The sequence below is a fragment of the Blennius ocellaris genome (genome assembly GCF_963422515.1).
Source record: "Blennius ocellaris genome assembly, contig: SCAFFOLD_175, whole genome shotgun sequence".
NCBI classification, from domain to species: Eukaryota; Metazoa; Chordata; class Actinopteri; order Blenniiformes; family Blenniidae; genus Blennius; species Blennius ocellaris.
The window spans coordinates 1-57,500 of NW_027662254.1; the positions used below are offsets into that span (position 1 = coordinate 1).

Here is a 57,500-nt window from a genome sequence, read left to right on the forward strand (position 1 = left end):
CGTCTGTGGTTCTGAACCCTCCTGTGGAACGTCTGTGGTTCTGAACCCTCCTGTGGAACGTCTGTGGTTCTGAAACCTCCTGTAGAACATCTGCGGTTCCACATAGAACCACGTAGACCAGCAACTCACTTCTCGGGGAACTCGATGTCGTCGATGGTGTCGGGCAGCGGAACTCCTCGGGTTTCGGGGAGCATCAGAACCAGACCGCCGGCTACGAACGCCAGAGACCCTGAGGAGCAGAACCAGAACCAGAACCAGAACTGAGACCCGGGTCTGGATCCAGACGGGTTCTCTTCACAAGCCATTCGTCAGATTCTCACCGAAGATGATGAGAGGAAGTTCCAGCCAAATGACGGCGAGTCGGTAGAGAAGGAACGGCGCCACGATGCCGCCGACGTCACACAGTGTGGAACACACCGAGACGCCCAGGTTCCTACAACACAACAACAACAACAACGTCACACAGTGTGGAACACACCGAGACGCCCAGGTTCCTACAACACAACAACAACAACAACGTCACACAGTGTGGAACACACCGAGACGCCCAGGTTCCTACAACACAACAACAACAACAACGTCACACAGTGTGGAACACACCGAGACGCCCAGGTTCCTACAACACAACAACAACAACAACGTCACACAGTGTGGAACACACCGAGACGCCCAGGTTCCTACAACACAACAACAACAACAACGTCACACAGTGTGGAACACACCGAGACGCCCAGGTTCCTACAACACAACAACAACAACAACGTCACACAGTGTGGAACACACCGAGACGCCCAGGTTCCTACAACACAACAACAACAACAAACAACGTCACCACAGTGTGGAACACACCGAGACGCCCAGGTTCCTACAACAACAACAACAACAACGTCACACAGTGTGGATCACACACCGAGACGCCCAGGTTCCTACAACACAACAACAACAACAACGTCACACAGTGTGGAACACACCGAGACGCCCAGGTTCTACAACACAACAACAACAACAACGTCACACAGTGTGGAACACACCGAGACGCCCAGGTTCCTACAACACAACAACAACAACAACGTCACACAGTGTGGAACACACCGAGACGCCCAGGTTCCTATAACAAACAACAACAACAACAACGTCACACAGTGTGGAACACACCGAGACGCCCAGGTTCCTACAACACAACAACAACGTCACACAGTGTGGAACACACCGAGATGCCCAGGTTACTGTAGCACAACAACAACAACATCACAACAAAGTCACAACAACAACAGCGTCAAAACAACAACAGCATCACAACAACGTCACAAAAACAACATCACAACAACGTCACAACAACATCACAACAACGTCACAAAAACAACATCACAACAACATCACAACAACAACAAGGTCACAACAATGTCACAACAACAACATCACAACAACAATAATGTCACGACAACGTCACAACAACAATAACGTCACAACAACAGCGCCACAACAACAACAACGTAACGACAACGTCACAAAAACAACAGCTTCACAACAATGTCTGAACAACAATGTCACAACAACGTCCGAACAACAACGTCACAATAACGTCAGAACATCACAACAACAACAACGTAACAACAATGTCATAACATCATCAACAACAACAACAACGTCACAGCATGGAGCAGAGACGCCCAGGTTCTCGCAAAACATCACAACAACAACAACGTCACAACAACATTACAACAACAACAGCATCACAACAACAACAGCATCACAACAACATCACAACATCATCACAACAACAACAGCGTCACAACAACAACAACAATGTCACAGCAACAATAACGTCACTACAACAATAATGTCACGACAACAATAATGTCACGACAACTTCACAACAACAATAACGTCACAACAACAATAACATCCCAACAACAACGTCACAACAATAACAACAACAACAACAGCATCACAACAACGTCACACAGTCTGGAATACACCAGGTTTCTGCAACACAAGGTTGTTGTGAAAACAACAGCATGTGACGGTGTAGCGACCTGACGAAGGTGGGGTAGAGCTCCGTGTTGACGAACACCACCATCTCGAAGGCCATGGTGATCCCCAGACGTCCGATACAGGCCACCACCGTCTTGAGCCAGAAGAGACCTGCAGGGACAAGGCAGAGTCACTACACCCTCAACGAGTCACTACACCCTCAACGAGTCACTACACTCTCAACGAGTCACTACACCCTCAATGAGTCACTACACTCTCAACGAGTCACTACACCCTCAATGAGTCACTACACTCTCAACGAGTCAAAACACCCTCAACGAGTCAAAACACCCTCAACGAGTCACTACACCCTCAGCAACGAGTCACTACACCCTCAGCAACGAGTCACTACACCCTCAATGAGTCACTACACCCTCAACGAGTCAAAACACCCTCAACGAGTCACTACACCCTCAACGAGTCAAAACACCCTCAACGAGTCACTACACCTCAACAAGTCAATACACCCTCAACGAGTCACTACACCCTCAACGAGTCAAAACACCCTCAACGAGTCACTACACCCTCAACGAGTCAAAACACCCTCAACAAGTCAATACACCCTCAATGAGTCAAAACACCCTCAACGAGTCACTACACCCTCAATGAGTCACTACACCCTCAACGAGTCAAAACACCCTCAACGAGTCACTACAACCCTCAGCAACGAGTCACTACACCCTCAGCAACGAGTCACTACACCCTCAATGAGTCACTACACCCTCAACGAGTCAAAACACCCTCAACGAGTCACTACACCCTCAACGAGTCAAAACACCCTCAACGAGTCACTACACCCTCAACAAGTCAATACACCCTCAACGAGTCACTACACCCTCAACGAGTCAAAACACCCTCAACGAGTCACTACACCCTCAACGAGTCAAAACACCCTCAACAAGTCAATACACCCTCAACGAGTCAAAACACCCTCAACGAGTCACTACACCCTCAATGAGTCACTACACCCTCAACGAGTCAAAACACCCTCAACGAGTCACTACACCCTCAGCAACGAGTCACTACACCCTCAGCAACGAGTCACTACACCCTCAATGAGTCACTACACCCTCAACGAGTCAAAACACCCTCAACGAGTCACTACACCCTCAACGAGTCAAAACACCCTCAACGAGTCACTACACCCTCAACAAGTCAATACACCCTCAACGAGTCACTACACCCTCAACGAGTCAAAACACCCTCAACGAGTCACTACAACCCTCAACGAGTCAAAACACCCTCAACAAGTCAATACACCCTCAACGAGTCAAAACACCCTCAACGAAGTCACTACACCCTCAATGAGTCACTACACCCTCAACGAGTCAAAACACCCTCAACGAGTCACTACACCCTCAGCAACGAGTCACTACACCCTCAGCAACGAGTCACTACACCCTCAATGAGTCACTACACCCTCAACGAGTCAAAACACCCTCAACGAGTCACTACACCCTCAACGAGTCAAAACACCCTCAACGAGTCACTACACCCTCAACAAGTCAATACACCCTCAACGAGTCACTACACCCTCAACGAGTCAAAACACCCTCAACGAGTCACTACACCCTCAACGAGTCAAAACACCCTCAACAAGTCAATACACCCTCAACGAGTCAAAACACCCTCAACGAGTCACTACACCCTCAATGAGTCACTACACCCTCAACGAGTCAAAACACCCTCAACGAGTCACTACACCCTCAGCAACGAGTCACTACACCCTCAGCAACGAGTCACTACACCCTCAATGAGTCACTACACCCTCAACGAGTCAAAACACCCTCAACGAGTCACTACACCCTCAGCAACGAGTCACTGAGAGAACAGTTTTGGAAGGTAAACATTCAAAGTCTGTTCTGAGTCTTGAGTTATTCTTCCCCCAGTCGTCCCCCAGTCGTCCTCCAGTCGTCCTCCAGTCTTCCTCCAGTCGTCCCCCACTGGTCCCCCACTGGTCCCCCAGTCGTCCTCCAGTCTTCCTCCAGTCGTCCTCCAGTCGTCCCCCACTGGTCCCCCAGTCGTCCCCCAGTCTTCCACCAGTCGTCCCCCAGTCGTCCCCCACTGGTCCCCCAGCCGTCCCCCACTGGTCCCCCAGCCATCCCCCAGTCGTCCCCCACTGGTCCCCCAGTCGTCCCCCACTGGTCCTGAGTCCGTCCCGGTGAGACTCACTGTCGGGGATGAAGGCGGTGACGAAGCAGGACGTCCCGGCCACCATGTTGGCGGCGGCGAAGGGGAGGCGGCGTCCGATCCTGTCGATGGTGAAGAGGATGAGGAAGGCGGCGGGAAACTCCACCAGGCCGGAGATCAGGAAGTCCACGTAGACGTTTCCTCCCAGGATGCCCAGTCTCATGATGAGACCCTGGTACACCACGGCGCTGGTGAACCTGCGGAACACACGGTACGGTTCCAAACGTTCTCCTGGAGGTTCTACACGTTCTGCCTCGGTTCTTCAACTCACAGACCAGAACATTTCATCTGGATGAAAGGAACAGCGGTAAACTGGCTTCAATGGGATTGACTTGACTTGGTGCTTTTATTTTGACAGTCACCGTAATAACAATTCAATGTGGTGCTTTTATTTTGACAATCACCATAATACGTGTCAGAGTTCTAGAATTTCTCCAGATGTGTCGTTTCTGCGACCTTGAAGAAGGTCAACCCGCGATGGAACGCCTACCGTTAGCTTTAGCCGTTAGCTTTAGCCATTAGCCGTTAGCTTTAGCCGTTAGCCGGCAGCGCTGTTGGTGTTTTGGTTTTTTTTTGTTAATTTGGTTTGTTTTCGCTTCAACTGGAGGAACTTTGTTCTTATTTGTCTTCGTTTCTGTCGCGTTTGTTCTTTGTCTCGTCTTGGGAGGTTCTGGTCCTGGTCTTGACCCGGTCTCGGGCCAGGTGGTCTAAGAACCCCGCCCCTACAGGACGTTCTGCGGATGGAGGACGCGGTTCTCCAGTAGAACACTCACCAGTTGAAGCTGAGGATGAAGGTGTGCTTCCTCATGTTGGGGGTTCTGATCAGGTCCATGAAGGAGGCGGTGGTGGAGACCACGTTCTCGTCCGTCAGGTTCTGGAACGGCGGCTCCGGGTCAGAACACCAAAAAAAAGCGGCTAAAGGTTCTGCGCTGCGTCGGAACCGACGGGTACCTCGATGTTCTTGGACAGGGTCCTGTTGTTCTCCTTGGCCATGGCCTGGGTGATCTTCACGGCCTGGGCCTTCTTGTTCTGGGACAGGAGCCACCGGGGCGACTCCGGAATGAACCTGGACCCGCCGGGGGAACCCACAGTTAGAACGTTCTCCGCCCTCGGGCCCGGAGAACGGTCGGCCGGGTTCTGCTCACCAGTAGTAGGACAGGAAGAGGATGTAGGGAACCGTGATGGCCACCTGCAGCCAGCGCCAGTCGGTGATGAAGTAGGCCAGCAGGGGGAGCAGGAGGATCCCTACGCTGAAGAACATCTGGTAGAGAACCCCGACCGTACGGCGGTACTCCACCCCCACGATCTCCGTGACTGACACACAGGGCAAACTCATCAACCACCTCAACATGCTCTATAATCTGGATTAGAGGAAGATGCTCTATAATCTGGATTAGAGGAAGATGCTCTATAATCTGGTTTAGAGGAGGAAGATGCTCTATAATCTGGTGTTAGAGGAGGAAGATGCTCTATAATCTGGATTAGAGGAGGAAGATACTCTATAATGTGGTGTTAGAGGAGGAAGATACTCTATAATGTGGTGTTAGAGGAGGAAGATGCTCTATAATCTGGTTTAGAGGAGGAAGATGCTCTATAATCTGGATTAGAGGAGGAAGATACTCTATAATCTGGATTAGAGGAGGAAGATGCTCTATAATCTGGTTTAGAGGAGGAAGATGCTCTATAATCTGGTTTAGAGGAGGAAGATGCTCTATAATCTGGTTTAGAGGAGGAAGATGCTCTATAATCTGGATTAGAGGAGGAAGATGCTCTATAATGTGGTGTTAGAGGAGGAAGATGCTCTATAATCTGGTTTAGAGGAGGAAGATGCTCTATAATCTGGATTAGAGGAGGAAGATACTCTATAATCTGGATTAGAGGAGGAAGATGCTCTATAATCTGGTGTTAGAGGAGGAAGATGCTCTATAATCTGGATTAGAGGAGGAAGATGCTCTATAATCTGGTGTTAGAGGAGGAAGATGCTCTATAATCTGGTGTTAGAGGAGGAAGATGCTCTATAATCTGGATTAGAGGAGGAAGATGCTCTATAATCTGGTGTTAGAGGAGGAAGATGCTCTATAATCTGGATTAGAGGAGGAAGATGCTCTATAATCTGGTGTTAGAGGAGGAAGATGCTCTATAATCTGGTGTTAGAGGAGGAAGATGCTCTATAATCTGGATTAGAGGAGGAAGATGCTCTATAATCTGGTGTTAGAGGAGGAAGATGCTCTATAATCTGGATTAGAGGAGGAAGATGCTCTATAATCTGGATTAGAGGAGGAAGATGCTCTATAATCTGGTGTTAGAGGAGGAAGATGCTCTATAATCTGGTTTAGAGGAGGAAGATGCTCTATAATCTGGTGTTAGAGGGGGGAGATGCTCTATAATCTGGATTAGAGGAGGAAGATGCTCTATAATCTGGATTAGAGGAGGACGATGCTCTATAATCTGGATTAGAGGAGGAAGATGCTCTATAATCTGGTTTAGAGGAGGAAGATGCTCTATAATGTGGTGTTAGAGGAGGAAGATGCTCTATAATCTGGATTAGAGGAGGAAGATACTCTATAATGTGGTGTTAGAGGAGGAAGATACTCTATAATGTGGTGTTAGAGGAGGAAGATGCTCTATAATCTGGTTTAGAGGAGGAAGATGCTCTATAATCTGGATTAGAGGAGGAAGATACTCTATAATCTGGATTAGAGGAGGAAGATGCTCTATAATCTGGTTTAGAGGAGGAAGATGCTCTATAATCTGGTTTAGAGGAGGAAGATGCTCTATAATCTGGATTAGAGGAGGAAGATGCTCTATAATGTGGTGTTAGAGGAGGAAGATGCTCTATAATCTGGTTTAGAGGAGGAAGATGCTCTATAATCTGGATTAGAGGAGGAAGATACTCTATAATCTGGATTAGAGGAGGAAGATGTTCTATAATCTGGTGTTAGAGGAGGAAGATGCTCTATAATCTGGATTAGAGGAGGAAGATGCTCTATAATCTGGTGTTAGAGGAGGAAGATGCTCTATAATCTGGTGTTAGAGGAGGAAGATGCTCTATAATCTGGATTAGAGGAGGAATATGCTCTATAATCTGGTGTTAGAGGAGGAAGATGCTCTATAATCTGGATTAGAGGAGGAAGATGCTCTATAATCTGGTGTTAGAGGAGGAAGATGCTCTATAATCTGGTGTTAGAGGAGGAAGATGCTCTATAATCTGGATTATAGGAGGAAGATGCTCTATAATCTGGTGTTAGAGGAGGAAGATGCTCTATAATCTGGATTAGAGGCGGAAGATGCTCTATAATCTGGATTAGAGGAGGAAGATGCTCTATAATCTGGTGTTAGAGGAGGAAGATGCTCTATAATCTGGATTAGAGGAGGACGATGCTCTATAATCTGGATTAGAGGAGGAAGATGCTCTATAATCTGGTGTTAGAGGAGGAAGATGTTCTATAATCTGGATTAGAGGAGGAAGATGCTCTATAATCTGGTGTTAGAGGAGGAAGATGCTCTATAATCTGGATTAGAGGAGGAAGATGCTCTATAATCTGGATTAGAGGAGGAAGATGCTCTATAATCTGGTGTTAGAGGAGGAAGATGCTCTATAATCTGGATTAGAGGAGGACGATGCTCTATAATCTGGATTAGAGGAGGAAGATGCTCTATAATCTGGTGTTAGAGGAGGAAGATGTTCTATAATCTGGATTAGAGGAGGAAGATGCTCTATAATCTGGATTAGAGGAGGAAGATGCTCTATAATCTGGTGTTAGAGGAGGAAGATGCTCTATAATCTGGATTAGAGGAGGACGATGCTCTATAATCTGGATTAGAGGAGGAAGATGCTCTATAATCTGGTGTTAGAGGAGGAAGATGCTCTATAATCTGGATTAGAGGAGGAAGATGCTCTATAATCTGGATTAGAGGAGGAAGATGCTCTATAATCTGGATTAGAGGAGGAAGATGCTCTATAATCTGGTGTTAGAGACAACAGAGTTTAGAAAAGTGCAACATGCTAAAGCTAGCAGCAGGTTTCTTTCCACACAGATTAGCTTTAGCATTGAGATTAGCATTAGCATTAGCTCACTCAGCACGTATCCGACCACCCAGCCTCCTTTGACCCCGAAGCCGAAGAGGGTCCTGAAGACCAGCAGGGAGGTGTAGTCGGGGGCCACGGCCACCAGGACCCCCGTCAGCCCGTTCATCACGTTGGACATCAGGAAGCTCAACTTCCTGCCGAACCTGAAGGAACCACGGAACCTTTACTGCCGGTGGAACCCAATGAGGAAACAAGCCCGGAACTCAACGCAGAAGCCAACACGGAATCCAACGAGGAACCAAATGTGGAACCCCATGAGGTCCCCAACAGAGAACTCAACGAGGAACCAGATGTGGAACCCGATGAGGTCCCCAACAGAGAACTCAACGAGGAACCAGATGTGGAACCCGATGAGGTCCCCAACAGAGAACTCAACGAGGAACCAAATGTGGAACCCGATGAGGTCCCCAACAGAGAACTCAACGAGGAACCAAATGTGGAACCCGATGAGGTCCCCCACAGAGAACTCAATGAGGAACCAGATGTGGAACCCCATGAGGTCCCCAACAGAGAACTCAACGAGGAACCAGATGTGGAACCCCATGAGGTCCCCAACAGAGAACTCAACGAGGAACCAGATGTGGAACCCCATGAGGTCCCCAACAGAGAACTCAACGAGGAACCAGATGTGGAACCCCATGAGGTCCCCAACAGAGAACTCAACAAGGAACCAAATGTGGAACCAAATGTAGAACCCCATGAGGTCCCCGACAGAGAACTCAACGAGGAACCAAATGTGGAACCAAATGTGGAACCCCATGAGGTCCCTGACAGAGAACTCAACGAGGAACCAAATGTGGAACCAAATGTGGAACCCCATGAGGTCCCTGACAGAGAACTCAACGAGGAACCAAATGTACAGCCCAATGTGGGACCCAATGAGGAGCCACATGTGGATCCCGACGCAGAACCGGACGAGGAATTGAAATCTAACAAAGACGTGGAACCGAAGCTGCAGCCAGTGAGGTTCTCACCTGTCGGCCAGGTAGCCCGTGGCGATGCTCCCCACCAGGAACCCAATGTTCAGGGTGGCCTGGTACATGTCCACCAGCCAGGACCTGGAACACACCAGGTCGAACTGCCGGCAGAACCACAGTCAGAACCGTAGTGGAGCAACAGAACTTCAGAGCATCAGTCACACTAGAACCTCAGTCAGGCTAGAACATCTGTCTAGAACCTCAATCACACTAGAACCTCAGTCAGACTAGAACCTCAGTCACACTAGAACCTGTCTAGAACCTAAGTCACACTAGAACCTGTCTAGAACCTCAGTTAGACTAGAACCTCAGCCTAGAACTTCAGTCACATTAGAACCTCAGTCTAGAACCTGTCACACTAGAACCTCAGTCTAGAACCTCAGTCACATTAGAACCTCAGTCGGATGAGAACCTCAGTCACACTAGAACCTCAGTCAGATGAGAACCTCAGTTAAGAACCTCAGTCACAGGAGAACATCAGTGGAGAACCTCAATCAGACTAGAACCTTAGTTGGACTAGAACCTCAGACTAGAAACTCAGTCACACTAGAACCTCAGTCTAGAATCTCAGTCACACTAGAACCTCCATCGAGAACCTTAGTTAGACTAGAACCTTAGTTGGACTAGAACCTCACACTAGAAACTCAGTCACACTAGAACCTCAGTCGGATGAGAACCTCAGTTAAGAACTTCAAGTGGGCTTGAACCTCAGTCACAGGAGAACATCAGTGGAGAATCTCAATCAGACTAGAACCTTAGTCTGACTAGAACCTCAGTCGGATGAGAACCTCAGTCACAGGAGAACATCAGTGGACCTGGACTGAACCCCCCCCCCTCACCTCGGTGACGAAGGACCGGCGTCCCGGGTAGTCGTAGTCCCAGCCCTCGGTGCAGCCGGCGGTGGGGGTCGTGGCGGGGTCCAGGTCCAGGACCAGGTCCCGGGGGTCGCAGGTGGTCCCGGTGCGGTTCCAGTCCACGTCGTAGCGCCGGCAGGCGCTGGGCCGCGCCGTCCCGCCCGACACGTTGACGGCGGGCAGCGTGAGGCGCCGGCCGTCCTCCGGGCTCCAGCCGCACTGCGCCGCGCGCCGCGCCGCCGGGGCGTCGCGGCAGCGGTGCGGCGGCGTGAAGCCCTGGAACACGATCCCCACGTAGACCCCCGCCCACGGCATGGACACGAGACAGAACAGGGCGAAGATGCGCTTCTGGCAGCGGCCGAACTTCCCCGCCTCGTCCAGCACGGCGTCGAACGAGGTCATGGTGGACGAGTGTCCCTCCACACAGCTGCTCCGGCTTTTAACCGCCCGGCGGAGGGCAAAGGTCACTGTCCCCCCCCCCCCTCCCCTCTCTCCCCCCCCGGGGGGCGGCCGAGCATGAAGACACGTTTGTTATCACTCGACACGCGTCAAGAGTCCTCCAGGAGGACGTTTGTCAATCAGTTAACATCTGCTGAGGATTCCTGGAACCAGTCAGGGACACGAGGCTGGGACAGTCAGAGACACGAGTCAGGGACAGTCAGAGACACAGACACGAGTCAGAGACAGTCAGAGACACAGACATGAGTCAGGGACAGTCAGAGACACAGACACGAGTCAGAGACACAGACACGAGGCTGGGATAGTCAGAGACAGAGACACGAGTCAGAGACAGTCAGAGACAGAGACACGAGGCTGGGACAGTCAGAGACACAGACACGAGTCAGAGACAGTCAGAGACACGAGTCAGGGACAGTCAGAGACACAGACACGAGTCAGGGACAGTCAGAGACACAGACACGAGGCTGGGACAGTCAGAGACACAGACACGAGTCAGAGACAGTCAGAGACACGAGTCAGGGACAGTCAGAGACATGAATCAGAGACACAATCGAATCAGAGACAAATCAGAGACATGACAGTGTGATTCTCGTCTCCGACTCCGACAGTCTGGAGTCAGGACGGGACGACTGACGGGACGACCGTCCTGACTGACGTCCGTCCTGACGGGACGACTGACGTCCGTCCTGACTGACGTCCGTCCTGACTGACGTCCGTCCTGACGGGACGACTGACGTCAGTCAGGACGGACGTCACTCATCCCGTCCTGACTGACGTCCGTCCTGACGGGACGACTGACGTCCGTCCTGACTGACGTCCGTCCTGACGGGACGACTGACGCCACAAGTTCCTGCAGAACAAAGTCCTTGTTTGTCAAACATTTCTTCCAGACAAACGTCAGATTTTCCAGAAACGTTTTCTTCATTTTCCACTTTGTGACGAAACGACGACAGAAAACGACAGAAAACAAAGTCATTTATTGAAAGAATCTGATATTTTACATCCTTCGTTTTTCTCTTAAATAGGAACAGAAGCAAAGACAAGAATCGGACCTTCAGAGACAGAGAGACGACGTCCGTCTCGTCGTAACGTCGTCGTCCACCAAAAGCAAAAGTCCCACGAAACAAAACAAACGAGTGCGAAAGAAAAGCTTGAGGACGGAACGAAGATCGTTCTCCAGGAAACAAAAATTAAATAAATTAAAGTGGAAAAAGCTCCCAATGGCAGGAAGCAGCCGTTTCCACGACGACGCTTCAAGTGAAAAACCATCCCAAAGTTTCCCGTTGCCGTGGAAACGACCAAAGACTCTCCGTCTCCAGGAAACGACTTCAGACCCAAACCCTCCGATAAAATACTGACGTCTCCACGCAAGTTTGTCCTTTTTGACGTAAAAAGGTTCAGAGACGTCCTGAAAGGAGGAGCTCCGGAGGGACAAACAGGAAGTGGAGGTGGAGCTCCGGAGGGACAAACAGGAAGTGGAGGTGGAGCTCCGGAGGGACAAACAGGAAGTGGAGGTGGAGCTCCGGAGGGACAAACAGGAAGTGGAGGTGGAGCTCCGGAGGGACAAACAGGAAGTGGAGGTGGAGCTCCGGAGGGACAAACAGGAAGTGGAGGTGGAGCTCCGGAGGGACAAACAGGAAGTGGAGCCGAAGACGGAAACTTTCCGCAAAAACAAACGGGAAAAAAAGAAAAAAAATGTCTTGGTACGTTTCAGAAAATCTGCAGGACGACCGGCGAAGGTTTAGCTTGCGTTAGCTAGCCACGTGGGCGAGGCTAATGCTAAGCTACGTTTCACAACAGGCTCTAAACTGGTTTCAAACTGATTTCAGACATGCTTTAAAACTGGTTTTAGACCTAGTTCGAAACCAGGTTTCTGACCTGACTTAAAACCGGTTTCAGACCTGGTTTTAAACTGGTTTTAGACCTGGTTTCAAACCGGTTTCAGACCTGTAAAGGAGGACAATGTGGACATTTGGATGCTGTATGAAAACCACACACAGGAAACACAGACTTTCTACAATGACGGCGGGGTGAGAAAGTAATCCGGATACTCTGGTGTGTGTGTGTGTGTGTGTGTGTGTGAGACCTGGACCCGGGACGGGGGCGGGGTCTGGAGAATCCTCGGAGGCCCAGGAAAGGGTTTCAGCGGCGAGCGCAGAGCAGGACCGTTTGTTCAGCTGCTCGCCGCCGGCGCCGCAAAACAAAACAACCACAACAAAAAAAAAACAACTGCAGCTGAAATTCCACACAGACGGAGACAAAGCTGGAGCCAATCAGGGCCGTCCAGGGTCCAGGCAGCCAATCAGGGGCCGTCCAGGGTCCAGGCAGCCAATCGGGGGCCGTCCAGGGTCCAGGCAGCCAATCAGGGCCGTCCAGGGTCCAGGCAGCCAATCAGGGGCCGTCCAGGGTCCAGGCAGCCAATCAGGGGCCGTCCAGGGTCCAGGCAGCCAATCGGGGCCGTCCAGGGTCCAGGCAGCCAATCGGGGGCCGTCCAGGGTCCAGGCAGCCAATCAGGGCCGTCCAGGGTCCAGGCAGCCAATCGGGGGCCGTCCAGGGTCCAGGCAGCCAATTGGGGCCGTCCAGGGTCCAGGCAGCCAATCGGGGGCCGTTCAGGCTCCAAACCCGAAGTCTGGACTGAAACCGGATCCAGAACGACCTTCGATCCGTTTCTACCAAAGAATCTCCAAAACGCCACAAGGCGCCGTTTCCATGACAACGCTTCAAGTTTAAAGCTTCGTTGTTTTAGTATGGCATATTCCCCGTTTCCATGGAGACGGAGTCAGAGTGTTCCCGGGAGGTATGGCTTTCCGTGGAGCTCGAATGTTTTCAAAAAGTTGCGTTTTCCCCGTTTCCACGGCGACGGAGCAGGAGCCTGTTTTCACTTGGAGTCGTTGCCATAGAAACAGACCCCGACGCGGAGCAGGTCCTGGATGGGTCGCGAGACCCGGACGTCCCCAGGTCGAAGCTGGAGGCTCATTGGCCGCTGCAGCTGTCAATCACGTTTGGCTCCGCCCACAGGAAGTCAAGATCATCAATATAAACAGTTTCATCAACTTTTAAAGGAAAATCACATTCATGTCGACTTTTTTTTTTTTGTCCGCCTGAAGTTTGTACGAAGTTTGTATGGAAATCGTACAAAGTTCGTACAAAGTTCGTACAAAGTTCGTACGATTTCCAGCAGAGAGAACACTTTAATCTGAAGGCCAATGCCTGCGTTTGGCTTGATCTGGTTCCAGACCCGGTTTAGATCTAGTTTCAGACCCGGTTTAGATCTAGTTCCAGACCCGGTTTAGATCTAGCTCCAGACCCGGTTTAGATCTGGTTTCAGACCCGGTTTAGATCTAGTTTCAGACCCGGTTTAGATCTAGCTCCAGACCCGGTTTAGATCTGGTTTCAGACCCGGTTTAGAGCCGGTCTGAGGTTTTGAGGGACACTGTGTGAACGTCTCCTGCGTCCAGAACCTGCAGTCCGGGGGTTCTGGGGCTGGGGGGTTCTGGGGCTGGGGGGTTCTGGGGCTGGGGGGTCGGTCTCGAGGGTTCTGCAGAACTTCGGGGTTCAAACTTTCACCTTCAGCTGGTTTTTTATTGTAAATTAAGTTTTGGATTGTTTGACGAGTTCGGAGGAATTTTCACCCAAAACCCGTCGGAGCAGATTTAGTGGACCGGATCAGAACCGGATCAGGACCGGATCAGGACCGGGTCCCGGCGGTCCGGCGGCGGATCCAGAAGGACACGGTGATGAATCACACCCGCAGCAGGTCCTCGTCGCTGTCGTCCTCGTCGCGGCCGGCCGCCGTGCTGTCGCCATGGCGACGGTCGTCGGGACGAGGCCTCGTGGCCCCGGTCCTCCGGCGGCCCGGGTCGTCCAGCAGACCCACCAGGTCCTCGTCGCTCTCCTCCTGAGGACGAGCGGCGAGCGTCAGTCTGGAACCCAAAGACCACCGCGGCGGCGGCGGCGGCGCACTGACCTGCAGGAAGATGCTCTTGGTCGCCCCCGACGACTGCAGCACCCGGACCCCCGGGACGCTCAGCACCTCGTCCTCGCTGTCCTCGTCCTGCTCGTCCAGCGAGAACGAGCGCAGGCCGTCCGTGTTCACCGGCTTGGTGCGGATGTGGCCGTTGCCATGGTTACTCCGGCCCCGGCGGGAGGAGGAGGAGGTGGAGGAGGGGGCGGAGTCAACTCCAGTGGGAGGAGCTTCCAGCTCCTCCATCAGCCATTCCATCTCCTCCTCGCCGCCTTCGTCGTCCATGTTGACCTGAAACGTTCCAGCAGAACCGACACCGTGGGAACCCGTTTCCACGGCAACGCTGCACCGTTTTCTCTATCTGACGTCAACGTCTCTTAATGTCGTGCAGCTGTGAAGGCGACGATTCGGCATTAATGCAACAGTAGCGTGACATTAGCACGTCACGACGTTAACGTCACATTAGCATGTTAACACGTTAGCACGTCGCGACGTTAACGTCACGTTAGCATGTTAACACGTTAGCACGTCGCAACGTTAACGTCGCCTTAGCATGTTAACACGTTAGCACGTCGCGACGTTAACGTCACGTTAGCATGTTAACACGTTAGCATGTCGCGACGTTAACGTCACCTTAGCATGTTAACACGTTAGCACGTCGCGACGTTAACGTCACCTTAGCATGTTAACACGTTAGCACGTCGCGACGTTCACGTCACGTTAGGATGTTAACACGTTAGCACGTCGCGACGTTAACGTCACGTTAGCATGTTAACACGTTAGCACGTCGCGACGTTAACGTCACCTTAGCATGTTAACACGTTAGCACGTCGCGACGTTAACGTCACGTTAGGATGTTAACACGTTAGCACGTCGCGACGTTAACGTCACGTTAGCATGTTAACACGTTAGCACGTCGCGACGTTAACGTCACCTTAGCATGTTAACACGTTAGCACGTCGCGACGTTCACGTCACGTTAGGATGTTAACACGTTAGCACGTCGCGACGTTAACGTCACGTTAGCATGTTAACACGTTAGCACGTCGCGACGTTAACGTCACCTTAGCATGTTAACACGTTAGCACGTCGCGACGTTCACGTCACGTTAGGATGTTAACACGTTAGCACGTCGCGACGTTAACGTCACGTTAGCATGTTAACACGTTAGCACGTCGCGACGTTAACGTCACCTTAGCATGTTAACACGTTAGCACGTCGCGACGTTAACGTCACGTTAGGATGTTAACACGTTAGCACGTCGCGACGTTAACGTCATGTTAGCATGTTAACACGTTAGCACGTCGCGACGTTAACGTCACCTTAGCATGTTAACACGTTAGCACGTCGCGACGTTCACGTCACGTTAGGATGTTAACACGTTAGCACGTCGCGACGTTAACGTCACGTTAGCATGTTAACACGTTAGCACGTCGCGACGTTAACGTCACCTTAGCATGTTAACACATTAGCACGTCGCAACGTTAACGTCACGTTAGCATGTTAACACGTTAGTACGTCACGACGTTAAGGTCACGTTAGCATGTTAACACGTCGCGATGTTAACGTCACGTTAGCACTTCACAAATGCGTCAACGTCACGTTAGCACGTCACGACGACGTTAACACGTTACGTTAGCGCGTCACGTTAGCACGTCACAAACGTGTTAGTGTCACGTTAATGCGATGTCACGTTAACGTGACGTTAATACGACGTTAGCGTGACAGCGGCGGCCCCGTCGGACCCTGAAGAACCGGTTTCCCCCGACTCCTCCTGCCGGAGCCACACCCACCTTGGAGTACTTGTAGGACGCCTGGTTTCCACGGCGACAGCATCCGGCAACCTTCTGCAGGACCAGAGCCCTGCGGGGAGACGGTCCCGTCAGGACGGGGCTCTTAATGTGGCGAGGCGCCAGACGGGAAGCCGAGGCCTCACCTGCGCTCCCGCTTGTGGAGGAGGAGTCCCAGGAGGACCAGGGACACGCCCCCCAGCAGCAGGACCAGCAGCGGCGCCGCCGCCGCGCGGCTCCGTCCCCCCGGGGACGGGGACCCGCCGTCCTCCTCGTCCGTCTGCGTGTCCACCGTTCTGCAACAGACCACAGACGCTTGAGGACACGTCCACGATCTGGAGAACCAACTGGATTTGATCCGGGTTCCGGACCCGGTCCAGACTCACATGAGGGCGCAGACGGCGTCCGTGTGCCACACGAACAGGTACTGACACCCGTCCGTCTCCCGCAGGAACTCGGGGATCCCCACGCCGGCCGCCGGGTCGCAGTGGAACGTGATGGTGGACGACACCGTCTGGTTCTGCTGCCGGCTGCACCGGGACTCCGACGGAACCAGGACGTCCAGGGTCGGTCCTGGAGACACCGGGGACCGGATCAGAGACACCGGGGACACCAGGGACCGGATCAGAGACACCACACTGTCCTCACGGAGGTCTGGACAAGACAGGAGCTCCACTGGCCCTCCTGGAGTGTGTACTATGTGCTACGTACTATGCAGTGTGTACTATGTGCTACGTACTATGCAGTGTGTACTATGTGCTACGTACTATGCAGTGTGTACTATGTCCTACATACTATGCAGTGTGTACTATGTCATACATACTATGCAGTGTGTACTATGTGCTACGTACTATGCAGTGTGTACTATGTGCTACGTACTATGCAGTGTGTACTATGTCCTACATACTATGCAGTGTGTACTATGTCCTACATACTATGCAGTGTGTACTATGTGCTACGTACTATGCAGTGTGTACTATGTGCTACGTACTATGCAGTGTCTACTATGTGCTACGTACTATGCAGTGTCTACTATGTGCTATGCAGTGTGTACTATGTCCTACATACTATGCAGTGTGTACTATGTCCTACATACTATGCAGTGTGTACTATGTGCTACGTACTATGCAGTGTGTACTATGTGCTACGTACTATGCAGTGTGTACTATGTCCTACATACTATGCAGTGTGTACTATGTGCTACGTACTATGCAGTGTGTACTATGTGCTACGTACTATGCAGTGTGTACTATGTGCTACGTACTATGCAGTGTCTACTATGTGCTATGCAGTGTGTACTATGTCCTACATACTATGCAGTGTGTACTATGTCCTACATACTATGCAGTGTGTACTATGTGCTACGTACTATGCAGTGTGTACTATGTGCTACGTACTATGCAGTGTGTACTATGCAGTGTGTACTATGTGCTACGTACTATGCAGTGTCTACTATGTGCTATGCAGTGTGTACTATGTCCTACATACTATGCAGTGTGTACTATGTCCTACATACTATGCAGTGTGTACTATGTGCTATGTACTATGCAGTGTGTACTATGTGCTATGCAGTGTGTACTATGTGCTATGTACTATGCAGTGTGTACTATGTGCTATGTACTATGCAGTGTGTACTATGTGCTATGTACTATGCAGTGTGTACTATGTGCTACGTGCTATGCAGTGTGTACTATGCAGTGTGTACTATGTCCTACATACTATGCAGTGTGTACTATGTACTATGCAGTGTGTACTATGTGCTATGTACTATGCAGTGTGTACTATGTGCTATGCAGTGTGTACTATGTCCTACATACTATGCAGTGTGTACTATGTACTATGCAGTGTGTACTATGTGCTATGTACTATGCAGTGTGTACTATGTGCTATGCAGTGTGTACTATGTGCTATGTACTATGCAGTGTGTACTATGTGCTACGTGCTATGCAGTGTGTACTATGCAGTGTGTACTATGTCCTACATACTATGCAGTGTGTACTATGTACTATGCAGTGTGTACTATGTGCTATGTACTATGCAGTGTGTACTATGTGCTATGCAGTGTGTACTATGTGCTATGTACTATGCAGTGTGTACTATGTGCTATGTACTATGCAGTGTGTACTATGTGCTATGTACTATGCAGTGTGTACTATGTGCTACGTGCTATGCAGTGTGTACTATGCAGTGTGTACTATGTCCTACATACTATGCAGTGTGTACTATGTACTATGCAGTGTGTACTATGTGCTATGTACTATGCAGTGTGTACTATGTGCTATGCAGTGTGTACTATGTGCTATGTACTATGCAGTGTGTACTATGTGCTATGTACTATGCAGTGTGTACTATGTGCTACGTGCTATGCAGTGTGTACTATGCAGTGTGTACTATGTCCTACATACTATGCAGTGTGTACTATGTACTATGCAGTGTGTACTATGTGCTATGTACTATGCAGTGTGTACTATGTGCTATGCAGTGTGTACTATGTCCTACATACTATGCAGTGTGTACTATGTACTATGCAGTGTGTACTATGTGCTATGTACTATGCAGTGTGTACTATGTGCTACGTACTATGCAGTGTGTACTATGCAGTATGTACTATGTAGTGTGTACTATGCAGTGTGTACTATGCAGTGTGTACTATGTAGCGTGTACTATGCAGTATGCAGTGTGTACTATGCAGTATGCAGTGTGTACTATGCAGTGTGTACTATGTAGCGTGTACTATGCAGTGTGTACTATGCAGTGTGTACTATGTAGTATGCAGTGTGTACTATGCAGTGTGTACTATGCAGTGTGTACTATGCAGTGTGTACTATGTAGCGTGTACTATGCAGTATGCAGTGTGTACTATGTAGTATGCAGTGTGTACTATGCAGTGTGTACTATGCAGTGTGTACTATGTAGCGTGTACTATGCAGTATGCAGTGTGTACTATGCAGTATGCAGTGTGTACTATGTAGCGTGTACTATGCAGTATGCAGTGTGTACTATACAGTGTGTACTATGTAGCGTGTACTATGCAGTACGCAGTGTGTACGATGCAGTACTCTGCAGTGTGTACTGACCCCTGACGTAGTACGTGGCGCGGCTGGAGGAGCCGATGCGGCGCAGGAAGGGCTGGTTCAGCTGGTCCTGGCAGATGTTGGCGCCCTGGCAGCGGCTCAGAGACTCGTTGGTGATTCCCGACAGCTGGATGTGGTAGACGTAGCGGTCGCCGTTCGGACGGATGTCGCCGGAGGCCTGGTGGTAGCTAGGCAACGACACGCTCTGATTGGCTGACGGGCAACCTGAAGCAATGAGTCACTAACGAGTCTCTGAGTTACCTGGAGTCACGAGTCACTGACGAGTCTCTGGGTTAGCTGAGGTAACGAGTCACGAACAAGTCTCTGAGTTACCTGCAGTCACGAGTCACTAGTGAGTCTCTGGGTTACCTGAAGTAACGAGTCAGTAACGAGTCTCTGAGTTACCTGAAGTCACGAGTCACTGACGAGTCTCTGGGTTAGCCGAGGTAACGAGTCACGAACAAGTCTCTGAGTTACCTGAAGTCACGAGTCACTAACGAGTCTCTGGATTAGCTGAGGTAACGAGTCACTAACGAGTCTCTGAGTTACCTGGAGTCACGAGTCACTGACTAGTCTCTGAGTTACCTGAAGTCACGAGTCACTGACTAGTCTCTGGGTTAGCTGAAGTCACGAGTCACTAATGAGTCTCTGGGTTACCTGAAGTAACGAGTCACTGGGTTACCTGAAGGAACGAGCCCCAGAGTCGGCAACGAGTCTGTGGGTCACCTGAAGTAACAAGTCACTAACGAGTCACTAATGAGTCTCTGGGTTACCTGAAGTACAGCGCTCCCAGGCTCAGGTTCCTCCCCGTCTGAGGAACCTGAATGGTTCCGTTCACCATCTCCACCTCACGCTGCTTCACCGCACACGCAAAACGAGTCGACCAGCCGATCAGGAACTCACAGGAAGACTCGTCCACTCTGCACCAACACACACCAACATCAGTGTGTGTGTGTGTGTGTGTGTGTGTGTGTGTGTGTGTGTGTGTGTGTGTGTGTGTGTGTGTGTGTGTGTGTGTGTGTGTGTGTGTGTGTGTGTGTGTGTGTGTGAGTGTGTGCTACCTGATGAGCGCCGGGTGTCCCACCGTCCCGCCGCAGCTCAGCTGGATCAGCGTCTTCGCCGTCACGTCGTTCCCACAGACTTTGTCTCCGGCCGAGTAGCTGACCGAGACGTTTCCTTCTGGGGGGGGGGGGGGGGGACGTCAGAGCTATGGCTAGCAGACCGGGCTAGCAGACCTGGCTAGCATACGGGGCTAGCAGACCGGGCTAGCATACGGGGCTAGGATACAGGGCTAGAATAGTGGGCTAGCATACCGGGCTAGGATACAGGGCTAGAATAGCGGGCTAGCATACGGGGCTAGCATATCGAGTTAGCATACGCCGTATCTCCCGTCGATAAAACTAACAAGTTAAATTGTATTACAGTGACTATCAAAATAAGATGCTGAGTACAACATGTGTAGAACCTGTGTGTAGAGCCTATATGTAGAACCTATGTGTAGAACCTGTACGTAGAACCTGTACGTAGAACCTGTACGTAGAACCTGTGTGAAGAGCCTATATGTAGAACCTGTGTGTAGAACCTGTACGTAGAACCTGTGTGAAGAGCCTATATGTAGAACCTATGTGTAGAACCTGTACGTAGAACCTGTGTGTAGAGCCTGTGTGTAGAACCTATATGTAGAACCTGTGTGTAGAACCTGTGTGTAGAACCTGTGTAGAACCTGCATGGAACGTCAGACCGTCTATGTAGAACCGGGTTCCCTCACCAGCGTAGGTCAGGGTCTGGGTGTAGACCCGGCCCAGGGTCTGGGTTCTCCCTCCGGAGGCGGAACGTCGACACACGGTGGCGTCCCGGGGACAGTCGGTCAGACCCCCCCGGACCCCCTGGCACAGGTTGATGTAGTACCTGCAGGCGGGACGGGGGACGGTGAGGGGGGGGACGGGGGACGGTGAGGGGGGGACGGGGGGACCTGAAGGGACTCACGTGTCTCCGGCGTGGCTGAAGGTCCAGGGCTCGGTCAGCGAGGACAGAGGACGCAGGTTGAAGGTCAGGTGACGGCTCACCAGCTCACACTGCATCGTCCTCGGGGGACACGTGGACGCCGTCCTCCACTGGAACGTGGCCGAGCAGCCGGACGTCTCCGACAGCAGAACCGGAGAACCCCGACCCGCTGACTCATCGCAGATGAACAGGATGGAGGACCGACGCTGTCCCGAGGCTGAGGGGGACAGGACAGGATGAAGGGGGGGACGGGAGGATGAAGGGGGACAGTAGGGCAGTGGGACGAAAGGGGACAGTAGGACGGTAGGACAAGGGGGACATTAGGATGAAGGAAGGACAGTAGGACGAAGTGGGACAGTAGGGCGGTAGGACAAAGGAAGGACAGTAGGAAAGGGGACAGTAGGACGAAGGAAGGACAGTAGGACAAAGGAAGGACAAAGGAAGGACAGTAGGACGAAGGAAGGACAAAGGAAGGACAGTAGGACGAAGGAAGGACAGTAGGACAAAGGAAGGACAGTAGGACGAAGGAAGGACAGTAGGAAAGGGGACAGTAGGACAAAGGAAGGACAGTAGGACGAAGGAAGGACAGTAGGAAAGGGGACAGTAGGACAAAGGAAGGACAGTAGGATGAAGGAGGGACAGTAGGACAAAGGAAGGACAAAGGAAAGAGAGTCGGACAAAGGAAGGACAAAGGAAGGACAGTAGGACGAAGGAAGGACAGTAGGACGAAGGGGGACAGTAGGACGGTAGGACAGTAGGACGAAGGGGGACAGTAGGACAAAGGGGGACAGTAGGACAGTAGGACGAAGGGGGACAGTAGGACGAAGGGGGACAGTAGGACAGTAGGACGAAGGGGGACAGTAGGACTCAGAGAACCCACCGGGGCTGCAGAACCCCCAGCGCCGGTCCAGGTCGTAGTCGGCGGTGGTGGAACACCAGGGGACGCCGTCCGTCCGTCCGTCTGTCGTACAGGACGAGTAGAACCTCTGCTGGAACCGAAAGGGGAACACACACCCCTCCCCCCCCCCTGGTCACTGACACACACACACACACACACACACACACACACACACACACACACACACACACACACACACACACACACACACACACACACACACACACACACACACACACACACACACACACACACACACACACACACACACACACACACACACACACACACAGTGAGACAGTGTTCGCAGCACGAAGTAGAGCTAAAGTAGAACCTGTGTAGAACTTGGGTTGGTTCCCCTTTTAGCCAATGAGCCACGTTTGTTCCCCCTAGTGGACTAGGGGTACCTGGGGGGCTAGGGGGTACCTGGGGGACTAGGGGGTACCTGGTGGACTAGGGGGTACCTGGGGGACTAGGGGGTACCTGGGGGACTAGGGGGTACCTGGGGGACAGGGGTCTCCTCCGCCGTACTGCATCAGGACCGCCTGCTCCTGGTGTTTGAAGTCCAGGACCATGGCCGAGCTGAGACCGAAGGACGAGGCGTTCCGGTCTGACCCGGTCCCCTGGACCCGGCACACGGCGCTCTGCCTGCAGGCCGGTTCCGTCACGGAACCACACACGCTGATGAGGTAGGACCCGGTCCCGGTCTGGACCTAGAACACAGGATGCCAGTTCAGTGGAGGACCAGGACCCAATCCCAGCCCGGACCTGAACCAGGACCCTTCCCCCTCCCCCGGCCCCGCCCCTCCCCTGGCCACGCCCCGCCCCTCCCCTCCCCCGGCCTCGCCCCCTCTCCTGGCCCCGCTCCCCTCCCTACCCTCGCCCCTTCCCTCCCCCGGCCCCGCCCCTCCCCCGGCCTCGCCCCCTCTCCTGGCCCCGCTCCCCTCCCCCGGCCCCGCCCCTTCCCTCCCCAGACCCCGGCCCCTCCCCTCCCCCCGGGCCCCTCCCCTCACCGTCTCCTCCCCCGCCAGCGCGCTGAGGTTGAAGGTGACCTGCAGCCTGGAGTCCCTCAGGGAACAGCCGCTGGTCACGGTGGCGTCCGGACAGACGAGGGGCGTCGCCCACTCAAACAGGAAGTGACACGCCGTCCCCGACAACATCCGGGGAGAACCCTGCAGACCCAGACCCCCCCAGGGAGAACACAGGTCACATCATGGGGAAACAACGGAACGTCTCAACAAGGGAACGTTTCCTATGTAACCTAGAACGTTCTGCTGGACGGAACCATGAGATTATTGAGTCTCAAATACGCTGGAAGGTACAATGAGAACCCTGGGTAGAACCCTGGTAGACCCTGCTGTGAGGAACCCAGTGGAACCTGGGAGGAGGAACTCTGGTAGAACCCAGTAGAACCCAGGAGAAGGAACCCAGTGGAACCCAGGAGAAGGAACCCTGGTAGAACCCAGTGGAGCCCGGGAGGAGGAACCCAGTAGAACCCAATAGAACCCAGGAGGAGGAACCCAGTGGAACCCAGGAGGAGGAACCCAGTAGAACCCGGGAGGAGGAACCCAGGAGAACCCAGTAGAACCGAGGAGGAGGAACCCAGTAGAACCCAGGAGGAGGAACCCAGTAGAACCCAGTAGAACCTGGGAGGAGGAACCCAGGAGGAGGAACCCAGTAGAACCCAGGAGGAGGAACCCTGGTAGAACCCAGTGGAACCCGGGAGGAGGAACCCAGTAGAACCCACCAGCTGCAGGCCTCTCTGACACACGAACACGATGGAGGAGGTGAAGTTCTGCGACGGGTCTTCAGAACACGGTGAGGAGCTGCGGTAGCTGAGGGACACCTGACCGGTTCTACTGATCTCTGGACCGCTGCTGGTTCTCCCTATGTCCTACACACACACACACACACACACACACACACACACACACACACACACACATAAAGTGTCTACTGTGTGTAGTGTAGTGTGTAGTACACAGTATGTAGAGTGTGTAGTGTAGTGTGTAGTACAGTGTAGTACAGTGTAGTACAGTGTGTCCTCACCACGGGGGGCCCCTGGTCGGGGTCCATGCAGACGGCGGCTCCAGGAGGACAAGCCACGCCGGGGATCGGGTTCAGAGGCTGACACACGTTGATGAAGAAGTCTGGAGACGCATCGCCGTTCTCCACAGAGTCATCTAGAACACAGGAGAACGTGTGAGTGTGTGTGTGTGTGTGTGTGTGTGTGTGTGTGTGTGTGTGTGTGTGTGTGTGTGTGTGTTCTCCACCCACCTGTGGCAGTGTAGAACCCGTTGACGTGGATGAGGGGCGTCAGGTCGATGAGGGCGGAGCCGTTCTGCACGGAACATGTGACCTGCAGAAAGAGGCGGAGTCAAACCCCGGAACCCTCGGAGAACCCTGAGAGTTCTTACGTAAGACGAATGAAGACAACTGGAGACGTCTCCTGAGGACGTCCCTCGTCCCGCATCGGGGTGTGTGGTGGTTCTAGATGGTTGTGCATGGTTCTAGGTGGTTGTGCATGGTTCTGGATGGTTCTAGGTGGTTCTAGATGGTTGTGCATGGTTCTAGGTAGGTGTTGTGCATGGTTCTAGGTGGTTGTGCATGGTTCTGGATGGTTCTAGGTGGTTCTAGATGGTTGAGGATGGTTCTAGGTGGTTGTGCATGGTTCTAGGTAGGTGGTTGTGTGTGGTTCTAGGTAGGTGGTTCTAGATGGTTGTGTGTGGTTCTAGATGGCTGTGCATGGTTCTAGGTAGGTGTTGTGTGTGGTTCTAGGTAGGTGGTTCTAGATGGTTGTGTGTGGTTCTAGATGGCTGTGCATGGTTCTAGGTAGGTGGTTGTGTGTGGTTCTAGGTAGGTGGTTCTAGATGGTTGTGTGTGGTTCTAGATGGCTGTGCATGGTTCTAGGTAGGTGGTTGTGTGTGGTTCTAGGTAGGTGGTTCTAGATGGCTGTGTGTGGTTCTAGATGGCTGTGCATGGTTCTAGGTAGGTGGTTGTGTGTGGTTCTAGGTAGGTGGTTCTAGATGGCTGTGTGTGGTTCTAGATGGCTGTGCATGGTTCTAGGTAGGTGGTTGTGTGTGGTTCTGGATGGTTCTAGGTGGTTCTAGATGGTTGTGTGTGGTTCCCAGTGGTTGTAGATGGTTGTGCATGGTTCTAGGTGGTTCTAGGTTCTAGACTCACCGGGTGCTCACAGACCAGTCCAGTGTGCACAGAGAAGAAGTGGGTGCAGGTTTCAGAGCTGGACTGGATCAGGACCGGCTGGGGGGGGGCGGAGCTCATGCTGGGGGGCCTGCACACACACACACACACACACACACACACACACACATGAATCAGCAGGTGTGTCCAGGTGTGTCCAGGTGTGCTCCACCCTCTACCTGCAGATGAAGTGCATGATGGTCTTGTGCTTGTGGGCGGGGCTTGCAGCGCAGGGACTTCCTCCCTCGTAGGTCAGCTCCACCACCTGGTCTCGGTACGACAACTTCCTGTTCACCTGGCCGCCGCTCAGGGGGGGCGAGGGGGCGGAGCCACTGATACACACCGCTGACACACACACACACACACACACACACACACACACACACACACACACACACACACACACACACACACACACACACACACACACACACACACACACACACACACGAAGACCAGTTTTAACTTTTCTCCTCAAAACTGTAGTGCTTCGCTAACAGGCTAGCAAGCTAACAGGCTAACAGGCTAACAAGCTAACAGGCTAGCAAGCCAACAGGCTAACAAGCCAACAGGCTAGCAAGCCAACAGGCTAACAAGCTAACAGGCTAACAGGCTAGCAGCCGCAGCGGTTCCTCATTCCACATCAGGAACATTCAGTTGAACTAAAACGTGAGACGTCTGTTATTGTTTGACGACGAAACTCGTTTGTGCGTCAGACGAGTTTCACTTCGTCCAATGATTGACTGTGTGTGTGTGTGTGTGTGTGTGTGTGTGTGTGTGTGTGTGTGTGTGTGTGTGTGTGTGTGTGTGTGTGTGTGTGTGTGGTACCGGTTCCGGGGCTGCAGCCTCCGTCCTTCGTTTCTCCGCAGACGTTGAGGTAGAACGTTCTCTTCAGGTTCTGGTCCAACACGCTGTAGCCGCCATCTTTGAAGAGGGAACCGAGGTCGAAGAGACGGCCTAGAACCAGAGAGAACATCAGAACCAGCCAGAACCTCAGAACCAGAACCAGCCAGAACATCAGAACCAGCAGCGGTCCGGTTCCACAGTGGGTACCTGTGGCCGGGTTCTGGACTCGGCACTGGTCCTGTTCCGCGGTGTCCAGAGGACAGGCGGCGGCCGTCAGCCACAGGAAGGTGAAGACACAGTCCTCCATCTCCGAGATCAGCGTGGGACGAGAGTCCTGGAAGACAAGAGACACGTGTCCTCACTGACGGAACCACGCAGGGACGGAGAACACAGAACCTCCATGTCCCCAGCCCCGTCTCCACCCTGTCCTCACCCCGTCCCCAGCCCGTCTCCACCCCGTCCCCAGCCTGTCCCCAGCCCATCCCCACCCCGTCTCCACCCTGTCTCCACCCTGTCCCCAGCCCCGTCCCCAGCCCCGTCCCCAGCCCGTCCCCAGCCCGTCCCCAGCCCGTCTCCACCCCGTCCCCACCCCGTCCCCACCCCGTCCCCACCCCGTCTCTCACCACTTTGTCCTTGTCGCACATGAAGCGGACGATGCTGGTCTTGTTGCGTCCCCCGTCGGGACACGTCTGTCCACTGCTGTACTGCAGCTTGAGGACGGCTCCGTCCCTCGAGGGTCCGGACGTCACCCGGCCCAGACTCACGTAGTCCTCGCCGTCCTGCATGCAGGATGCCGCGCTGGACGGACACGCCCAGGAACCTGGAAAGGGGGGGGGAGGGAACCCGGGTCAGAACCAGAACCAGAACCAGGCACTGTGACCTGGACTGGGTCCAGCTCAGGTACCGACCTCCCTGCGGAACCAGAGACCGGCACACGTTGATGTAGAACCGCCTGGAGGAGGTCTGGGTGGAGACCTCCACCTCCCAGTTGGTGGAGTCCAGGGCCAGGGGGGACAGGTCGTAGGACAGTCCCTGGTCGTCGCTGAGGACACAGAACCCAGAGTCACCGTCCACACACGTCCTTCTAGAACCGTCCAGAGGTTCTCTGGAGACCCCCCCAGGCCCGCTTCCACCCTACTGGGTGGGTTCTGCCGAGTCTGGCGCCCCCCCAAGGAGACAGAGTGGTAGGGGGGACATGGGGAACATGGGGGGACAGGGGGAACATGGGGGACAGGGGGAACATGGGGCGACGGGGAGAACATGGGAGGACAGGGGGAGAACATGGGGGGACGGGGAGAACATGGGGGGACTCGTCTCAGACTGGGTTCCATATTGGTTCCGCGGTTCCAGTTCCAGGAGTGACGTACCTGCGATCTTCCCCCAAGGAGACAGACTGCACCAGAGGAACATCCCGGTCCAGAACCCTGTCTAGAACCACGGTGGAACCCTCTGGACTCACCTGTAGGAGCAGCTGGAGGTTCTGCCGGGGGGACAGGCCAGGGCGGTTCTCCAGCTGAACAGGTAGGTGCAGTCCGCCGTCTCCTTCAGGAACTCCGGTTCTCCCTAGAACAGAGACGCACTCAGAACCGTGTGTGTGTGTGTGTGTGTGTGTGTGTGTGTGTGTGTGTGTGTGTGTGTGTGTGTGTGTGTGTGTGTGTGTGTGTGTGTTTCTCACCGGGTTCTGGTCCGGGTGGCAGGAGAACAGGATCAGGGTGGACCTCTGGTGGACCTGGTGACACGTCTCTCCTCCGGTGTAGTTCAGGATGATCTGGTCCCCCACGTAGTCCAGGACCTGAGAGGACATTCCTGCAGAGAGACGGTGGGGGGGGGACAAGGGGGACATAGGAGGACAGGGGGAACATGGGGGGACGGGGAGAACATGGGGGGACGGGAGGAGAACATGGGAGGACAGGGGGAGAACATGGGGGACGGGGGGAACATTGGGGGACGGGGGGAACATTGGGGGACTTGTCTCAGACTGGGTTCCATATTGGTTCCACGGTTCCAGTCCCAGGAGTGACGTACCTGCGATCCTGTGTCTGTCTCCGTCCACCTGGCAGGACGCCACCGACTCCAGGCCGGTGTCGCCGTGGGAACACACGGCGCCTTGCAGGGCGCCGCACACCGCCAGGTGGTAGGTGTACTTGTGTCCCGGGGGGGACACGGCGTAGTCCCGCCCCCTCAGGGCGCCCAGGTCCAGCTCGGAACCGCTCTTCGGGTCGCGGACGCGACAGTTGTCACCTGCAGAGACGAGACGGGACGGCGCTTAGAACCCGGACCGCGCTTAGAACCTCACCTCCCAGTACGTATTGTCCTGGGACGTGGTGCTTTTATTTTGAAGGGAGGAGACGGAACCAGGTGTTCCTCTCCTTTGAGACGGTTCTGTTGGTGCAAGGGTTCCGACCTCGGGCCTTCCTGATGGGACAGGCCTCAGACGTTCTCCACACAAAGACGAATTCACAGTCATCCTGCCGGTCCAACATGGGGGAACCCTGGAGAACACACAGAACACAAGACATTCCAGATTATTGTGGACAAAACAGTTCAGGCAACATCTGTGATCTGTGGTTCCGCTATGTTCTGTGATAAGGTTCCACAGTGTTCTGTGTTAAGATCTCACAGTGTTCTATGTCAAGATTCTGTATCAAGGTTCCACAGTGTTCTGTGAAGGTTCTTCAGTGTTTTGTGTCAAGGTTCCACAGTGTTCTGTGAAGGTTCTTCAGTGTTTTGTGTCAATGTTCCACAGTGTTCTGTCAAGGTTCCACAGTATTCTGTCAAGGTTCTGCAGTGTTCCATCAAGGTTCCACACTGTTCTGTGTCAAGGTTCCACAGTGTTCTGTTAAGATTCGTCACCGTTTTGTGGAAAGGTTCCACAGTATTCTCTGTCAAGGTTCCACAGTATTCTCTGTCAAGGTTCTGTGTCAAGGTTCCAGTGTTCTGTGTTAAGATCCCACAGTGTTCGATGTCAAGGTTCCACAGTGTTCTGTTAAGTTTCTTCAGTATTTTGTGTCAAGGTTCCACAGTATTCTCTGTCAAGGTTCTGTGTCAAGGTTACACAGTGTTCTGTCAAGGTTCCACAGTATTCTCTGCCAAGGTTCCACAGTGTTCTGTTAAGATTCTTCAGTATTCTGTGTCAGGGTTCCACAGTATTCTCTGTCAAGGTTCTGTGTCAAGGTTCCACAGTGCTCTGTCAAGGTTCTGCAGTGTTCTGTGGATGTTCCACATTGACTCACCGGTGTGTCGTCACACTGGAAGATGATCCGTGTGGTGTAGCGGGACGAGGTTCCACAGGGGTCTCCGTTGAGGTACACGATGCTGACGGTTCCGTCCTCGGCGACCTGCGGTCCCGACTGGACGTAGCCCAGGTTGGAACTCTTCCCGTCGATGAGACCGCAGGAACCCAGCGGACCCACTGCAGAACACACACAGAACCGGTCCGTCAGAAGTGAACTGGAAACGTTCTAGAGCGGGTTCCACTCAGACGTCTCTCCAAAACAAGTTTAAAGTCGCTTCGTCAAATGATGGTTCTTCTCTAACACACGGGTTCCTTCTGTCAGATTGAAGGAACCAACGTCCAACAAAGCGACAAAAGTCCAGCTCGTCAGACGACGGGTTCTACGAGGAGAACGTCTCGTACCTGGACAGTCCTTCAGGGTCGGCAGCGGCTTGCAGACGTTGATGTAGAACCTGCGCCGCGACGCCGCGTCCGTGTCGATCGGGATCCACGGGCTGTCCTCGGCGTTCCGCGTCAGGTGGCTCAGGTCGTACTCGTTACCGTGGGAATCTGGAGAACATCGGCCAAACAGGTGGTTCTAGATGGTTGTGTGTGGTTCTAGGTGGTTGTGCATGGTTCTAGGTAGGTGGTTCTAGGTGGTTGTGCATGGTTCTAGGTAGGTGGTTCTAGATGGTTGTGTATGGTTCTAGGCGGTTGTGCATGGTTCTAGGTAGGTGGTTCTAGGTGGTTGTGCATGGTTCTAGATGGTTCTAGTTTACAAAAAGGAAGTCGGTGGAGAACTTTCTGAGCATTCCGGTGGACCCGTCTGCAGGTTCCTCACCCGAGATCCTGCAGTCCACCGGCGCCGGCGTGCAGACCAGCGCCGTGGAGAACTCGAACAGAACGTCGTGGACCACGTGCGTGGACAGCGTGCTCATGTCTTCTCGCACCAGCTTCAGGGAACCCGGGTGAGCGTTCGGGTCGCACACGAAGTCCACAGTGAAGGTGTCCCGGGTGGCTGTGGGGGGGGGCAGCGTGTGAAACCAGTGTGTGAAACGTGTGGAACGCGGCTAACGGCTAGCGGCGCGCGGTACCTGTGGGACTGTCCAGCGGACCCTTGTAGGTCAGTTTCAGGACACCGTCGGTGGAGTACTCCAGGTTCCTCTCGTTGCCCACCGGGCTCAGGGGAACGCCGTTCTCCAGCTCGCAGCCCGCCGCCCCGGCGCCGCACTGCGCCGCCTCGCCGCAGATGTTCACCTGCAGCCAGCAACCGCCTGAGCATCGGCATCATCGCCACCAAGGAAAAGCTCTGGCTAATGCTAATGCAAATCGACGCCAAGTGTATTTAACGTTGGTTTTATCGTTAGCTATCGCTAATGCTAAAGCTAACAACGCCAAGTGTATTTGACGTTGGCTTCATTGTTAGCTTATGCTAATGCTAACCAATGCCAAGTGTATTTGACGTTGGTTTCATTGTTAGCCATCGCTAATGCTAACCAACGCCAAGTGTATTGAACGTTGGTTTCATCGTTAGCTATCGCTAATGCTAAAGCTAACAACGCCAAGTGTATTTGACGTTGGCTTCATTGTTAGCTATCGCTAATGCTAATGCCAACCAATGCCAAGTGTATTTGACGTTGGTTTCATTGTTAGCTATCGCTAATGCTAATGCTAACCAACGCCAAGTGTATTTAACGTTGGTTTCATCGTTAGCTATCGCTAATGCTAAAGCTAACAACACCAAGTGTATTTGACGTTGGCTTCATTGTTAGCTTATGCTAATGCTAACCAATGCCAAGTGTATTTGACGGTTTCATTGTTAGCCATCGCTAATGCTAACCAACGCCAAGTGTATTGAACGTTGGTTTCATCGTTAGCTATCGCTAATGCTAAAGCTAACAACGCCAAGTGTATTTGACGTTGGCTTCATTGTTAGCTATCGCTAATGCTATTGCCAACCAATGCCAAGTGTATTTGACGTTGGTTTCATTGTTAGCTACCGCTAATGCTAACCAATGCCAAGTGTATTTGACGTTGGTTTCATTGTTAGCTATCGCTAATGCTAATGCTAACCAACGCCAAGTGTATTTAACGTTGGTTTCATCGTTAGCTATCGCTAATGCTAAGGCTAATGCTAAAGCTAACAACGCCAAGTGTATTTGACGTTGGTTTCATTGTTAGCTATCGCTAATGTTCGCTAAAGCTAAGTGGCGGTCTGCGCCTACCAGGAAGTCCTTGTTGTTCCCGGACGTCTTGTAGCCGGTTCTGGAGGCCAGGCGGTTCAGGTCGTACTGGAAGCCGGTGTTGGGGTCCACCACGGTGCAGTTCTGACACAGGAAATGAAGTAATCTATTACCTGCAGTAGAGTAGTGGGATACTCTGGAAGAGGAGGGTGGAGGGGCTTGGGCTCACTTTGTTCTCGGAGGTTGTGATGGCGCACGCCGCTCGGGTCTCCCACATGAAGGTCGCGGTGCAATTCTGGAACATCAGGAACCGGGGGCCCGAAGACTGGAGGGGGCGGAGCCAAGAGTCACAGTGAGAGGGGGCGGAGCCAAGGGCGAGAGAGTCAGAAACAGACGGTAACACACACTGACCACGCCTCCTCTGGAGCACACCAGGTGCAGGCGCGTTCTGTACGACAGCTTCTGTCCGTCCGCCGTGCACTCGGACCCGTCGGAGAACTCCAGCAGAACCCGGTCTCGGGACTCGATGATGGGACCGCGCTTGGAGACGCCCAGGTTCCCGATGGCGACCACTTCCTGTGGAAAACCCTGACGCAGCGAGTGTGGGACAGCGGTTAGAACCACCCCCGGAGAGGACGTCCTCACGGGCTAAAGCTAAGCTAATGCTACCTGCAGCTCTTCTCGCTAATGGAATTTAATACGTGCCGACAGGGAGACTCTTAGCGTTAGCATTGGCCACAGTCTGTGGCTGGCCTCACCGCACCTTGTCCGTGACGTACTTCATCTGGCAGACGGACGCGTTGGCGTGGCAGCCTTGCACGGGGCTGAGAGGACGGCACACGTTGATGTAGAACTTCTTCAGGTCCGAGGCGTCCGACAGGTCCATGGCCTGCCAGTTGCTGCCGGTGGCGGGACGAGACAGACTGCAGGACGGAGAGACAACAGTCTGAGGACAGGAGGTCTGAGGACAGGACCCTGAGGAACGCGTGGCGTCCACGGAATCCCGAGGAAGGTCTGGCGTCCACCTCCCAGCGTCACGTCCCCTTTCACCTGACCAGGTGGTGAAGCGGTTCCACTTCCTGTCTTACCAGGAGGTGGAGCGGTTCTACTTCCTGTCTTACCAGGAGGTGAAGCGGTTCTACTTCCTGTCTTACCAGGAGGTGAAGCGTTCCACTTCCTGTCTTACCAGGAAGTGAAGCGGTTCTACTTCCTGTCTTACCAGGAGGTGAAGCGATTATACTTCCTGTCTTACCAGGAGGTGAAGCGGTTCTACTTCCTGTCTTACCAGGAGGTGAAGCGGTTCCACTTCCTGTCTTACCAGGAAGTGAAGCGATTCTACTTCCTGTCTTACCAGGAAGTGAAGCGGTTCTACTTCCTGTCTTACCAGGAAGTGAAGCGGTTCTACTTCCTGTCTTACCAGGAAGTGAAGCGGTTCCACTTCCTGTCTTACCAGGAAGTGAAGCGATTCTACTTCCTGTCTTACCAGGAAGTGAAGCGGTTCTACTTCCTGTCTTACCAGGAGGTGAAGCGGTTCCACTTCCTGTCTTACCAGGAGGTGAAGCGGTTCTACTTCCTGTCTTACCAGGAGGTGAAGCAGTTCCACTTCCTGTCTTACCAGGAGGTGAAGCGATTATACTTCCTGTCTTACCAGGAGGTGGAGCAGTTCTACTTCCTGTCTTACCAGGAGGTGAAGCGGTTCTACTTCCTGTCTTACCAGGAGGTGAAGCAGTTCCACTTCCTGTCTTACCAGGAGGTGAAGCAGTTCCACTTCCTGTCTTACCAGGAAGTGAAGCGATTATACTTCCTGTCTTACCAGGAAGTGAAGCAGTTCTACTTCCTGTCTTACCAGGAGGTGAAGCGGTTCCACTTCCTGTCTTACCAGGAGGTGAAGCGGTTCTACTTCCTGTCTTACCAGGAGGTGAAGCGGTTCTACTTGTCTCACCTGGACAGGTCGTACTGGTCCCGGGTCTTGGGGTCGGTCACCAGACACTCGTGCGGTCTCTGAGGACAGGCGTAGGCCGTGTACCAGCGGAAATTGTAGGTGTAGTCGTCTTCCTCCTGTGGCGGGACGACAAGGTGAGTCTGGGACAGTCGGGGGTGTTGGGGGGGGGGGGGGGGGGGGGGGGGGGGTCCTACCTGGAACTGGGGCCCCCCGGGGCCGGCGTCGGGGTCGCAGAGGAAGGAGACGAGGGTGGAGCGCAGCGTGTGCTGCTGGTTGTTGTAGCTGGAGCCGTTGACGTAGCTCAGCTGGATCAGGCCGTCGTAGTACGTCAGGTGCGAGTTCGCCTTGCCGAGACTCCACGAGCTGCGGAGGGGAGACCACAGAGTCAGGTCCGGGTCCCGGGGGGGGGGCGGGGGGCGGGGCCTCACCTGGTCGCCACCTGACAGGCGCCGGCGCCGAGCGGACAGGAGGCGGCGCTCAGCGGCGCGCACACGTTGATGTAGAAGTCGTAGCTGCCGCTCGTCACCTTGTAGTGACCGCCCAGAGGTTTGGACAGGGGGGACAGGTCGAAGGACAGGCCTGGGGGGGGGGGGGTAGAAAGTACCCAGTTAGAAAACCCCACCCCACACACACGTGTGTGTTTGTCGGTCACAGTCTGTCTCTAGCTCGTCCACACCAGAACTCCGTCTTGTCCCATCAGCCACAGAGAACCCTGGCCTGTAATGAGGCCGGGGTTGAGTTCTGGAGTACCAGGGCTCTGCTTCTGGACTTTCATGCTCATGTGTCACTGAAGGCCACTACATAGGGACTACGCTGGAACATAGACCGTCACTCAGTCTGTCTCTATGTGTCTCAGTGTCTCTCTACCAGTGGTGGCGTCCTCCACCCTGCAGTCCTGTCCTTGGACTCTGGACAAGACGCAGGCGGCCGAAGTGAACCAGTCCAGCTCGTAGAGACAACGATCGGAGGACACCCTCCGGAGGACTGGAGCGCTGTCCACGTCTCCTGAGGACCAGAGGAGGACAGGTTGGACCAGAGGACATGTTGGACCAGAGGACATGTTGGACCAGAGGACATGTTGACGGGAACCTGACCTGGTCTACATCGGAGCGTGAGGATGCTGGAGATCCGGTTCTTGCGGTCCGGGCAGGGACTTCCCTCCGAGTACACGAGGCGGAGGTCTGCCCCCCCCCCACCTTGCTGGGGGGGGGACAGGAAGCTGCCCAGGCTGAGAGACACGTTCTTCTCATCTGGAACACAGAACACTGTCAGAACCTTGTTCCCCCCCCACCCCCGACCCCCGACCCCCCCAGTCTTACCCACGGCACAGATGGCGGCGTCCGGCGGGCAGCCGGCGGCCCCCCCCCGTCAGGAGAACCTTGTGGCAGACGTTCATGAAGTAGCGGAAGTCCGAGTGCTTGCTGGAGTCCACGACCTCCCAGTTCTCCGAGAGGTCTGAACCTGGACCGGAACGGGGAACAGGGGCAGAACCACAGGACACGCTGAGGAACCCCCCCGTTTCCATGACAACGCTTCAAGAAGTCCAAATGTTTCAAGAACAAAGTCTTGAGGTTGGACGTTGTGTGTGTGTGGTTCTCACCGGGGAACCGTGTGTGTGGTTCTGACCAGGGAACCGTGTGTGTGGTTCTGACCAGCGTACCGTGTGTGTGTGTGGTTCTCACCAGGGTTCCGTGTGAGGGCCGACAGGTCGTAGCGCCGGGTTCCGTCTCTCAGGAGACACAGCAGGTTCTCCTTCTCCTTCACGCAGGCGAAGGACGTCTCCCAGTCGAACAGGTAGGTGCAGTCCGTCTCGCCCGAGAACACCGGAGTCCCTCGTCCACCGTTCTCTACAGGACACCGGAGAACATCTCCATGAGTCAATGCCAACAACCTCCAGGGAGGAACCAGAGGAACATCTACAGTGGGACCTCCACAGAGGAACCCCAACAAAGGAACCTCTGCAGTGGAACCAGAGAAATGTCCTCAAAAGAACCAAAGGAACGTCAACAGTGGAACCAGAGGAACCTCCTGAGGAATGTCCAGAGAAACTAGAGGAACGTCTACAGTGGAACCAGTGGAACCTCCAGAGGAATGTCCAGAGAAACTAGAGGAACGTCTACAGTGGAACCAGAGGAACCTCCAGAGGAATGTCCAGAGAAACTAGAGGAATGTCTACAGTGGAACCAGAGGAACCTCCTGAGGAATGTCCAGAGAAACTAGAGGAACGTCTACAGTGGAACCAGAGGAACCTCCAGAGGAATGTCCAGAGAAACTAGAGGAAGTCTACAGTGGAACCAGAGGAACCTCCGGAGGAATGTCAAGAGGAATGTGCAGAGAAACTAGAGGAACGTCTACAGTGGAACCAGAGGAACCTCCAGAGGAATGTCCAGAGAAACTAGAGGAACGTCTACAGTGGAACCAGAGGAACCTCCAGAGGAATGTCAAGAGGAATGTGCAGAGAAACTAGAGGAACGTCTACAGTGGAACCAGAGGAACCTCCAGAGGAATGTCTTCAGTGGAACCAGAGGAACCTCCAGAGGAATGAAGGGAACGCCCACTGACCTGCTGTCTTGTTGCACTTGAAGTTGATAATGGTCATCCTCTGGAACCCTGAGGAACATGTGCTCCCCTCTGGATAGATGAGAATCAGATCTCCGTCCGAGTACCTGTGGAGGAGCGGAGAACACGTGACGTGTGGCGAGCGGGCGGAGCCGTGGAACGTCTCCCCCCCGTGGCGTTCTCCGAGGCGTACCTCAGGGTCTGGTTCTGGAACCTTCCGGCGACCTTCTTCATGTCTCCAGACTTCTTCACCTGGCAGGACGACACGTAGGGGTCGTCTCCGCACTCGGACGACGGGATCCTGCCGCACACGTTCAGGTAGAACACGTAGCCGTCGGTTCCGTCGGTTCCGTCGCCCGGGCCAGAGTGGGCGTAGTACGGATGGTCCGTGGCTGCAAAGACATGTCGACACGTTCCACACACCGGAAGATGTTCCGACAAACCCTCCAGATGTTCCAGTGTGTGGAACGTCCCCGGGCGTCCGGAGACGTTGGGAAGGTTCCACACGTTCCGCGGGGACTCACAGCTCAGAACCAGCGGCGTGAGGTCGATGGACACGTCGTGTTGCTCGCTGCTCAGCTGGCAGCTGTGACTCTCCAGGTAGTCCCGGTGACACGCGAACTCCGTCACCCACAGAACCTCGAACCGGCAGTTCGACTCCGCCGTCATCTTCGGGGCGCTGCCCTGCACAGCAGAGGGTGAGACGGGAGAGTGAGACGGTGGGGTGAGACAGGAGAGTGAGACGGTGGGGTGAGACGGTGGGGTGAGACAGGAGAGTGAGACAGGAGAGTGAGACGGTGGAGTGAGACGGTGGGGTGAGACGGTGGGGTGAGACGGTGGGGTGAGACGGTGGGGTGAGACGGTGGGGTGATACGGTGGAGTGAGACGGTGGAGTGAGACGGTGGAGTGAGACGGGGGAGTGAGACAGGAGAGTGAGACAGGAGAGTGAGACGGTGGAGTGAGACGGTGGGGTGAGACGGTGGAGTGAGACGGTGGAGTGAGACGGGAGAGTGAGACGGGAGAGTGAGACGGGAGAGTGAGACGGTGGAGCGAGACAGGAGAGTGAGACGGTGGAGAGAGACAGGAGAGTGAGACTGGAGAGTGAGACGGTGGAGTGAGACAGGAGAGTGAGACGGTGGGGTGAGACGTGGAGTGAGACGGGAGAGTGAGACAGGAGAGTGAGACGGTGGAGTGAGACGGTGGGGTGAGACGGTGGAGTGAGACGGTGGAGTGAGATGGGAGAGTGAGACGGGAGAGTGAGACGGGAGAGTGAGACGGTGGAGCGAGACAGGAGAGTGAGACGGTGGAGAGAGACAGGAGAGTGAGACTGGAGAGTGAGACGGTGGAGTGAGACAGGAGAGTGAGACGGTGGGGTGAGACGTGGAGTGAGACGGGAGAGTGAGACGGTGGAGAGAGACAGGAGAGTGAGACGGGAGAGTGAGACGGTGGAGTGAGACAGGAGAGTGAGACCAGAGAGTGAGACCAGAGAGTGAGACCAGAGAGTGAGACGGTGGAGTGAGACAGGAGAGTGAGACGTGGAGTGAGAGAGACAGGAGTGAGACAGGAGAGTGAGACAGGAGAGTGAGACAGGAGAGTGAGACAGGAGAGTGAGACAGGGACTCACTGGACGTCTGCTGGACGGACAGACCAAGGTAACGGTGACGGCCGGCTGGTGGTTGTTACAACGTTCTGGAGGAGGAACATCTGAGGAACCCTCGTACTGCAACCTGAGACTGAGACCACAACAGAGACCGGATCAGAGACCGGATCAGAGACCGGATCGTCACAATTTCCTGTTTCTCCCTTCTTTCCTTTTCTTCTTTACCAGAACGGCAGGTTGACATTTTCTATTCCCGAACCTTCGTTCTACGTTCCAAGCTGTGCAAAGCTATGCTATGCTATGCTAAGCTATGCTATGCTAAGAGCTAACCTGTCTCCAGACAGGAGCTCCAGCGGCGAGGTGGGGACTCCCATCCCGAAGGAGCCCTGAGCCGTGACGAGACAGGCGGCCGATCCCTCTGGACACGACTTCTCTGGAGCGTCTGGCGGGTGGTGGGGAGGGGAGGGGGGGAGGGGGAGGGGGAGGGGAGAGGGGGAGGGGGAGGGGGGGGGGGGGTTAGCACCGTTAGCCACGGTAGCACCATTAGCACATTGACTATCGTTTCAAGTGACATTTCAAAAAGATCAAACACTTTGGATCCTGTAGGACATGGGGGACTAGTTGGACATGTTGGACATGGGGGACTAGTTGGACATGTTGGACATGGCGGACTAGTTGGACATGGGGACTAGTTGGACATGTTGGACATGGGGGACTAGTTTGGCATGGGGGACTACCTGGACATGTTGGACATGGGGTACTACTTGGACATGGGGGACTAGTTGGACTTGGGGGACTAGTTGGACTTGGGGGACATGTTGCACTGGTGGTCCCTCAGGGACTCACTGAGGCTGCGGCAGACGTTGATGTAGAAGTCCACGGCGTCGTCCCCGTCGTCCACCAGGTATCCGTCCTCCAGTCTGATCAAAGGACTCAGGTCGTGCTTCTTCCCGTCAGAGTCAAACACGGCGCAGGGGACCTGTTGAGACCAGCACACCTTCATCAGTCTCGTCAGACCCCGGACCAGACCCCGGACCAGACCCCGGACCAGACCCCGTCCTCCTGTCCTTGCCTACCTCCTTGTGTGGTCTGAAGGTGTCCCTCCTGCAGGCGGTGTAGCTCTTCCACTCAAAGTAGTGGACACACTGAGACACGGCCACGAACTCTGGAGTCCCCTGGAGACACGCCGGGGTCAAAGGTCAGACCAGGTGTGACTGGTTATTAACCTGGTCTGACTAGTACTGGTCTATAACCTACTAGTACTGGTCTATAACCTGGTCTGACTAGTACTGGTGTATAACCAGTACTAGTACTGGTCTCTAACCTACTAGTACTGGTCTATAACCTGGTCTGACTAGTACTGGTGTATAACCAGTACTAGTACTGGTCTCTAACCTACTAGTACTGGTCTATAACCTGGTCTGACTAGTACTGGTCTATAACCTACTAGTACTGGTCTATAACCTGGTCTGACTAGTACTGGTCTACAACCAGTACTAGTACTGGTCTATAACCTACTAGTACTGGTCAATAACCTGGTCTGACTAGTACTGGTCTATAACCTACTAGTACTGGTCTATAGCCTAGTCTGATTAGTACTGGTTTATAACCTGGTCTGACTAGTATTGGTCTATAACCTAGTCTGACTAGTACTGGTGTATAACCTACTAGTACTGGTTATTAACCTAGTCTGACTAGTACTGGTCTATAACCTAGTCTGACTAGTACTGGTCTATAACCTACTAGTACTGGTCTATAACCTAGTCTGACTAGTACTGGTGTATAACCTACTAGTACTGGTCTATAACCTAGTCTGACTAGTACTGGTCTATAACCTACTAGTACTGGTCTATAACCTAGTCTGACTAGTACTGGTCTATAACCTACTAGTCCTGGTCTATAACCTAGTCTGACTAGTACTGGTCTATAACCTGGTCTGACTAGTACTGGTCTATAACCTACTAGTACTGGTCTATAACCTAGTCTGACTAGTACTGGTCTATAACCTAGTCAAACTAGTCTATAACCAAATCCGACTCGTCCATAACCCAGTCTAACTAGTCTATAAACCACACTAACTAGTCCTCAGACTAGTTAGTGTGGTTTATATATACACAGGAACATAACCACACTAACTAGTCCTCATAGTAGTTAGTGTGGTTATGGCCTAGTTAGTGTGGTTAGAGACTAGTTAGTGTGGTTAGAGATTAGTTAGTGTGGTTATGGACTAGTTAGTGTGGTTATGAACTAGTTAGTGTGGTTGGAGACTAGTTAGTGTGGTTATGTTCCTGTGCTGCTCGTCGTTCGTCTTTAAAAACGAGTCACTTCAGAAAGTTAAGATCAAAGTCAAGCTGGACTTTGATCTTCGTCTCGTTACGCTGAAGCACAACGACTGTTAACCTGTGTGTGTGTGTGTGTGTGTGTGTGTGTGTGTGTGTGTGTGTGTGTGTGTGTGTGTGTGTGTGTGTGTGTGTGTGTGTGTGTGTTACCATGGTCTTCCCACACTGGAAGCTGATGCTGGTCTGGATTGTGTTAGAACTTCCGGGACAGTTCTTGGTGGTGTTGAAGTCGAGAACCGAATCAGAGACCGCCAGGAGGCTGAGCTCGCCTGCACACACACACACACACACACACACACACACACTAAAAACCGTGGTTCCTCTCCCGACGTTCTCAAAGCGGTTCTCCGACACCAGCCACCGACTCACCGACGGACTGTTCCACGCCGCTGTCGAGTTCTCGAGCACAGGCGGCAGCGGCGGAACCGCAGGCGGTGGGCGGAGACGAGGCGCAGAACCTCAGCGTGTACTGGACCCGGTTCTCCTGATCGATGGCCTCCCACTTGTACCTGGAACCCAGTTCTCACTCAGTTCAGAACCAACAGGCTTTGATGGGATTAGTTTACTGTAACGGTTAGTCTGGGGAACGTGCAGAGGAACGTTAGGATCAGAGGCTAGAGGAACCTTAGGACCAGAGGCCGTTACGCTAGAGGAACGTTAGGACCAGAGGCGAGAGGAACGTTAGGACCAGAGGCGAGAGGAACGTTAGGACCAGAGGCGAGAGGAACGTTAGGACCAAAGGCTAGAGGAACCTTAGAACCAGAGGTAGAGTGTGTAAAGGTGTAGTAGAACGTCACTTTCAGCTCCAATCAGTGGAGGACTAATACTGGAAACCTTTGAGCTACAGAACCAGAGAACCAGAGAACTAGAACATGGAACTACAGAACCACAGAACAACAGAACCAGAGAACTAGAACATGGAACTACAGAACCACAGAACAAGGAACTACAGAACCAGAGAACAACAGAGCCAGAGAACTCGAACATGGAACTACAGAACTACAGAACCACAGAATCAGAATACTAGAACATGGAACTGCAGAACCACAGAACCAGAGAACTAGAACATGGAACTGCAGAACCACAGAACCACAGAACTAGAACATGGAACTACTGAACCACAGAACCAGAGAACTAGAACAAGGAACTACAGAACCACAGAACCAGAGAACTAGAACAAGGAACTACAGAACCAGAGAACAACAGAGCCAGAGAACTCGAACATGGAACTACAGAACTACAGAACCACAGAATCAGAATACTAGAACATGGAACTGCCGAACCACAGAACCAGAGAACTAGAACATGGAACTGCAGAACCACAGAACCAGAGAACTAGAACATGGAACCACAGAACCAGAGAACCAGTCCTGAGCTCTTGTCAAGTGCAGGCAGTTAGCAGTTACTAGCATTAGCATTAGCTTGGGCTGCAGTCACTTCCTGTTGAGCTTCAAAGCGAACCGACTCCTGCAGCTTCCGGTCTGTGACTGTTTGTTTAGTATTGTTTGTTTGTTTTTCTCTTCCAGAGAACCGGAGGCCAGTCTGGTTCTGGGGTGGGGGGGGGGGGGGGGGGGGGGGAGAGAGGGGGGGGGGGGGAGAGAGAGAGAGAGAGAGAGGGGGGGGGGTCCGTGTTTACCTGCACAGGTCCTGGTACCACGGCGGACCTCCGTCCTCCGCCGCCGCGGAGCGGATCGACAGGCAGCCCAGGAACAAGGCGAGGAGCAGCGGCCACGGAGGGGCCCGGGGCCCCGGGAGGACCGGGGGCACCGGGGGCACCGGGGGCACCGGGGGCGACATGAGAGGCGGTTAGAGAGCGGAGGGCTGCGGGGAAGGAAGCCTGACGAGCGGCTACGACGACATGATGCAGCAGAGGAAGTGAGGGAGGCATGTGACACCTGGTCACATGACCCGCGTGACGGCGAGAGGCGTTCAGGGGCCGTGGGGAAAAAAGTGATTTTTCAAACGAGGCGTTCAGGGGCCGTGGGAAAAAAAAACTTTTTCACACGAGGCGTTCAGGGGCCGTTGTGAGTCGTCACATGAAATTACATTGTTTCCCAGTATGTATATTTGCTTTATTTCATATATATATAAAATCACATATATATATACATATAATTAAAAAAATATATGTATAAATATATATATATATATACAAATATATATATATTTTTTAATTATATATATAATATATTTATAATTTTATTTATTTATTTAATTTTATACATACATATATATGTGTGTGTGTGTGTATATATATATATATATATATGAATATATAGTCTGTGATTGTTCTATTTGTGATATTTCTACAGTTTTATATGTATTTACATGAATTCTCTGCTCTTCACCATGAAGCCTTGACTGATCTGGTCACATGACCTGGGCTCAGCCAATCCCAGCTGGTTGATCACAGAGAGTGACGGCACCTGTGTTCCTGCCCAGCAGGTATCAGGTGAGCGTGTTCAGGTGTTCAGGTGTCCAGGTGAGGCCTTGCAGCAGCAGCATGTGGTTCCTCGTCCTCGTCCTCGTCTCAGCAGGTAGGAACCCTGAGGACGGTACTTTTCTACGGTACCAGTACCTTCAGCTGCTTGGCGGTACCAGGTACCGACAGGAGAACTGGTCCTGGTCTCCATAAGCCTGAACCTCCAGTGTTGTGTGTGTGTGTGTGCAGCTGCTGGCGCCCCCTCCAGCCCGCCCGGGGGAACTGCAGCCTCTGTGTCCGGCACCGCCGTGGTTCTCCAGTCGGCTGCTGCAGAGAACGTCACAGGTGAGTCTGGAGAACCAGGAGACCGCCATGAGGTGGGAGAACCAGCGTTCCTGACCGTCCCTCCTCTTCCTGCTCTCAGCCGGCGGTTCTTGGACCGACGCCCAGAACCGAAGCGTTCCGTCAGCAGGTCTGGCGCCCGTCCGTCACGGTGAGGCTTTTCTGAGCGAGGCGTCGTTCTGACGCTCTGTCGGTTCTGCAGGATCTCCGGGGAGCGGCGTGGGACGGAACGACAGCGCCGAGACTCTGGAAGGTATCGGTTCCTCTCCCGTCGGTCCTTCAGTGAAACCACAGAACTGATCTGCTGCTGCTTCCACAGAACTGGAGAACCCTGCCGGGCTCCTGGAAGGAGACATCCTCATCCCGGTAAGGACGGAACCCCAAAGGGAACCCGGAACGCTGAAAGTGGTTGTCGAACTGAATGTGTGGGTTCCGTGCAGGAGGACCGGAACGCCGTCCGGACCCTGTGGCGGGACGCCGTCGTGTTCTACTCCGTCAGCGACGATCTGGGTTCGTATTCTCGCACTCTGCTGCTGAAGAGAACGCGGGGAACCGGTCTGGACGTTCTTGCCTTTCAGCTCGTCGGCAGAACGACGTCCTCGCCGCCTTCGCCATGATCTCCGACCTCACCTGCGTCCGCTTCCAGAGGCGCAGCGACCAGCTCAACTACGTCCACATCCGCGACGGCAGAGGGTGAGGAACCGTTCCCCCCCCCCGTGGAACCTGACGGTGTTCCGCGGTCTGACGAGTCTGACGTGACGTCTGCTGTGTAGATTTTAATATCGTGAATGAAATGACCGCTAAGTGACGTGGTCCACGTTGACGGAACCGTCACCCGGGGTTCCGTCTCCCGGTTCTCCTCGCCCTCCAGATGTGCGTCCCCCGTCGGGTGCCGCGGCGGCGTCCAGCCGGTGTTCTTCGGCGCGGCGTGCACGGCGGGGAACCTGGCCCACGAGTTGCTCCACGCCCTGGGACTGTACCACGAACACGCCCGCGCGGACCGCGAGCGCCACGTCGCCATCCACTGGAACAGCATCAAGCCGGGTGAAGAACCGCAACTTGGGACGCGGGAACGTTTCCGTGGAACCGAGAGGTCGTGACCCGGTTTGTTCTTGCTCTTGAAGGGAAACGGAGGAACTTCAAGGTGATGGCCGGCGACACGCTGGACTTGCCGTACGACCTGGGGTCCATCATGCACTACGGACCGTAGGTTCCACCCTCGCCGGGGACGGGTTCCACCCTCGCCGGGGCAGGAACCGGTCAGAAAGTAAGAGAACCTACTGTGAGTAAAAAAACCAGTCTCTTGGCAGGTACTTCTTCAGCGTGGACGGAAACCCCACCATGTCGGCGCGGCAGCGCGGCGGCGTGCAGATCGGCCAGAGGAACGGCCTCAGCCCGCTGGACGTCCAGAAGATCAACCGACTGTACCGCTGCGGTAGAACCCCAACCCTTACGTTCTCCACCGTGGAAACCCACCCCGGCGCCGAGCCGCTCTAACGCGGAACCTTCTCCTCTTTCAGGCCGGCGGAGGAACGACTGACGGCGTCAATAAAAACCTCTTGATCCTCAACGAGTCGCTTTGTCCTCTCACTTCACACAGAACACGTTCTCCAGTAGTGCTCTAGAACACGACACGCAGGCTTTAGGGCGCTGAGGGGCGGAGCTTAAACTGTGACGAGGACCAGAGTCGCTCCCTGAGGGACTCCGGACACAGAGTTCTCTACGAGACCAGAACCGTCAAATCTGGATGAGAAAAGTTGAAAAGTTGATCTGAACTAAACAACTTCGTAATTCATGACAGTTACAGTTACTGAGTTACAGTTACTGAGTTAGTTACTGGATGACTTGTGCTTTATTCCAGTGTTCTTCAACCTTCCTTGAGCCAAGGAACACTTTTGTCTTTGTAAACATCTGGAGCCAAACCACCACTTTCATCACTTTGATGTTTGTCTCCTTAGATTGGGTGATAAAGTCACTATGTGATGTCACTGAGCGCGTCGTTAACATAAAAGACATTTATCATCTAGACCAGTGTTTTTCAACCTTTTAGAGTCAAGACACACTTTTCTTTGGAAACATCTGGAGCCACACCTCCACCTGAACATGTTAAAGTTTAAACTCTGTAGCCTCTATTAACAATATAAAGTCTTTCTCATCACAGTTTTATCAACAGGAATCCAGTAAATCCAGAAAGCAAGGACTTTTTTTAATAGTGCCTCCGTCAGTGTGAAACCTGGACCTGATGGATGAAGAGCTGAGATCCTGGTTTTCAAAAACTTCTCCATCACTGTCACTGACACAGTACTTTGATACAAGATGGTAGCAGGAGGTGGAGATGAACCACACTGACGTCTGTCACTTTACATTTCACCGGCAAAGTTCTGTGCTGCCCTCTAGTGGTGAAGAGTATTTATACAGGATTACTCTGCAACACACTGCCCTCTAGTGGTGAAGAGTATTTATACAGGATTACTCTGCAACACACTGCCCTCTAGTGGTGAAGAGTATTTATACAGGATTACTCTGCAACACACTGTCGCTGTGAGAGCAAAGGTTTTGTTAGAACAAAATGTGGAATGTGATCATTTCCCCCGACTCACCTGACGATCTGGAGGAAACACCAGAGGGGGAGAACTCTGGTTTATTGTACGTTTCAAAGGTTCCAACACCCTGAGATGACCAGCAGGGGGCGGCACGTGTGTGTGTGTGTGTGTGTGTGTGTGTGTGTGTGTGTGTGTGTGTGTGTGTGTTCCAGCTGACGTTCTGCAGGTTGCAGCTCGTTTTTAAAACTAGAAAATCTTCTGTAATGAAGTAATTAAAGTAATTAAATGTGATGTTTGACACTGAAAGAACCGAGAGACTGTTGATCTACACGTGTTTGAAAATACTTCACGTGGAAAACCTTCATGAGAGAACGACTCTAGACTGAGAACGACTCTGAACTGAGAACGACTCTAGACTGAGAACGACTCTAGACTGAGAACGACTCTGAACTGAGAACGACTCTGAACTGAGAACGACTCTGAACTGAGAACGACTCTAGACTGAGAACGACTCTGAACTGAGAACGACTCTAGACTGAGAACGACTCTGAACTGAGAACGACTCTAGACTGAGAACGACTCTGAACTGAGAACGACTCTGAACTGAGAACGACTCTGAACTGAGAACGACTCTAGACTGAGAACGACTCTGGACTGAGAACGACTGAACTGAGAACGACTCTAGACTGAGAACGACTCTGAACTGAGAACGACTCTAGACTGAGAACGACTCTAGACTGAGAACGACTCTGAACTGAGAACGACTCTGAACTGAGAACGACTCTGAACTGAGAACGACTCTAGACTGAGAACGACTCTGAACTGAGAACGACTCTGAACTGAGAACGACTCTAGACTGAGAACGACTCTGGACTGAGAACGACTCTGAACTGAGAACGACTCTGAACTGAGAACGACTCTAGACTGAGAACGACTCTGAACTGAGAACGACTCTAGACTGAGAACGACTCTGAACTGAGAACGACTCTAGACTGAGAACGACTCTAGACTGAGAACGACTCTAGACTGAGAACGACTCCAGACTGAGAACGACTCTGAACTGAGAACGACTCTGAACTGAGAACGACTCTAGACTGAGAACGACTCTGGACTGAGAACGACTGAACTGAGAACGACTCTAGACTGAGAACGACTCTGAACTGAGAACGACTCTGAACTGAGAACGACTCTAGACTGAGAACGACTCTAGACTGAGAACGACTCTAGACTGAGAACGACTCTGAACTGAGAACGACTCTAGACTGAGAACGACTCTAGACTGAGAACGACTCTGAACTGAGAACGACTCTAGACTGAGAACGACTCTGAACTGAGAACGCCTCTGAACTGAGAACGACTCTAGACTGAGAACGACTCTGAACTGAGAACGACTCTAGACTGAGAACGACTCTAGACTGAGAACGACTCTAGACTGAGAACGACTCCAGACTGAGAACGACTCTGAACTGAGAACGACTCTAGACTGAGAACGACTCTAGACTGAGAACGACTCTAGACTGAGAACGACTCTAGACTGAGAACGACTCTAGACTGAGAACGACTCTGAACTGAGAACGACTCTGAACTGAGAACGACTCTAGACTGAGAACGACTCTGAACTGAGAACGACTCTGAACTGAGAACGACTCTAGACTGAGAACGACTCTGGACTGAGAACGACTGAACTGAGAACGACTCTAGACTGAGAACGACTCTGAACTGAGAACGACTCTGAACTGAGAACGACTCTGAACTGAGAACGACTCTGAACTGAGAACGACTCTAGACTGAGAACGACTCTGAACTGAGAACGACTCTAGACTGAGAACGACTCTGAACTGAGAACGCCTCTGAACTGAGAACGACTCTAGACTGAGAACGACTCTGAACTGAGAACGACTCTAGACTGAGAACGACTCTAGACTGAGAACGACTCTAGACTGAGAACGACTCCAGACTGAGAACGACTCTGAACTGAGAACGACTCTGAACTGAGAACGACTCTAGACTGAGAACGACTCTGGACTGAGAACGACTGAACTGAGAACGACTCTAGACTGAGAACGACTCTGAACTGAGAACGACTCTGAACTGAGAACGACTCTAGACTGAGAACGACTCTGGACTGAGAACGACTCTGAACTGAGAACGACTCTAGACTGAGAACGACTCTAGACTGAGAACGACTCTGAACTGAGAACGACTCTAGACTGAGAACGACTCTAGACTGAGAACGACTCTGAACTGAGAACGACTCTAGACTGAGAACGACTCTGAACTGAGAACGCCTCTGAACTGAGAACGACTCTAGACTGAGAACGACTCTGAACTGAGAACGACTCTAGACTGAGAACGACTCTAGACTGAGAACGACTCTAGACTGAGAACGACTCCAGACTGAGAACGACTCTGAACTGAGAACGACTCTAGACTGAGAACGACTCTGAACTGAGAACGACTCTAGACTGAGAACGACTCTAGACTGAGAACGACTCTGAACTGAGAACGACTCTAGACTGAGAACGACTCTAGACTGAGAACGACTCTAGACTGAGAACGACTCTAGACTGAGAACGACTCTGGACTGAGAACGACTGAACTGAGAACGACTCTAGACTGAGAACGACTCTGAACTGAGAACGACTCTGAACTGAGAACGACTCTGAACTGAGAACGACTCTAGACTGAGAACGACTCTAGACTGAGAACGACTCTGAACTGAGAACGACTCTGAACTGAGAACGACTCTGAACTGAGAACGACTCTAGACTGAGAACGACTCTAGACTGAGAACGACTCTAGACTGAGAACGACTCTGAACTGAGAACGACTCTAGACTGAGAACGACTCTGAACTGAGAACGACTCTGAACTGAGAACGACTCTATACTGAGAACGACTCTAGACTGAGAACGACTCTGAACTGAGAACGACTCTAGACTGAGAACGACTCTGAACTGAGAACGACTCTAGACTGAGAACGACTCTATACTGAGAACGACTCTGAACTGAGAACGACTCTAGACTGAGAACGACTCTAGAATGAGAACGACTCTAGACTGAGAACGACTCTAGACTGAGAACGACTCTGAACTGAGAACGACTCTAGACTGAGAACGACTCTAGACTGAGAACGACTCTGAACTGAGAACGACTCTGAACTGAGAACGACTCTAGACTGAGAACGACTCTGGACTGAGAACGACTCTGGACTGAGAACGACTCTAGACTGAGAACGACTCTGAACTGAGAACGACTGAACTGAGAACGACTCTAGACTGAGAACGACTCTGAACTGAGAACGACTCTAGACTGAGAACGACTCTGAACTGAGAACGACTCTAGACTGAGAACGACTCTAGACTGAGAACGACTCTGAACTGAGAACGACTCTAGACTGAGAACGACTCTGAACTGAGAACGACTCTGAACTGAGAACGACTGAACTGAGAACGACTCTAGACTGAGAACGACTCTGAACTGAGAACGACTCTAGACTGAGAACGACTCTGAACTGAGAACGACTCTAGACTGAGAACGACTCTAGACTGAGAACGACTCTGAACTGAGAACGACTCTAGACTGAGAACGACTCTGAACTGAGAACGACTCTGAACTGAGAACGACTGAACTGAGAACGACTCTAGACTGAGAACGACTCTAGACTGAGAACGACTCTAGACTGAGAACGACTCTGAACTGAGAACGACTCTAGACTGAGAACGACTCTAGACTGAGAACGACTCTGAACTGAGAACGACTCTAGACTGAGAACGACTCTGAACTGAGAACGACTCTAGACTGAGAACGACTCTAGACTGAGAACGACTCTGAACTGAGAACGACTCTGAACTGAGAACGACTGAACTGAGAACGACTCTAGACTGAGAACGACTCTAGACTGAGAACGACTCTAGACTGAGAACGACTCTAGACTGAGAACGACTCTGAACTTCTGCTGTGTGAATTTTGAATATCCAGAATCCTCCTGGTCCTGGAGGTTCCTGGTCCCGGAGGTTCCTGGTCTCGGAGACTCCTGGTTCCGGAGGTTCCTGGTCTCGGAGACTCCTGGTTCCGGAGGTTCCTGGTCCCGGAGGTTCCTGGTCTCGGAGGTTCCTGGTCTCGGAGGTTCCTGGTTCCGGAGGTTCCTGGTCCCGGAGGTTCCTGGTCTCGGAGGTTCCTGGTCTCGGAGGTTCCTGGTTCCGGAGGTTCCTGCTCTCGGAGACTCCTGGTTCCGGAGGTTCCTGGTCCCGGAGGTTCCTGGTCTCGGAGGTTCCGTCTCTAGTTGGAGACGAACGTTCCCAACAAGTCGTTGATTCCAGATTGTCTCACGATCGTCGTCGGTGTGACTCAGAGTTTCGTTTTTTAACGAGTTGGAACATGATGATGGAAATAATGTAGAAATATGAACTAAGCCGGGGAACTCCGTAGAACCGTGTCGTTAGACGGGTTGGAGAACTAGCGAGTCCGTTTCCCGGATTGCTCAAATTCAGTAAAACTTCCATTGTTGGGAAACGTTCTGGTGAGTTGACGTTCTGGTGAGTTGACGTTCTGGCGAGTTGATGTTTTGGCGAGTTGACGTTCTGGTGAGTTGAGGTACCGGGCAGTTGTGGTTCCGGTGAGTTGAGGTTCCGGTGAGTTGAGGTTCCGGTGAGTTGACATTCGGGTGAGTTGAGGTTCCGGTCAGTTGACCGTATTGTGAGTTGAGGTTCCGGTGAGTTGACATTCAGGTGAGTTGAGGTTCCGGTGAGTTGAGGTTCCGGTCAGTTGACCGTATTGTGAGTTGAGGTTCCGGTCAGTTGACCGTCCGGTGAGTTGAGGTTCCGGTCACTTGAGGTTCCGGTCAGTTGACCGTCCGGTGAGTTGAGGTTCCGGTGAGTTGAGGTTCCGGTGAGTTGACCGTATTGTGAGTTGACATTCAGGTGAGTTGAGGTTCCGGTGAGTTGAGGTTCCGGTCAGTTGACCGTATTGTGAGTTGAGGTTCCGGTCAGTTGATCGTCCGGTGAGTTGAGGTTCCGGTCACTTGAGGTTCCGGTCAGTTGATGTTCCGGTCAGTTGTTTCTGGTGAAGGTTCCGGTCAGTTGATGCTCCGGTGAGTTGAGGTTCCGGTCAGGTGACGTTCCGGTGAGTGGACTTGGTCATGTGACTCCACATCCTGTCCAGAACGTCCAGAACGTCCAGAACGTCAGGACGATGTCAGGAAACATGAGTCAAGGTTCCAACTAGTTCCTCGTCACAGAAAAAAAAAACAAAGTTTCACAACTTCCCAGACGAGTCACGACACGTTGATCTTCTGGTGGTTCTGTCGCCATGGCAACCGAGGTTCTGCCTGCAGAATTTACACATTTAAACACTTTCATGTGGATATTTTTTAATAACTATTTTATCTACGGGGTGAAGAGGAGGAGCTGCAGGGCCAATCTGGGGCAGGAGGGAGGGAGGGGGGTGGGGGAGGGAGGGGGGGGGGAGGGAGGGGGGGGGGGGAGGGGCAGAAAGGGGGGTGGGGCAGAAAGGAGGAGCTCCAGGGAGACTCGGGGCAGAAACTGTCAGAAAGAGTTTGAGCTTTTCACTCACTGATCACGACTCTGTGGGAACAGAACGTCCAACTAGAACTCTGGAGGAGAACGAGGAGCAGAAGGAGGAGAACGAGGAGCAGAAGGAGGAGAACGAGGAGCAGAAGGAGGTGAAGGAGGAGGTGAAGGAGGAGGAGACGAGAGGAGAGGAACTGGTCTGACTGGATTCTTTCTGTGTTTGTGTGAGAGACGTGATCTCTGGAGGGTTCCTTCGTCTTCTCTGGGGAACGGCTTTGGTTCCTCCTCTTTCTTCCTCCAGGTCCCTCCAGGTTCCCTCCAGGTTCCCCCTTGTTCCTCCTGGTTCGACCCTGGTTCCTCCTGGTTCCCTCCAGGTTCCCTCCTGGTTCCTCCTCCAGGTTCCCTCCAGGTTCCCACCGTTCTCTCCTCCTGCCGGTGGAACCGCTCCTCCCCCGACATGGCGAACGTCAGCGGTTCCTCGGTCTACCAGCTGATCGAGGACTGCGAGGCCACGCACAAGGCTCTGTACAAGTTCTACGCGGCGGTGATGATCGTGATCTTCATCCTGGCGCTGCCGCTCAACGCCTCGGTGCTGCACCTCTTCGTCTTCAAGCTGAAGTTCTGGAAGTCCAACTCCAACAACGTGTTCCTCTTCAACCTGGTTCTGGCCGACATCCTGCTGCTGTTCTGCCTCCCCATCAAGGCCCACAACTTCATCCGGGGCGAGCGGCGCAGCGGCAACGAGGTGGTGTGCAAGGCCATGCTCTTCATGCTGTTCCTGAACCGCGGCGCCAGCATCGCCTTCCTCACCGTCACCTCCATCGACCGCTACTTCAACGTGGTTCACCCGGGGAGGAAGAACCTGCTGAAGGCGCTCAAGAAGTCGCCGCACATCTCCATCCTCATCTGGCTGCTGCTGCTGCCGCTCACCGTGCCCACCATGCTCAAGAACTTCGACTGCTGCAACAGCCACAAGAGCGACGCCAAGGACGACACGCTCATCAAGGTACCCGCAGACGGTCTGCTGCGGAGGGTTCCCACGGTCTGAGGGTCTCCTTCTGAGGGTTCCCACGGTCTGAGGGTCTCCTTCTGAGGGTTCCCACGGTCTGAGGGTCTCCTTCTGAGGGTTCCCACGGTCTGAGGGTCTCCTTCTGAGGGTTCCCATGGTCTGAGGGTCTGATTCTGAGGGTTCCCATGGTCTGAGGGTCTCCTTCTGAGGGTTCCCAGGGTCTGAGGGTCTGATTCTGAGGGTTCCCATGGTCTGAGGGTCTCCTTCTGAGGGTTCCCAGGGTCTGAGGGTCTCCTTCTGAGGGTTCCCAGGGTCTGAGGGTCTGATTCTGAGGGTTCCCATGGTCTGAGGGTCTCCTTCTGAGGGTTCCCAGGGTCTGAGGGTCTGATTCTGAGGGTTCCCACGGTCTGAGGGTCTACTTCTGAGGGTCTGAGGTTCTACTTCTGAGGGTCTGAGGGTCTGATTCTGAGGGTTCCCACAGTCTGAGGGTCTACTTCTGAGGGTCTGAGGTTCTACTTCTGAGGGTTCCCACGGTCTGAGGTTCTGGTTCTGAGGGTCTGAGGTTCTCCTTCTGAGGGTTCCCACAGTCTGAGGGTCTACTTCTGAGGGTTCCCACAGTCTGAGGTTCTGATTCTGAGGGTACAGAGGGTCTGACGTTCTGATTCTGAAGGTACAGAGGGTCTGAGGTTCTGATTTTGAGGGTACAGAGGGTCTGAGGTTCTACTTCTGAGGGTACAGACGGTCTGAGGTTCTACTTCTGAGGGTTCTGACGGTCTGAGGTTCTGATTCTGAGGGGGTCTGAGGTTCTTATTCTGAGGGTTCTGACGGTCTGAGGTTCTGATTCTGAAGGTACAGAGAGTCTGAGGTTCTACTTCTGAGGGTCTGAGGTTCTACTTCTGAGGGTTCTGACGGCCTGAGGTTCTGATTCTGAAGGTACAGAGAGTCTGAGGTTCTACTTCTGAAGGTACCGAGGGTCTGAGGTTCTGATTCTGAGGGATCCAAGGGTCTCAGGTTCTACTTCTGAAGGTACCGGGTTCTACTAGTGAAGGTTAGGTTCTGGTCTGGATCAGAGTCGTAGCGAGACGCTGAAACAAAAACCCTAAAAATAGAAGTGAGACTTTATCAGTCGTCACTGATAACGACCCTCGTTCTGCTGCTGGTGTCGGTCAAGACCGGCTCTACCCTACTCTACTCTACTCTACTCTACCCTACTCTACTCTACTCTACTCTACTCTACCCTACTCTACCCTACTCTACTCTACTCTACTCTACTCTACTCTACTCTACTCTACTCTACTCTAGTCTAGCCTACTCTACTCTACTCTACTCTACTCTACTCTACTCTACTCTACCCTACTCTACCCTACTCTACTCTACTCTACTCTACTCTACTCTACTCTACTCTACTCTACTCTAGTCTAGCCTACTCTACTCTACTCTACTCTACTCTACTCTACTCTACTCTACTCTACTCTACCCTACCCTACTCTACTCTACTCTACTCTACTCTACTCTACTCTACTCTACTCTACTCTACTCTACCCTACCCTACTCTACTCTACTCTACTCTACTCTACTCTACTCTACTCTACTCTACCCTACTCTACCCTACTCTACTGTACTCTACCCTACTCTACTCTACCCTACCCTACTCTACTCTACCCTACTCTACTGTACTCTACCCTACCCTACTCTACCCTACTCTACTCTACTCTACTCTACTCTACTCTACTCTAGCCTACTCTACTCTACTCTACTCTACTCTAGCCTACTCTACTCTACTCTACTCTACTCTACTCTACTCTAGCCTACTCTACTCTACTCTACTCTACTCTACTCTACTCTACTCTACTCTACTCTACTCTACTCTAGCCTACTCTACTCTACTCTACTCTACTCTACTCTAGCCTACTCTACTCTACTCTACTCTACTCTACTCTACTCTAGCCTACTCTACTCTACTCTACTCTACTCTACTCTACTCTAGCCTACTCTACTCTACTCTAGCCTACTCTACTCTACTCTACTCTACTCTACTCTACTCTACTCTACTCTACTCTAGCCTACTCTACTCTACTCTACTCTACTCTAGCCTACTCTACTCTACTCTACTCTACTCTAGCCTACTCTACTCTACTCTACTCTACTCTACTCTACTCTACTCTACTCTAGCCTACTCTACTCTACTCTACTCTACTCTACTCTAGCCTACTCTACTCTACTCTACTCTACTCTAGCCTACTCTACTCTACTCTACTCTACTCTACTCTAGCCTACTCTACTCTAGTCTACTCTACTCTACTCTAGCCTACTCTACTCTACTCTACTCTACTCTAGCCTACTCTAGCCTACTCTACTCTACTCTAGCCTACTCTAGCCTACTCTACTCTACTCTACTCTACTCTAGCCTACTCTAGCCTACTCTACTCTACTCTAGCCTACTCTAGCCTACTCTACTCTACTCTACTCTAGTCTTCCCTACTCTACTCTACTCTACTCTGCTCTACTGTACTCTACTCTAGCCTACTCTACTGTACTGTACTCTACTGTACTGTACTGTACTGTACTGTACTGTACTGTAGCATCCAGCATTTAGCATCTAGCATTGTGTTTCTAGCATTTAGCATCTAGGATCTAACATTTAGCATCAAGAGTTTAGCATCTGCTACTTAGCATGTAGCATCCAATAGCTAGAATTTAGCAACTAGCATTGACTACAGGGGCGTCCGTCCTCAGTCCTGGGGGGCCGGCGTCCTGCAGGGTCCGTCCTCAGTCCTGGGGGGCCGGCGTCCCGCAGGGTTTAGCTCCGCCCACCTGATCACAATGAGGGGCTCGTTATTGGTCTTTTTAACGACCTTGGTGATGACATCATCACTGGATCAGGTCTGCAGCAGGGACAGACTAAAACCTGGAGGACGGGGGCCGGAGACCTCTGCTTCAGCATAGAGTGTCAGGTCAAGACCAGAGAGGACCAGAGAGGACCAGATGGGCCCTGGTGGTCCTGGTGGTCCTGGTGGACCTGAAACGGGTCAGTCTGGTTTATTTGCTCAGTTTTTCACTCCTGGCTGCAGAATGTCCTCCTGGAGGAACAAGGACGGTTTTGATTGAGGCTCCGCCTCGCCGGGCTGCAAACTGTGTTTGTTCTGGAGGGAACGTGAAGCTCTGCAGAGTACAACTGCCCCCTGTCCCCCCGTCTCTCTGTCCCTCCGTCCCCCCGTCTCTCTGTCCCTCCGTCCCCCTGTCTCTCTGTCCCCTCCGTCCCCCCGTCTCTCTGTCCCTCCGTCCCCCCGTCTCTCTGTCCCTCCGTCCCCCTGTCTCTCTGTCCCTCCGTCCCCCCCGTCTCTCTGTCCCTCCGTCCCCCCGTCTCTCTGTCCCTCCCATCCCCCCACCCTCTGCCCCCCGCCCCGTGTCCCTCCGTCCCTCCGTCCCTCTGTCCCCCCCATCTCCCGTCCTCTGCCCCCGCCCCCCTGTCCCTTCCGTCTCGTCCCGTCCCCGCTGAGTCATGGTGTTCTTGGGGACACCATGACTCTGCAGTTTTCCCCTTGACATAAATGTCCAGTGACCTGTGAACTGCTGAGTCATGGTGTTCTGGACACCATGACTCGGCACTTTACATTGTACAGAAATGTCCCGTGATGTGAAAACTGCTGAGTCATGGTGTTCTGGACACCATGACTCGGCAGTTTTGACTCCACAGGAAATGTCTGATGCGTGAACTGCTGAGTCAAACTCTCAGTCATGGTGTTCTGGGACACCATGACTCAGCAGTTTTCACACGTCACCGGTCATTTATGTCGAGGGAAAGCTTGCAGAGTCATGGTGCCCAGAACACCATGACTCAGCAGTTTTCACATGTTATTGGACATTTATGTCGAGGGAAAACTGCAGTCATGGTGTACTGGATACTATGACTCTGCAAGTTTTCCCTCGACATAAATGTCCAGTGACGTGTGAAAACTGCCGAGTCACAGTGTTCTAGATGCCATGACTCGGCAGTTTTGACTCCACAGAAATGTCTGTGTGAACTGCTGAGTCATGGCGTTCTGGACACCATGAACTCTGCAGTTTTCCCTCGACATAAATGTCCAATAACATGTGAAAAACTGCTGAGTCATGGTGTTCTGGACACCATGACTCAGCAGTTTTCATACGTCACCGGTCATTTATGTCGAGGGGAAAGCTGCAGAGTCATGGTGGCCCAGAACACCATGACTCAGCAGTTTTCCCATGTTTTTGGACATTTATGTCGAGGGAAAACTGCAGTCATGGTGTACTGGATACTATGACTCTGCAGTTTTCCCTCGACATAAATGTCCAGTGACGTGTGAAAACTGCCGAGTCACAGTGTTCTAGATGCCATGACTCGGCAGTTTTGACTCCACAGAAATGTCTGTGTGAACTGCTGAGTCATGGCGTTCTGGGACACCGTGACTCTGCAGTTTTCCCTCGACATAAATGTCCAGTAACATGTGAAAACTGCTGAGTCACAGTGTTCTAGATGCCATGACTCGGCAGTTTTGACTCCACAGAAATGTCTTGTGTGAACTGCTGAGTCATGGCGTTCTGGACACCGTGACTCTGCAGTTTTCCCTCGACATAAATGTCCAGTAACATGTGAAAACTGCTGAGTCACGGTGTTCTGGACACCGTGACTCTGCAGTTTTCCCTCGACATAAATGTCCAGTAACATGTGAAAACTGCTGAGTCACGGTGTTCTGGACACCATGACTCTGCAGTTTTCCCTCGACATAAATGTCCAGTGACATGTGGCCGGCGGTGTGCGTGTCTTGCAGGACGGTGGTGGACAGCATGCGGGAGGCGGTCTTCTTCACGCAGATCCTCGTCCCCTTCGTGGTCCTGGTCTACTGCACGGTCCACATCGTGAAGCGTCTGCAGCAGAAGAGCGTGGGCGACCGGGCAAGGCTGCCGCCGCGCCGTCCTGCTGGTCACCGCCGTCATGGTGGTGTTCTCCCTGTGCTTCCTGCCCTGCACCGTGGCCCGGGTGGTGCTGCTGGTGGTTGCGGGTGCAGGAGCTGAGCGAGCGCAGCCAGGACAAGGCGGCGGTGGCCTTCGACGGCCTGATGGTCCTGTCCTACGTGGACTGCCTGCTGGACCCGCTGGTCTACTGCTTCTGCAGCACCAAGTTCAAGGGACTCTACGTGTCCAACTACTTTCCCCTTCCTGTCCCGGGGCAAGGCGCCGCCGCTCGGACAGCTCCACCGGGAACACGCAGCCGGCGACGCGCAACGCCGTCATCTGAGGGACGTCCCCGTGACCCTCCCGGGGCCAAGCATGACTCGGCACATTTAAAGTGACCCTTCCTCGAATCTTGACTCTTCAAATCCGTTTTGTTCAACTTGCTTACGAATGCAGACCTCTCTCTCTCTCTCTCTCTCTCTCTCTCTCTCTCTCTCTCTCTCTCTCTCTCTCTCCGTCT

The 57,500-nt window shown here is 52.8% G+C and overlaps 3 protein-coding genes across 3 annotated transcripts; 1 reads left to right on the forward strand and 2 right to left on the reverse strand.

Moving 5' to 3' along the window:
* Nucleotides 1-125: 125 nt before the first annotated feature.
* LOC308147973 (solute carrier family 22 member 2-like) lies at nt 126-10,547 on the reverse strand (the record flags this gene model as incomplete). Its single annotated transcript, XM_080521368.1, has 10 exons — nt 126-229; nt 321-433; nt 2,037-2,145; nt 4,207-4,421; nt 4,998-5,098; nt 5,176-5,290; nt 5,370-5,538; nt 8,303-8,457; nt 9,289-9,392; nt 10,131-10,547. 10 exons carry the CDS (start codon nt 10,545-10,547, stop codon nt 126-128), a joined length of 1,602 nt encoding a protein of 533 aa, XP_080377494.1.
* A 1,019-nt stretch (nt 10,548-11,566) lies between these two features.
* Nucleotides 11,567-42,058, reverse strand: igf2r (insulin-like growth factor 2 receptor). The gene is made up of 51 exons (XM_080521366.1): nt 41,854-42,058; nt 40,587-40,726; nt 40,368-40,486; nt 38,955-39,053; nt 38,725-38,857; nt 38,209-38,320; nt 37,903-38,011; nt 36,803-36,962; nt 36,472-36,670; nt 36,282-36,385; nt 35,402-35,566; nt 35,043-35,180; nt 34,814-34,969; nt 34,587-34,724; nt 34,148-34,298; nt 33,914-34,082; nt 33,720-33,835; nt 32,541-32,700; nt 32,189-32,365; nt 32,007-32,102; nt 31,820-31,921; nt 30,689-30,851; nt 30,436-30,612; nt 30,018-30,164; nt 29,614-29,792; nt 28,785-28,872; nt 28,406-28,621; nt 28,056-28,186; nt 27,840-27,943; nt 27,289-27,422; nt 27,004-27,200; nt 26,588-26,714; nt 26,363-26,491; nt 25,714-25,879; nt 25,517-25,625; nt 24,611-24,692; nt 24,383-24,516; nt 24,081-24,227; nt 23,347-23,505; nt 22,836-23,046; nt 22,316-22,462; nt 21,418-21,652; nt 21,200-21,339; nt 20,493-20,610; nt 20,205-20,351; nt 19,435-19,619; nt 16,744-16,930; nt 16,504-16,653; nt 16,361-16,430; nt 14,572-14,859; nt 11,567-14,502 (listed from the first exon to the last, which is right to left on the reverse strand). The coding sequence occupies exons 1-51, from the start codon at nt 42,012-42,014 to the stop codon at nt 14,347-14,349; spliced, it is 7,527 nt and encodes a 2,508-aa protein (XP_080377492.1). The 5' UTR covers nt 42,015-42,058; the 3' UTR covers nt 11,567-14,346.
* Nucleotides 42,059-51,135: 9,077 nt separating this feature from the next.
* LOC308147969 (12-(S)-hydroxy-5,8,10,14-eicosatetraenoic acid receptor-like) lies at nt 51,136-57,435 on the forward strand. The gene is given in 6 exon segments (XM_080521364.1): nt 51,136-52,060; nt 56,858-56,989; nt 56,991-57,083; nt 57,085-57,234; nt 57,236-57,271; nt 57,273-57,435. Coding segments are annotated over 6 exon segments (1,011 nt in total). The 5' UTR covers nt 51,136-51,511; the 3' UTR covers nt 57,324-57,435.
* The last annotated feature ends 65 nt before the right edge of the window (nt 57,436-57,500 follow it).

Coding starts and splice junctions, on each gene's coding strand:
- igf2r (XM_080521366.1), bottom strand. CDS start 42,014: ATGTCGCCCCCGGTGCCCCCGGTGCCCCCGGTGCCCCCGGTCCTCCCG. Junction 38,321..38,724: donor CAACGTCTGCCGCAGCCTCA/GTGAGTCCCTGA, acceptor ACCACCCGCCAG/ACGCTCCAGAGAAGTCGTGT. Junction 24,517..24,610: donor CGGGTTCTACACTGCCACAG/GTGGGTGGAGAA, acceptor CCTGTGTTCTAG/ATGACTCTGTGGAGAACGGC.